Here is a 57078-nt window from a genome sequence, read left to right as displayed (position 1 = left end):
GTTGCAGAAGATGGATTGCCATTGTAGGCAAAAATGCTTGAAATATGACAAACCGAAACATATATTAATTATGAGCATAATGGATGACTACGAATTATCAAAGTATCAATTAAGTAAAAAGAAAGAAAATCAAACTAACAAACATTTGCTATAAGATATAATCATGAAGGAAAACGACGATGATGGTGAAAGTGAAGATGATCATGATGATGATGATGATGATGATGATGATGATGAAGAAGATGATGACGGAGATGCTGGTGGAAATAGTGATGACGGTGGTGGTGTTTGATAAAGAATAGGAAATGATTATGATTGATGACACAGAAAGTTTACCTTGCATATTCCGATAGTAACATTGCCTTAACTTTAACTTTAAGTGAGTGTAGGGAGCAAGAGGATTTAATTGAGTCTGACGGTGTTGTCTTACATTGTGACCCTGTGTTGCGTCGTTATATGTAAATTACATATACCTTCATACCTTTTCTTGAAAAACTTTTGGAACTAGTGTGAATACGTTAAATAAAAAATTATTATAAAAACAATCATTGAGTCTGGGAGAGGATTCCAAAGGTCAGGACTATATACACGTTGTCTTACACATCTCTGAGCAATAAGTGGTTTTGGATTAACTAATGTAATATAGAAGAGTTACGGGTGGGGTAATCATGAATAGTTTTATTTAAAGTATATGACAGGTACATGCAAGATGATGAAAATGAACAAATTTTCTTTCATTCGCGCATTTTCAAATATTTAGAGGGAGTTTAGGCCAAAGGCGTGAGGCAAGACGTCAAAAATTGCCTTTTGATGCCGTACACATGAACATGATGGAAGGGATTTAGAGCGATTGGAATTTTGTCCTCCGATTCGGGATACAGCCCTTCTAACTCACTTTTTTTAAATACTGTTTTATTGTTTTATTTTACTCAAATAGTTACATGAAGAATGCAAAGAGGATTTCTTCGATGTACAGGCATCGCACCATGAGGCCAGTTGAGAAAGCTGCTTTCTGGGTTGAACACGTGATCCAACATGGCGGAACCCCTCTGAAATCAGTTATAGGAGATTTATATTGGTATGAATACCATCAAATCGACGTAATACTCTCTTTATTTTCAATTATAACAATAATTCTTGTCATTATTTACTTGACTTTAAGATTAGGACTTAGACTAATTTGTAATGTTTTCCAAAGAAACAGAGGGACTAAGAATGATAAACTTGATTAGGACCAATAAATTGGTAAAAAAAAATAACATTTGAACTCATTTTGTTTTAACTGTTTTTTATTTCATTGCTAATCGGCTTCAGCATTACTTGGAGTGTAAACCTGTACGTGAGCGCTAGAACTGTAGAATAGACCAGTTCAATTTTGGTCAAATACCCTTCATTTCTTCCATTGTGATAGGCAGATTTCAAAGCCAGATATTATGTAAGAATGCCTTACATAGCAGGATGAAGAAATTGTATAGACCAGATGACTAAAATAGCTCACCATTTAACACTCTATGAAGGTATTTGTTGCATTTCTACTTTGAATGCATATTATAGCATGTTATACAATGTACTTTTCAAACTGTGAGATACCAGTCGTCTGAATAATCGAAAATCAAAGTTGGTGCTCATATCATTAAATTTTAAACCACCATGTCACTTTTGTACAAATGACCTTCGTCCGATCATGCGCAGAGTGGAACTACGAACTGGCTTATGAAAGCAAGTTTTCACTCTTAACGCAGCTTTTGCGCACATATCCTCCTTTAAAACATGACTAAAATGTATCTTTCAAACAAAATAGTTTGAATTCTAGTTTGAATTCTAAATAGAGATATCGCTTGTGGTGTAAATGATCAAATATTGAAACAAAAGCAAGAGTATACGACCCTGTCACTGTTATTTGGCAAGATTTTGTCCATTCCGAATTACCTGATTGCACAGTTTATCATTTATGTCAATAATTTAGATTTCATGATTCTCACAGACTAATTATTCAACTAATAAAATCTCTAGTAAATATAGATTTATTATGTTGTCTACTTTCTCCTCCTTTGATATAATTTTTTTATTCTTAAAGTGTTGGGTAATCATGAATGCAACTCTGGTTTATTATGCACGAATACGTATGGATTGTTCTTATTATTTTTCAAATCATCTTTATATCGCAACACTTTTCGAGTCGGACAGCAAAATACCTTACACTAGGCCTATATATTTTTATGCATTACATAAACAATTACACAGCAAAATCGTTATTTGAATATATTGGAACAAGTGTTAGCGTAATAAACAAATCAACAGCATTATAATGTTCTTCCGTCTGCAATAAAATGACATTGAATACTGAATAATGAAAATCAATGGAAGCATATTAATCAGTTAATTGAAGTTTATCATTATGGACATAATTTTTTGGCCTGTTTATTGATGATTTATAACGAATTTATTTCATTTCAAAATTTAAACTCAGTTACAAAGTAACGCGAATTATAACATAACGTAATGAAATGAAATAGAAACCTTCTGTTATAATGGTTAGCTAATTCAAATGAGACCTATCGCTTTCTAAGATGTCATATAAAATATTACTCTTTCGTTTTCTAGCAAATCTATAAGTCATGTAAGTTGTGTCAATGTGTACCTGTTGGACAAAAAAATGAATGCAAAATTATTTGGATTTTATATACTACGGTTGGTATAGGTTTATATTTTAATCAACTCTGGAGTTAGTTAAATTATATGCCTGATAGAAATAAAAGGAGATCGGACAATCGAGATATGGAAATACATCTCTAATGAATCGAAATCAAATGAGATGATATATGGAGTCGGTGACGATATCAATCTGGGGAAAAATGAAGTGGTTTTCTAAAAAGTAATTAAGTTAAACCTAAAAATGTTTATATCAAATATTTGCTAGAAATAATAGGATTGCAGTGATAATAGTACACCTTATTTACACATTGTACTAACAATTACCTGAGGGGGAGGGTGGAAGTTGATCCCCGATGAACGCAAGCATCTATAGGATTATGAGGGTTTTTTTTACCCAAACCCCTCTTTTTATCCTACACCTTACTATCTACATAGCATATTCATGTACTAATTGCCAATATTTTGACCAGACTCGGAGTCTGATAAACCAATAGCTTATTCTACATCGGGAATGGACTGGAAATGCAAGACTACGTTCAGTTTTTGTTTGCTCGGGACGAGGAAGAGCTATTGTAATGAGTTGAAAGAAGTTTGGTGATCTCTCCAATTGTTCCTATTATCTGAATAATCGAACCCCATCCCCAGTCAAATGCACCCCCATCTGAGAATCGAGGTAACACACATGCATGCTTTTCTTCGTAGCGCAGCAGAACTCCGTTTTTGGCTCCGATTTGCCTGCCAATGGTTGCTCATTGTGTGCTGCTTTACGTTTGGACGAAAAACGATAGAGGATTTCCTAATAAGCTGTAAGTAATATCTGTAGGTTTGAAGTATATGGTTGTATCGGCGTATATTATTACTGTGATTCAAACTTGATACTTGATAGATACACGAGCTTGAAATGTAAAGGACTGCGCGAGAGCTTCCCTGACATGTTCTGCCAATAACACAACAATATCAAAGTTCTAGGCTATATTACCCCTATCCATGGAAGGAAACCCCAGGGAGGACGGGGGGGGGGGGAGACACAATATCAAATGTCCCTCTCACTATTTGTGGTCTGTAATGACGGAGCAACAAACAAAAACATAAAAGGGAAAAGAAAAAAATCAATGGAAAAGAATGGAGAAAAAGAATAAGGAAGACAAGTAAATAAAATTAGGAAATGGGAAGACTTGGGGAAAAAATATATCATGTCACTATACAAAATTTTCGCTAACGCTTCGTGCTCGCATGGCCTGTTCGATGAGATATTCTACATATCCTGCTGATATGAGCTTAAACTATGAAGTCAATATACGAAACAGTTCTCGGAGATCGAGCTTTCATTATTTTGTTTGATTTACAAATTGATGTTTTAAAAAAGTGTTCTTCAAACTTTCCTTTCAATGGTCTCAATATGCACAGTTTTAGCTCGCGCATCGCGCTCGCATTATTTGATATTTTCAAGCAGCTATTCTCTGTATTGTAAAAACGTATCTGAGCGCTCAGTGTTGTTTTTTCCTTTTCATTTTCTTTTTATTTTAAGGCATTTGTATAGGAAACCGTGGAAACCAAACTTTTGTTCCATGTCTGTGTTTTTTTTTCATAAACGTTTCATTATCTGACCTACTGTCCAGGCTATACCCCCTTAATTCAGTCATGAAACTGCTTTATATCAAGGGCATGAAGGAGGTCGTGTCCATCAATTATGTTCATTCCAAAAGCTGAGCACTTATCAAAAAGTGCGTATATGCAGAATGTTCCTAGTATAAGGCTCGGTCCCACTGCATTTACGGATGAAGAGACGATGTAAAACGGAAAAGCGTCTTGCCATCCGCGGGAAAACGTATCCGTTGTGTACTTTTTGCATATACGTTTTTCATACGCTCTATATCCATCGAGCATATATTCTTCTGTGTTTATTGACGTATTCAGATTTTTTTTTCTTGTGAATTTCCCAGTGATTATATGGAGCCGGACAATCAAGGAAACCAACCGTTCGTTGATTACAGAAGATAACAAAATGAATCTTGGGGCAGAAATGTTGTACATTCTGATCTCATCGATGTTCATATTCGACAAAGTGCATTCGGCGAATATAGCTTTCTATGGCGGGCCTGGAGTAGGCAGTCACTTCAGTTCAATAACTGCTATTGGCGAGGAGTTGGTTGGGCGTGGCCACAACGCCACCGCCATCATCAGCGGTGAAGTAACATCCGTACCCAACGACGACAGATACTCAAAACTCTTCAACTTTGTCAGAACAAAGCGCACCCCTTCAGAGGGGAGACTCAAGGAAAAGATAGACTTTGTAGCCCGAGCCGCTGTCTCTGGTGATTTTCTCGGAGAGTTTAGAAAGAATAAAGAGGCGCTGCATGAATATTGGTTAAATGACTGTGACGATATGCTGCAAGATGATAATTTCATTAATAGCCTAACCGAAGCCAGCGTAGACATTCTTATCATTGATCCCGTCTTTGGATGCCCGAATCTCCTACCAGTTATACTCAAGAAGCCCTTCATCTTCTTCTTTCCAACTCATCTTGAAGAACACCTTGCTGATGCTTTAGGTTCTCCTGTGAACAATGCTATACGACCGTCATACTCGAGTAGTTTCCCGCTACGGATGACGTTTTGGCAGCGTCTTCGCAATTTTGTACGGGTAAAAGTATTTCCATCTTTTCTCACCATGAGGATGAAGAGCACTCAAGATTACATGGCTTTACGAAATATATCTCCACATTTATCTCCCATTGATATTTTCAACAAGGCGGAATTACTTCTCGTCAACATGGATTTTGCCGTCGAGTTTCCCTTTCCCATCGCACCGAATGTAATTCCGGTCGGTGGCGTCACAACCAAACCTGCCAAGCCGCTTGAACAAGTATGAAAATTTGCTTTATTCTTCAACTGTCTAGTCTTTCGACTTTCGACTGTCTAGTCTTTCGATAAAGGTGTTTATAGTACTGTAATTTTCATTGTCCTCTAGATTAATTCTGCTTGACTTCATAAACTTGAGCATACAATCCTAATACTGAAACCTGACACATACTGTTTGTCGATCTTACCTTAATATACACTTATCCACAAATCTATTCTTTAATCTGTCTGATATGGTACCAAGGTAGTAAATATTATAATACGTTTTCATTCAATGATGACATATTACTTTATTACTTCCTTCCACATTTTCTAGAACCTTGAGGAGTTTGTCCAAAGCTCTGGTGAAGATGGTATTATCATCTTCACCATGGGTTCTTACGCAACCTACATGAAGGAGGAGCTTATTAAAGAGTTTATAACGGCATTCTCACGACTACCTCAAAAGGTCCTCTGGAAGACTAGTCGCAATTTCTCCGAAGATATCAACCGATTCAAGTTCAAACCGATGACGTGGATGCCACAGAATGACCTACTTGGTAAGACTTGCTTTGGTTTGGTTTTATTCACCTTATAAAAATCACAATAAAACACATTGCACAAGATATAATTATTTAAGGCCATATTTTCTTCGAATCGGCTACTCCAAGTTGATTTTTATTTGTTTCAATGAAGGATTAGTCCCAATAGTCACTTCTTAGCTTTATTATTATAGATCAACATGCACATATAAAAGCCTTATTCAAATAGTGCGAGCGCATAGCGCGAGCTAATTTTTTGAAATTTTATGTATTTTGTCCTAAAAATTTGAACATTCTGGGCAATGTTTGTGTAGGTAAATTGCCAATTGGTCCACTCACCACATGGTCTACTTTCATTTAGTCTAATGCCATTCCGTCCATCAACATTTCGTCTAACAATAATTTGGTCCATTAACCATTTGGTTGAATCATATCGTTTCGTCTAAATTTCCATTTCCTCTATGACAATTTCGTCTAATAACCGGTTGGTCTAATATCACATTTTAGTCCAGTTAGACCAATGGTATAATGACTAAATGGCTATTGGACCAAAAAGTTATTATACGAAATGGCACAAGACTAAATGAAAGTAGACCATGTGGTTAGTAGACGAACTGATGGTAGACCAAATAATAGTAGATGAGTTCGAAATTGGACAAATTGGCATTAGACGAATTGGAAATATACCATACTGAACAAGATTTGTTTGCTACTAAATAATTCCTGGAAGTGGGAAGTGGGAGCAGAAATTTTAGATATATGTTTTGATCTGATCAAAAAGGGATCGGTTAAGGACTGCTCGTGAACAGGATAGGTATATACATTTACGCTAAGCGCGAAATTTTTTTTTTATTCTGATCTGAAACTTGATAATGATTTAAATAGAGAATAAGCGGTATTTCCTAATTAACATGCTCGAGTGTGTTACAGATTAAGACCTAGAATCTGGGCATTCTAAATACAGCTTTTTTAAATCATAGATCAATAAAGCGAGCGCGAAGCGCGAGCTTAAGATATGTGATATCCCTTTCTGAAAAGGGGTCAATTCAAGCTCTGTATTTCAAGCATTTTTATAGGAAAATTGTGAGGTGGGTATGGATCGCACTCAAGAAAGAGTTGTTACTTTTCATTATTACTTTGAATTTTGACATAGGACCAGGACATTCTGAGGACATTTTGTCATAATATGAATGATGACTACCTTCCTATTTCTCTTTTAAAGTGGAAGATGAATATTGTTCATATTTCATTCTGCAAAAAGGGCGGTTTTTAAATCTATGCCTAATGAGAGCGCGAAATCTGTTAATATTATGACCTGAAAACTGGACATTTTAAGCACTTTGTAATTGTGAAAATAGGATGGATGAGTAATATTTTTAACAATTAATGCGAGGGCAACCACAAGCCGAAGTTTTTGATAAACTGTCATGAAACGGGGATAGTTTGTTAGAAATCAATATTGAGATATGCATAACTCACCAATCAAAATGCGAGCGCGCAGCGCTAGCTGATATATTTTGACAGTCTGACCTGAATAAGGATATTTTGAGAACTTTATGGAATACATTCATCCACGTCCGAAAATAATAGGCATCTGACAAATCAAATTTGGCGAGCGCGCAACGCGAGCAGAAAATGTGAATATCAAGACCATCAAAGTGATATGTTTACACAGCACTTTTGAAAATCCAACCAAATGACGAAAGATCAATTTCCGAGCTGAAATATGTTTTGTATATTTACTTCCAAACTTGATATTTTAAGCTCCATATTGAGGAAGCTAATCACCTAAAAGGCAATGCGAGCGCGAAGTGCGAGCAAAAATTTTGTATAATGACATTAATTTTTAAATATTATTTTTCAAGTATTTCCCTTATCTTATTTTATTCACTCGCCTTCCTTTTCTTATTTTCCCCTTCTTTTTTTCTAATCTCCTTCCCCTCTTTTTCTTCTTTCGCCATTTGTTTTTATTTTCTTGCTCCTCCAAGTGGGGGGGGGGGGGGGGGTAATAAGTATATGCACATAGTATCAATGCTATATAAATGGACACATCATTATTATCATCATTATTATAATCGTAGTAGTTGTTATTATTATAATTACCATTATTATTATCATTATTATTATATAGCTAGCTGTGATTTCCTGCCCTATGAAGCTGGTTGTAATCATATTGCATTATCAGTGGCGAATGAATGAATATAAGGATATTGAATTGTACAGTGGCGTAACTACGAGGGCATGGAGGGGGCACGTGCCCCCCCCCCCCATCAGCTGGCCAAAAAAAGGAAGAGGAGAAAAAGAGGGAGAAAGGGAGAGAAACGTACTGGGAAGAAGAAATTATTGTTCATTATAATGTTATATTATAATTATAATACATAAGGAACAATTTTTTTTCCCATAATTTTATGAATCATTATTTGCTAGGGCCTATGTCTTCATTGTTCCCGGTCTGTTTAACGTTTAAGTCAATATGCACCAAATATATTTCCTCGCACTTCGACTTATTATTGTTTTATGTAGTGATATATGCTTCTTTTTCATGACTACTTAATGTGATTGCCCCACGATCGCAATAGTAGATTGGTGAGATATGTCTGCTCTTCATGAATTCCTAAAAATCAGTCCTTAAAATGTCCCTTTTTCTGATCTGAATATCAAAAATTTCAGCTCGCGCTTCGCACTCGCATCATTTGGTTTGTGAAATACGTATGGTCTTAGTGAATTCTTATAAACAAACTTAGAATGCCCATTTTCAGGTCTGAATATCGTAAATTTTCAGCTCGCGCTTCGCGCTCGCAATATTTGATTAGTGAGATGTGTTTATTATAATTATGATTACAATGACTACAATAGTGCTTCACGTGTTTAGATGTAGCAAAATCAGCATGCGCTTTGCACTCGCATTACATGACTATGGTGAGATACATGTATGTATACTCTTAATGGATTCCTAAAATATAGTCCTTAACATGTCCCTGGGGTCAATACATGTATTTAAAAAAAATTCAGTTCGCGCTTCGCGCTCGCATTGTTTGTTTAGGGAGACAACTATGTATCATGAGATACATAGTTTGCTTTTAATGTCCCTTTTTTGGTCTGAATATAAAAAAATTTCAGCTCGCGCTTCGCGCTCGCATTATTTGATCAGTGTGGTACATATCCGTTTAATCGAACTGTCCTTAAAATGTCCCTATTAGGTCAGTATAGCTGGCAAGTGAGCGTGCTCACTAAGTGACTTACACATTTTGCTGGTGCCCCCCCCCATGCCATGACTCACGGTACGCCACTGGAATTGTACATTTCAGGTCACAACAAGACAAAGCTAATCATCTTTCAAGGAGGAAACAACGGGTTCTATGAAGTCGTTTATCATGGTGTACCGTGCGTGGTCATCCCCCTACTCGAGGATCAGTACGACATCGCTTCAAGGATTATCCATCACGGAATGGGAACGAAGCTCGATTACCACACTCTAAACGCTGAAAAGATCGAAGAGGCAGTCAGAACAGTGTTAGAAAATACGAGGTAACTCATCATGAAAATGAAAACAAATAGGTCGTGCAACACGTTAGTCATGACTTGTGTTAAACAAAATAATAATAATGGCGTCTTTGTTTAAAATGCCATCAACCCAGGAGCGGATCCAGGATTTCCAAAAGGGGGGGGGGCACATTTTTCCAAGGAAAATATTGACAATTTGACCCCCCCCCAAGTTTTTGATAAAAAATAAATATTTCGTCCCCCAATAACATTCAGGGGGGGCGCACTTTTGTTTTTTTGCAATTTTTACATTACTAATTTTAATTTGGCTTCTCAAGGGGGGGGGGCAGGGGGCGGCACGGACCGGCTGTGCCCCCTGGATCCACCAGTGCATCAAACTTTCTATTTATTCGTTTGAAATAATTCACATGATTCTGACTATTAGCCCCGTGGTCTTTCTATAGATATGATTTTTCGCTGCTGTATGTATACAATCAAAAGTAAACAGAAAATTGATATATAAAGGTTTCCAAATGTAGTCTGTTGATCAACAAACGACAAACTATTCGAAAATTATAGATATTTTGCCTATAAATGGGTTTTTGTAAGTAATCACGTCTCATTATAAACTGCATGCATGATCATTTTCTATTTTATGATCTAAAAGAGCCATGATCTTTAGCTCTATGGATACTTCTAATCTTATCTAAATCTACATTTTCTTCAATCTAGTTACAAAGATAACGCAGCAAGGATATCTTCGATGTACAGACATCGCACGATGAGGCCCGTTGAGAAAGCAGCTTTCTGGGTTGAGCACGTGATCCAATATGGCGGCACTCATCTTAAATCTATCGCGGGAGAAGTGCCCTGGTACCAATACCATCTGGTCGACGTTATTGCTTTTCTCACCTTTTGCCTTTCTATAATATTTATCATTTTAATTTTCGTTTTAAAAATAACGATAAAATTAATAAGCAGTATGTGGAGGAAATATCGACATGTAAATGAAAAGAAAGATGATTAGCGTATAGGCACATTCCTAAGATTTACCACGATAGAAAGTTTTATGAAATGTTTGACCATTCAGCGAGAAGGTCTGTTACTCTGGTCTATCCACAACGCATACAATCCAGAAACAATCCAATCAGTATATTCTTTTTACCAAAAAAAGCAATGTCCTACAGGCCCAATGACAAAAAAATGCAAATTTTTAGTGATAATTATTCAAGGATTAAAAACGACTTTAATGCATTACATCTGAAGGTGCAGTAATTAATAATATTTTTGTAATAATTAGGTTATATTTTGTGTTGATTGTATATGTTGCCTTTATTGTATCCCTGAAAGTGACGGTCGAGTCACGTGCCCCTTGCGATTCCAAACCCCGTATAAGTAACAGAGAGGACCGGACCGGGGCCCTGGGAGTACTTTTTTTTTAATTGAGGGTACTAATATAAATTTGACAAGCAAAACACAAAGGTGGGGGGGGGGGGTCACTCCGTAAAGGAAGGTCATTTTAGTCCAGAGAAATAGACGATCAAAAAGAAACAAAAGGTTTATGTATAAATATTAATGTCATTCAATGTATCGGGAACTACTACTCACAAGTTTTTATAAACTTTTTTGTAGTTTCCAATTTTCTCTGATACTATTTGTCATTCCTGTACATATTGTATATATATATATCATTTTTCTTAATGCTGAGAAAATAAATAAATTGAACTGAACTGAATCGAAAAAATGTAGGTCAGTTTTGTTACATTTCTCCATTTTGTCACACCTTCCAAAGTTCCAGGAGGTGCTGCCTATGCAGAAAAATACACACAGCACCCCCAATGAAAAAATAATTCTCTAATTCCGTGGTGACGAGTAAGTTTCTCAGCGGTTTCTTTTGTTTTCATGCTTCTTAACATCAATATTAACATGGAGATCTGTGAGATAACTTGGTGTGAGTCGTGGTATGAACATAGAGCTATTATCTGTAATAGCTGGTATGAAATTATTTGTTTGCTATATGTTTGCTTGTGCATAGGTGTGTTTGATTCCATGTTAAAGGTATTATTTAACTTTGTGAGCAGCCGATTAAAAAAAAATCTCAATTCAAGATGAAACATGTGTACAAGTACATGTATTAGAACTAAAAAAAAAACGGCAAACAACCATTATTGAGAATGAAAAGTAAAAAATACAAGGCAAAACCCAATTTTCTAATAAGGCGTCATAAAGACGCTTAAATTCAACACAAGCGTATGGGATGAAATCAAGATAGTGTTTCCGGTCACTTTATATTTCACTTTTTGGAAGCACTAAATAATCTAAATAATTTTTTTCTGGGCTACATTTTGGAATCATATCACACACACAGGTGACAAGTGTGACCTTCTAGCTCAGATTTTTCAAAAGTCAAATCAATGTTAGCCAATCACTTTAATGTCGATGTTAAGGTGCATGAAAACAAAAGAAACCGCTGAGAAAATAACTCATCACCACGGAAAAAAGAACAGTGTTTTTTCAATAACTTTTTAATTTTGACATTGCCCCACATTTTAAGGCACTGCACCTCCATGTAATTTATAATCATATCATGAAGGGTATCATTTTAGAGAGAATTAAAATATCTTTTGAATGATATCAAATATGCATTGTTTAAGATTGGAAGTTTGGAGAAATTAATGGCCAAACTCAGATTTCCGAACTTTTTTATGAAAAGTTTATTATGGTAACGTTGCCATTACCATGGGGCATGGCTCAACAACCAATCAAAATTAACATGATTAAGTTTTTTATGCTCGCTATTTCCAATTATGGCAGACTTAGTATAATTGAAAGTCATGAAATAACCACTGAAAGTTAATTATGTGCGCTAATTATGATTTCATTAGAAATATTTAACATTTCACTTTCATAAATGATGACGTAACTATAGATATTAAACTAATTGATGAAGTGAGTCAAAGACAAATCAACGGTTCTTACATGTCTAATGAGCATCGAATATAGTTTGCTTTGCTTAAAGGTATTTCCAAGAAAATGTCATATTAGCCTTCTTGTTAAATCATGGTTTCGTCGCACGCACCACGAATCGTCCTCTCTGCGCACTTCGATGCGAAAGTTAGTTTTGCAGAGAACGCATTTAAAAAAACAGGTTTTTAAAACCAGCAATAAGTGCACCTATAAGGAGAGCAAATCATTTACCCGTGTCTTTTTTCGACAGTTCAGGTTCCAAAGTTCCATCCCGTATCTTAACATTTTCTTGAAGTGAATTATTTACGCCACAGTGGGCATCGTAACAGAGAGGACGGTTCGTGGTGTGTGCGACGGTTTGTCTAATGATTGATCTCCTCATTTCGTTCTGAAATGAAGGCAAATGAGAAGATTTAAAAAAAAATGAATAACACAAAGCACTCTAAAAATATTTCGACATTCAGAAATAACTCGTTATGCAGTAAATTACTTTGTTTTTGGTACAACTCACAAACTGTCATTGTCTATGACTTTTATTATCGTCATGATATTGTAGATAATTCTAATAAACATGATAAACATAGATTATAAACACGAGTAGTAAGCTTACCATATCTCTTATCTGATATTTGGAAGGCAAATAGCAGGAAAATAAACATAGTTGTAGCCAGTCGCATTTTGTCAGTGACCAGATGCGACGGATGTGTTAAAAAATGAAATCACATGTTCAAGCAAGCATGCAACATAACTTAAATATATTGATTCATTTGTCAGGTTTAATGTATGTTATTTTAAAAGAAATTATTTAAGCAGCAGTAGTAATCTGTGAAAGGAGAAAATGATTAAATTCACCCAATGTAAATATAAAAAGATAAATGAAGAAACTTAGTTTAAGGGGAATATATTAATATGACAAAAAGGGGAGGCACCCAGGGCGGTTTGATGACCTGAAAATGACGTCCTTCTAAAAATATTCATTTTCTATTTCTGTCTCCCTATTATTCATTTTCCCCGTTTTAATTTTAATCTTTTTCCTTTTAGTCATAATACAGATACTAGTAGTCATCACACTGCATCCCGGCCTAGTGAGTGTGAGGTCGCCTAAATGTATATTTGTTATTTTTTTGTATTTTGCTGACATGTACTTGTACCTATTTTGTCTATGATCTAGCACTAAGAAACAATGCGCATTAAGCGCTTTATATATGTTTCTTCTTATTATTTTTGAAATACCGGTAGCAATACTTTAGAAATGATAAAGTAAGATCTTGAAAGTGAAATAAGAAAAGTTCCCTGTAGGGAAGTAATGTTTAAAATGCTTCATTCGATATAGTAATTATTTAGAGTATGATGGCTATGAAAAACCCTAAAAGGGATTGTCCAGGCTGGAGATATTTATATATCAAAAATTATAGTAAAAATTCACAAGGCAAATGTTGAAAATCTGATCAAAATCGGATAACAGGTAACAAAGTTATTGAATTTTAAAGATTTGCATTAATCCAGTGAAACAGTTCTAGGCATGTCTTCATGAATGTTTATTAGGTGGGCTGATGATGTCATATCTTCACTTATTCTTTTGTATTTTATTATATGAAATTCTGAACTCTTTAGCAGTCTTTTGATGAGAGTTAGTGTCTCTTTCTTTGCCTCCTCCATGTGTAGTCCTAGTTGTGGCTACTGGAAAGGGACTATTCTCAATTTTCTGCGAAACACTTTACTACAAATTGTTTATTTGCTGGTTTTAAACCAACATTTTGTTAGCTTTGGTTTCGAGTTGTCTCTTTCTTTTGTTTTTTTGGAAGTGATCGCTATTTATTCTTTCAGAGAAAAACCTAGCGTGTAGTATTTTGAGAAAGGTACAGACTAATTTCCTCATAATACTGTAATACGTTTTTATACCTCAATTTGTTTGAAAACCTTGATTTTAAGTGTTTAATACCACGACAGAAACATAAAAGTTTGAAGGCATCTATCTCCTGCAATCGTCAATTCTGAGAAGCCATTCATAATACATGTTAATTATCCCGTGTACGTCATCAGCGAATGAGTTCAATCGTTGATTAATAGACAATAGTCTGGACCTTTCTGTGAAAAGACTGCTTGTTTGTTTACTCATTAAACATGTTATAGAATACTTTCATGGCTCTCCTACTGCAACGTTGGCGTAGCTTGATGTTCAGTCGTTAAGTAATTAACCATTACTTAATAATGATAGTTGTACGACTGCTCAGAAAAAATACGCTTATGTACATGATTTAAGCCCTGATAGGCATGTGATACAGTGTTGATATCTATACTACACTACAAATCGGACGCATCTGGGTTCCACAAGCCTAATTACAACAGGACGCGGCTAAAGAAATTTGTTCGACCCAACCCATTCGATTTTTTTTTCAATTTGATATTGCTGATTGACTAAAGTGTACGAATACAATTGAAAATCTAACACTGATTCTAGAAATGGTAACTATACTGAACTTCCTTTGCCAAAAATTGGGAAGATATAAAATGACTTTGGAACTATTTTTGACTGGCGGAAGAATTAGGGCTAAAATCACTGTTTCAGTTCATAAATTTGATCCCACCATAATTATCTTCATAAATGGCGATTTATTTTTAAGATGAACTGGGTACGATACCCTCCTCTGGTCAGATATGGAATGTCAGATATATATCCTATCCAATGGTAGTAAACATTCGTTCCTCTAATTTTACGTTTATTTTTTTATGAATTTTTCAATAGTGCCATTTTAACACACAAGTCTATGGGGGAATGTTTTACGCGCGTGACGCCTATCCGAGAATGAATCAACAATTGTACGCCGTCTGGGCTTTGCGAACTGACATGAGTGTAGGCAGGGGCGGATCAAGGATTTTCCAAAAGTTGGGGGCACATTTTTTATCGAGGAACAAATTGACAAGCCCCCTCCCCAAAAAAAGTCTTCACTGTAAAAATAGGGGGGGGGGGGCACACTTCTGTTTCAACGGCATTTGTGCCCCTGGATCCGCCAGTGAGTGTTGGAAAATCATGTATATATATATATATATATATATATATATATATATATATATATATATATATATATATACATGTATATATGTATATACCAAATAGAATCATCAAGACCCGCGTTAGCGATGCAATTCTATCCATGGTCTCTTGTCTGAAACAAGACTAACGTATAGTCTGTCCATGCCCATTTGTGTCAGGTTGTGACACTTAATCTTTCTTTCAGCAAATATATGCTAAGTTAGAATGTACACATTGCGCTTGTAGACAATGATCATTCTTGCCTACTGGTCACTTGAAAAAAAGGCGTAGCTGCAAACAACCTGAAAAAGTTGTGGTATATTCCTGACCGTTCTCATTCATAAGTCAGACTAAGGCGATCTAACTATCATGACTGTGTTTTGTGACGTGGACATGTTGGGTGATACAACTATCTAGAGCAAATTACTCAAAGTAAGTAGATACCAACTGCGCAGTAAATCTCATATATATACAGTGCGTATCAAAAAAAAGTTTACACTTTGAAAAAGCCCTGGTAATTAAAAAAATATACTACATGTGGATAATTTTTTCACAGTATAATCTTGGGTTGGGGTCTCATCTATCCAATGAAAGTAAAAGTTTTGACAGAATGTTACACTTGAGTGAGCACTGTCCATTTTTGTAAAGCTCGCAGAAATCTGTTTGCGCAGAAATGCTTGTTTTCATGCTGTGTCAAGGGGAAAAGGCGAAATCAAACTTACCCGGCGAAATAATTCTCATAAATTTCCCTAGCACTTTTAGCCAATTGAAATAAAACGGATACATTCAAACATTTGGTAACAATTTTGCCGCCCAAATTGAAATTTCAACATGTAGTAAGCACAACCTTTACCCTTTTTGTGCCAGCTGGATCTGAGGACATAACTGAATCAGGGGCGGATCCAGGATTTTGAAATAGGGGGGGCGCCAGCGGCGAGGGAGCGAAGCGACCGAGCGGGGGGAGGGTGTGGGAGGGGGATACCCCCCTCCCACGGCAAGGACTTTAAAAAAAAATCATGTCCAAAAGTCGTATTTTGAGAGCACCTTTAGAAGAAAAATGCACACTTAAATCACTGTAACTTCATGAATAAAAGACACATACTGACTCATTTAGGAGCTGGTTTCCAGTCACACACCGTATAAGCGGTCATTCAAAACATACATTTGGCAAAGGCTCTTCACTTGCTTGCATCGTGTGATTGAAACGTCAAATTTAAATGATACGAAACTGAGACTTGTAATCGATAAGTTCCGAATAATCCATTCTGTTTATTGTCATTTGTGTATTTACATTGTGTGTTTCAAACGAGAATTGTTTAGTCGTATGGCAACAGACATCATCTTCTGGTAATCAACCTTTTCCCTCGTATTATTTTCAAATCATCTTCAATAATCCAGTCATTCTGCACAACCTCAAAGTAATATAATGCTTCTTAAGGGGATTCTCATCATTTTTATTGTTTACGTTTTCGATTTTGCTGGCAATTTTTTTTTAAAGATATATTGTAATCAGCAAACCTATAGATTATCAAACATTAAAAATGGGGTAAGGGGGGGGGGTTAATGTCACAATTTCTACTTTTTAACAATACACAATGTGTCCTCGGGACGTTTTTCCCCAGCACGAAAGTATTTTTATTCTCCACCCCCAACCCCCACCCCCCCCCCCCCCCGTCACATAAAATCTTCGCTCCTCACGCTGACATATAACTGCCTATATACACAGCAAACGCGGAGTGGGGTCGACTGGTGATTGAGAATATACAATTTTGCTCCTTGATAATTCGTTGGAATGATTGCTTCGGCGAAACTTAGTTGGGGCGCCCTGGATAATATGCCTCTGAATCTACCAGAAAGTGTAAAAGTTATTAAATACAAATATGTCTGACCTATACATTTCAGTGAAAACGTACATGACCAAGGGAGAATGATAATGCTGCGCACGTGGCGCCCGATATAGGGCTTCATCTTTGAGTGAAGAATAATCTCGGGGATAGACATTATCATTCGCATCGTTGACACTTTCTCTCGCGATCTGTTACTTACAATTTACATGTATTTGCCATAAAGACGGACAAACGCATGTTACAAAAAACACAAAATTTCGGGAAAAAATGATATCCAATCCAACATCTTAACACTGGTCACTGCACTGCAACTCCCGATTACAAGTGGTGCAACTTTCCAACCAATCGACTTGCGCGCCCTGGAATTCCGGAATTTACATATTGCAATACAGTATGACAGAGGTGCATTTGTGCGAACACAAAGGCCATGAGCGTAAGTTAAAATATAGTTTTGACTAGATCTAGCCCTTGAAATTGACTACATTGTACCAATCCAGTAAATATAACCATCAAAAAAAAAAAAAAATCCGGCGAAAATAGGGGGGGCGCGCGCCCGGGGCGCCCCCCTCTGGATCCGCCACTGTGAATCCGAACAAAAGTTTATATCAGACATCTTTAGCATTTTTCACTAAGTTTTTATCACTTAAAGTGGGTTTGCATTTAATTTTTCATTAAATACTTGTTTCTCCACACTTTTCCCAAGCTTGACAATGATTAACAAAATGAAAATCAAGCCTAAGCCATTTCATGTAAATCACAGCTCAGTGTAAAGCAAATATCTTCACGAAGGCCTCAGTGTGTGGGGGAGTGGGTGGGGCGCAATGCACTCTTCGAAGTGTTTTGGGCAAGGAAACAAGTTTAAAAAGGTAAAAGATATCTTCAAATCAATTTTACTAGTTAAATTCGACGTGTTCTTCATGATTAAGTTCTACTTTTATTCGCATAACTATTTCATAGTTCTGCGCAAATCATTTTTCACTAACTTTTCAAAAGTAAGTGGTGCTCACTCAAGCGGAAATATTTTTCGACAGTTATATCGTCATTTGCTTAAATGGATGTGTACCAATGCTAAAATGTGGAAAAATCGTCAGGATATTACAAATATTTAATTTTACAGGATTTTTTCTAAGTGTAAACTTTTTTTTGATACGCACTGTATATATATGATTATATATATTTTTTTTAAAAAATATTTTTGATCTGTTAACTGCTAAGCTATTAAAATCTGCATCCTTATCAGACATAAATGTTTGTATTATTCGTCAAAAAAAGGTCATACTACTGTGGGGTTTGAAAAATAGAGTACAGTCTATGGGATTTAATATTCAAGAGAGAAGAAGGGAGATAACACAAGCTCAATCACGCATCAATCAGCACACGGAGAGAAGAACTACATGTAACTCAGGAACACAACCAGATGGAAAACTCAATGAAGTCTGGTAGTGCACCGTTTTTATTGGAAGGGTTGATTACCTCAGTTCAACTTGGGATCACATAATGATTTACATATACATGCATTCAAATAAAGTAAAATCAACCAATAAAATTAAAGAGAAAAGAAGTATAGAACTAAAATATTACAATCTAATTCATAAAAAATATCCAATTAGAGATAATGGATGGAGATGAATAACATGTTGGGATGATTACATTATTGGAATGTTTAAACAAATAGAAAAACTGAAACAAGACGTTGCTAAATATCTGTACCTACTCAAAAGAATCCGGCCATTCATAACAAAACAAACAGCATTTCTATTTTATTGGAGTTTGATACAGAGCAAATTTGATGACTGTGATGGAATTTGGGGGAATTAACCTAGGGAAAGTTCTTAGTTATATTATTCAAAAGGTTCAGAATAGAAATCTTCGTTGTGTTTAGATGTGGACTCACTTGATGTATCGATTTGATCCTATATGTAATGAATTAGAAATTAAAGACTGGTAGAAAGGAGATATATAGGTACACTACAAGCAATTTATAAAATAACGCATAGTATGCTGCCAGAGAGTACTTGTAACCAATTCAGTTCAAGTGATATTAACTACATGTTAAGATCTTCATCATTAAAAAGAAAGTTACCAGAAGTGAAAACCAACTATATTGAAAATAAGTCTTCAGTATAATTATAGGGAATATAAAGCTGGAAAAGATTATCTACTAATGTAAAAAAAAATAATTGGTTTTGACAAAATATTGGACATACAGGGTGGCGTACCCCCACCCCCACTTTTTTTTGGTGTGTGTCTTGTTTTTTTTTTTTTGGGGGGGTCTTTTATGAATACTTTCTCTTTTCTGAAATATAGATGTTTTACCTGTATATTGATTTTTTGTATTATTTTCCATTTCTTAATTGTATATGCATGCAATCTGTTTTTATTGTACACGGACGTTCTGAAGAACAGCCTTTGGCTGATGTACGTGCCCGTTTCGAAATAAAATGAATGAAAAAGAAATAATTAACAAAAGAATGTGGGAATGTAATGAACACATCTGAATAGGAAAAGAATGACAAGAGAAGCAGGCTGAAAGTGAAATGGAAATGGATGACAACAGAAGTATCAAGAATGTAAACAAAGCTGAACTAAATACCAAACTAGCTGTAAATAACTAAGATTTTAAAGAAAACCAAATGTCAAAATAACAGTCCTACACTATATTAACAAATATGTATTTTTGACAACTTGGTTTTCATCAAAACTTACAACGAATAATGATTAACATGATTAATGGTCAATCGGGTCCAGAGCGAAAGATCAATGACAAATTATTATTAATGCATTTTTATTAAGTTAGAGTGGCACCAATATTTACTAGTACGGTGTAGTCATTTAAAGTGATTGGTTAACATTGATTTGACTTTAAAAAAATATGAGCTAGAAGGTCACCCTTGTCACCTGTGTCTGTGATATGTTACAAAAATGAAGCCCAGAAAAAATTGCGTTCGAAAATAATTATTTAGTGCTTCAAAATTGAAATATAAAGTGACCGGAAACACCATCTTAATTTCAGCGCATACACTTGTGTGTACTATTTAGGCGTCTATAAGACACCTATTTACAAAATCAGGGTTTGCCTCGTAGATTTAGCTTTTCATTCTCAACAATGGTTCTTTTCAGGGTTTATTAGTTCTAATACATGCACTTGTACTCATGTTTCATCTTGGTCTGAGAATTTTTTTAAATCGGCTGCTCACAAAGTTAAACAATACCTTTAAACCACTGAGATGGAACTTAATGATGATGATGACAATAATATCTATTAACGATGATGATAATAATGATGATAATATTAATAACAATAATGGTAACGATAATGATGATAATTGTTCACATTGCGCAATCTGTGTAAGGATGTACTCAACTGCGCATTATAATAGCAAGTAAAACAAGAAACAAACCAAATAACAAAATAAGAAATACATTAAGAATTAAGTCATATAGCTAAAGATAATAGAATACCCCTACTATATCTCTAACATTCATGACAATTGAATGTGTTCATTGAAACCTCTCTTAAAAAGGTAATTTTCCAGTTTTAACCGAGTCGAAAGCGTTGTCTTTCTTACTAAGTATGTGAGGCTATAAACCAGCTCGTAGTTCCTTTCTGCACATGATTAACAGATTTTTCGCATGATCAGAGGAAGGTCATATTTGTATTATAGTGACATGGTGGTTTAAAATCTAATGAGATAAGCACCAACTTTGATGTCTTGATTATTCATATATTCTTTTGAATTGTAGTTTTCATTTACATCCACAAAAAAACCCAATGCGTACACCAACGACTGGTATTTCACAGTTTTCCAAGTACAATGTGCAACATGCTATGATATGCATTCAAAGTAGGAATGCTACAAATACTTTCATAAAGTGTTCATTGGTGTGCTATTCTTGCAGGGATCTATTCAATTTCTTCATCCCGCTATGCAATGCAAGCTTACGTAATATCTTACTTTGAAATCTACCAGAAATGAAAGGTGATTTGACCAAAATTGACCATGAAGTAACTACGAACTGGCCTATTCCAGATTTTGGGTGGAACCATGAAAGCATGGCCACTTGCGAAAACTCAAAAGGATGCGTGCATCTATGTGGTACAGGGTTGTATATAAACAGAGAATAAAGTGATTCAAAGTGTTTACAATCATCTTTTTTTTGGATGATGCAATAGTCTGATATTGACGTTCATTCCGTCTATACGTCATTCGAGGGGCAAATAAAGATCGAAGAACAATGGACTACAAAAACCACTTTCTTCGATTCGGTACCGCATATGAGTGTGTACCGACATGATGTCCTCGACCCTGTGCTTTGGTGTGTTTCATATCGATTGCTATAAAACCTTTATAGAGGCGCCGCGTTTCTGCGTTCACTCAGCCGTTTACGATTTGTACCAGTCGCAACCAAGAAAAGAAGTCCTCAAGAAACTTTCGTTTGTTTTGTACGCTTGACACACTTGGATAGGATGGAATGATTTCACTTTCATAGTGATATTTAGTATGTGACAATCGTCATGCAAGATACATAAGCCGAAGAATAAATGCAAGTTTTGATGTAAGTTACTTAAATTTGTATTGTGTTTGCATCGCGTTGTGCATGATTGCTATTATAATAAACAGGCCTATATTCCAAAGCAAAAGTCATGGATCTGCAATATCTCGTATCTGACGATCGTTTTCTATTATGTTTTAAGGGAGATATGAAATTTTCACAAAATAATCAGGAAATTTGTTGGGGCCTAAAAAAAAGTAAAAAAAATTATGTGATACAAATTCAACTTGTTGGATATACACTGCGTCGATATAAATGTCTTCATATTTGAGAGACAGGTAATGCATTTTTTTTTGTACTACTGAGACGAACTAGAAATGCACCGAGAGCGGGCTTGTCAGGATAACGTGCTGTACAGGGCAGGAGAGGTGGTCTTGCACGATTTCCTAGGAACTTTTCTTTCCTCTCTTTCCTTTATTTTTCTAACTGATATATAGATTCAACAAAGAAATTATTCCGTTTTGAAAAAAAAGGAAAGCAAATTTACAAGGTAACAATAGTCAAAACTCACTAGTTTTACCTATTCAAAATAACAACAACAACTTTTGATATTGCGTTCTACATGTTCTAAGAAATATGGTATAACAACACTGGTTACCAGAAATGGTCATTACTTTAGTAGCCACCGATTGTCATTTTAATGTGAATAAATGATAATGCGATATGTGAAAGACCTGGTCATGACCAAAATATTTTTTTCTCAAACTAAAATTGATATTTTTCTTTTTAAAAACCATTCTTAATGATAGTATTATAGTTGCAAGCAAATTTTGTTCAAGAGGCCTGGCAGGTAGGCCCTTTTAAACAAGGATTGTTGTTTCAATTTTGCAATTGGTCGCAAAACCTTTTGTTACGAGTTTTCATAAAAAAGTTTTAGCATGCGAAGCAACCAAAATTCAACCAATATTTGCGTCAGCATAAACATTAAAAACTTGATGCAATTATGGACAAAGCAGGAAAGTCCAGGGGTCGACAAGTTATCCTCCTCATCTTGAAAGGGAAATAAAACTTACAATATAGAAGACGAAATCAGATCAAAATATTCGGTACACTAAATTTGCGTTTGAGATATATATCTATCTTTGTTTTATCCTGCAAGGCAAAACTGAATGGCCTTCTAACAAGCATGGCAAGATAAACTTTAATCGATTATGTTTATTGATTCACATTTTAAAAGAAAGTGAATGGATAGATACGATTATGTAATATGTCTATACCCCTTTGATATTACATCATGGCCAAGGATTTTAAGGCAAATGGTATTGTGGATTCTTGTGTTGATAGAAATAAATATTGTTCCGGTTTTGTACAGTGCTCAATCGGACGTCTCTGAGCGCTTTACAGATAGCTAGAGCCTATATTATTTCCCCAGTTATCGGATTCAAGCTTTAGATCTTTTTCATAGATTATGCAGTAGATAATGATGCGAGGCAATATTACATTTTCCCCAATTCTTAGAAGATAACAGCAAGCAACAAAACAGGAAAGGATAACTAAATATAAATTTACATTTTTATTCCTGGGAATTAGATCAAAATCAATATGTTGAAAAGTTTGAATAGTAGCTAAACATCTTAATAATTTTGAGAGGGGTCTCTAGCATTTCAAACCCCTACAAATTTGCCGAAGCCACATAACATAACGAACGATAGAAAGCACCTGCTTGGAAGAAAAAAGCACACATAAACATTTTAAAGTTATTTGCACAGGTCGATAATTTGAAAACGAGCACATGGACCCCATAGTTTGAATGTCTTGACTTCCTCAGAATTTATTCCTCTACAGATCTGGAGAATATGATGAAAATGACATAGATTTCGAATGTTTGGTAGCAAAATATTGAACCATTTGCATTTTAGAGGGTATCGTGAGAATTTTGCATGCCTGTTTTGGCGCATTTTAGGCGATTTTCAAGCCCACTTGCAACATTTTGGACACTGATAGTTTAAAAACGAGCACATGGAACCCATATTTTTAATATTTTGATGAATTTGGAATATATTTATTTACAAATCTGAAGAGTATGATAAAAATGACATGGATTTTGAATGTTTAGGAGCAAAACTACGGAACCATTCGAATTTTAGACGGTATTATTAGACTTTCGCACGTTTTCGGCGCATTTTAGGCGATCTTCATGCCAACTTTAATCACTTGGACACTCATAGTTAAAAAAAAACGAGAACATGGACCCCATATTTTTAACTTCCCTACACCTTTGATATGCACTCCTCTACAATTTAGCCGAATTTGATGAAAATGATTTGGAATTTAAAAAAAGTGCAGCTTACAACATACTTTGATAATTTTTGAGTAGATACACACACGTCTTTGAAGATTTGTTTTTTTCCGAGTTTCTGGAACATTCTTGCCAAATGAGGGCGCTGCTGACTGCAAATAGACATAATTTTACCAATTAAAAGACTTTCTTACTTTGGTCCCGACTTTGGTATACACTTTGTTATATATCTTGAAATTTTGATGAAGTTTGATGAGGTATCCACTGAGTAAAAATGATTTAAACTCATTTGGTGAATTCGTGAGGTCTATAAGAGACGCATGATTCTCCTGACTGCGCAAGATTGCATATGATTCAAATACGGCTACTTCGAAGACCCGTAGAAAAAAAAATAAGCACATGAACCTATATTATTTTTTGCATTTTCACAATGCATAGATACCAAAGTAAATTTGTGCAAAATTTGGTGAAAATGACATAGACTTCATTTTAACTGTAGAACGTCCTAAAACTCCCTATTTCTACCTTCTCGAGATTACTTCCTATATTCCCAACTTTCAACTCAACTTTCCTTCCCTCGTTTGCCCTCTCTCTTTTCCATACCTTATTTTCATGTTTTATCTGTACCCCCCTCCATTTTTACTTCTGCTAAATCAAACTGTTCTTGCTCTAATGTCCGTTTCGTAGTTAGTTTAAGTTGATGGACATGGCGTGAATTGTCTTTTTTATGTGTCTATACTTTTCTTCTTCAAATAATGCATGATATATTATGGACTCATTCATCTAGGCAAGTTTGTTTATAGGGATCGTGTAACTATTTTGATTTGTTAAGCATTGTGTAATTATTAAACTTATTACAGTATCATGTTTATATTATTATGTGTAAAAATTCTGCAATTCAGCCTTTGACTGCTGCTGAGTTTAAAAAAAATAAACCATTACCATACTTTTTACGGTAATGACAAGCATCACCGTGTTTCAAATATCTGTTTACAAGTCTCCAATTTTTCATTTTGTTTTAATGACAGTAGTTAAGTTTTTGCAATGCATTCGATAATAAGAAAGCCATCTTTATTACTATCTGTTTTTTTCGTTTTTTTTCTAATTCCAGGAAACCAATCACCTCAAGTTCTACATGTTCTAATGGTTTAGGATAAGGAAACAGAAACAATAATCTGATCGGGAATCAAAACAACCGTACAGTGAAAGAGATCTTCACCTAGCTAGCTGTCATTTGAAATAACAAATCGACAATGAGACCCTCTAGTCCATTGCCAATAACTACTGTCACCAGACATCATCGTATGTTTTCTCATGATGATACCATGACTGGGGATTCATCACGATCATCAAGCTTGCCCCCTCGTGCTCGGGTGTCATTCAGTGGTATCAACACACTAGCACCATGCTCAAATGAGTTTCAGAAAAGTCTCAACGACTTACATCGGATGGAAGAGGACAGTGACTTCGCCGAAAATAAACTTACTCTGCCCGTTATCCAGCTTCTTAAATGCTCAGAAAACGACCGTAGTCATAGGAAAACTCGACCAAGCTGCTGGGATGATGATAATGGGACGGGTACATCTGATGATGATAACACGAAGAGCTGGACATCACTAAGCAATGTTGGTACACTCGTCACGTTGGAACCGAAGAAATGGAACCGTTCTAAAGCAAAAAGTGAACAATTAGAGGTTGAGGCCTGTGACGATAATATTTCAGTTCGTTCTGATTCTTATATGATATGTAATACTTCACCAAGTGTACGACGAAGAGCAAGACAGAGTATGAAGCACGAAGGAGGTATCAAAGAAAGGTTATCGAGAAAAGATGAAAGCAAAAGAGGACAAAAGACATCTCTGGATCTTGAACCGTCTATGTGGAAGAATGGATCTCGTGGTCTATCGCCCTTGTCACGAACCCAACAGAACAAAGACAATCCAGTTTGCCTGCCCATGAATCGTAGCAAATCTGCTCATACCAGTCCTCAGCGAGAGAGTCGAGAAATCTACCAACCGGGCAACAATAGCGCCCCCAACTCACCGTACGGAAGTCCCCTTCTCAATCGTGCGAACAAAGGGAAACGTGTTCCCAATATCCCTAAATGGCAGAAGCCATTCAGCTTATCAACATCACCACCAACAAGTAGCTTAACAAACCAGAATATCAACCCAATCCTGGTCAAAATCGACCCAAAGTCAGGATCTTCTAGACGAGTCAATAAAGACAATTCTAGATCGTTTAGACTGAGTGATTTAACTCTCGAAAGTGCAACCAGAGGCAGGCATGTTACAGTCAATTTAGAAGAGGAATTTAAACGGTTAAAAGCGTGCAGATACTTACGTTGTCAATCAGATGGAAAGGGATCAGATGAAGATGTGTTTACATAGAATCATTAACAAACATTTGATTAATGGGAAAATATTATACCAACCATGCCAACAGGCCAGCTACCAATAATTTCATTATACAATTGGCAGACAGTATTCAAATCACCTCTTAAAATGGAAGTTACCCCAATAGAAGACTCCCCTAACAGCAATTGATTGAAATAAAAAGAAAAAAAATCAAACAAGCGTAATGCTGAAAATGTCATAGAAATCGGATATAAACAATTTTGAAGAAAAAAAAAACAATGAGACAGTAAACAATGTCACTTTCTATTGAATTACATGCATGAATAGTACAACATTTACATTGCATATTTGGATATCAAATCATAATTGGTTACAACACAGGCAATCCACATATATGTTCCATGTGTTCAGAGAAGAATCAACCTTCGTTTGCTTACATTATAAAACAATTTATTAGAATATTATATATGTTGCATACAAAATATAAAGAAAATAGTAAGTTGGTGACATCATCGGCTTCCATATTCACATACTGACCAGGGGGGGGGGTGTTTCATAAAGCTGTTCGTAAAGTTACGCACAACTTTACGCATGACTGGAACATGTATCTTACGAACAGTTTCAAGAAACACCCACCAAGAAGAACAAAACTTTGAAATGTCTTATATTCTTCATCTAATATTGAACTAGTTTGATTTATCTATTTGTTCGGAATATAAATATTGTTGGTTTGGATTTCCACTTTAACTTTCGGAAAAATCCTTCTAATATTGTCGGCAATAATAATTCCAGTTTATTACTCAATCGTGTACATTATGCGAATGTCTACTTCCTAACTTAATATATAAGTTGAGATGAAACATTTCAGTAGATGAACATATATTTTGTGATTTAACATAGCAATAAATTGTAGTCGGGACCAATTACTTGTGTTTTTTCTTTGTCATTTATAAGCGTTTCTCAAGTTCACAATTTTTCACTTGCTCAAAACTGTCTGCAAACTTATGATATTTTTAACTATGATGACATGATGAAAATCCACCTTGATGCGAAATTCGACTGTATTCACGTTTTTGTTTGAATGAATATATCCCATGCTTCCAAATATGTTAAATTAGATTTAACAGATAGAGTGGAGGCTCAACATTATATATAATCTTAATAAATCGAACAAGACTAAACCAGCTAAACAATGTGAAATTCATTAAAAAGTTACGGAATATCTATTTGCGTTCATCATAATTGTGTTTGCCTTCAGTCGTGTGCATGAAGAAATTGATTATAAAGTAGAGAACTCATTAAAAATTATTTCGTTAATCATGCGTCCAAGGGTTTCAAACCCAATTATTTTTGATACCTGGTATCGACCTCCAAACTATCATCTTGATATATTCCAGTAATATGAAAACTTATAATGGGTGATACCAATTGTGACATCTATCTTGAGTCTATATCGACTGACACTAGACGTTTACATAGAATTCAAAATACATATTCTCTAGAAAGGAGAAAATGTTGAATTATCATATCTCCAATGGGGGGAGAGTAGTAAAGTATGCCTTCGCTTCGGGATACTTGCCAACAGATTCAGCTGTCCCCTCAGGACTCTAGATCAAAAGCCAATGCAACAATTAAAAAAGATTCTGTGAAACTTTAGTCCTTCTGCAGAACACAGGCATAATATTGCACAGCATATATCCGGGCATTGCCGCAGTACAGCCGGACAGTGAGAATGCTACAACGTCTTTCCATGTGCGTGGAGGGACAAAAGTGGACTGACCACATCTGGATCCACCTCGTAAACCCTCAAACCCATCCACAGCACCTTAGAGAGATGATGATTATGGCGATGAAACGTGATCCCTAACGCACGGCGACTACTTCAAATCCTAGTTGAGCGATTATCACGATTGGTAACTCATCGTGTTTATCGTAGAAAAGCTTTGAACCGTCCAACAAATTTCTATGATCAATACGATTGCCACGACTGACCCCGTGATCTGACACGATCACCACGATTGAGACCAATACTTCAATCGTGGAGAAGATCGTTTGCACTGGTTTGAGAGTTATTTATACAACCGAAATATATGTACATGTATCGAGAATATTACATCAAATATTTCAATTATACCTTACCGCTGTTCCTTCTCTTTAAAGAGGTTGGATGTCATGGTCTTCCGTCTGTCTTTGTCCAGTGCTATCTTGCAGCATTCGTATATGTTTCTGCCTTTCGTCTCTCCAATATTTCCAAGCCAGCTTTTCCTTTACGACCCCTTTCCATTTTGCCTTCAATTTTTCCCTCCATGGTTTTCTTTGACAAAGATTCATGTCCTCTAGTATGGCCATTATATGATAGTTTGTGTGATTTTATTGATATCAATAGTTCTTTCCGTGTGAGATCCATTAGTTTCAGGACATCATCTTCCATGATATCCGACACATTCTGCGATAGGACCACATTTCGAAGGCCTCTATTTAATTTTCCATACATGAGTCTAATGTCCATGTCTCACTGCCGTACGTGAAGATGAACCACACATAGCATTTGATGAAGCGCAATCGTGTGTTACTACTTATATTCCGGTTGGTGAGAAGTTTGCTAAGGTTTGGGAAGGTGTTCTTTGTAAGGTAGATCCTTCTTCTAATTTTCTGGTCACATTTTCCATCCTCTGTTACTTGCTGATCCAGGTATGTAAAACTGTTGACTTGTTCCACCACCTTTCACTCTGTCACAATATCTACTTTCGGTATTTCTGTTTTCTTTGAGATAACCAACGTTTTTGTCTTCTTGTTGTTTATTTTTCAGGCCAAATTGTTCACTTTAATCTTTAATATAGCTTACAAGTGACACTGTAGATCTTCTTTGCATTCAGCCAAAAGGACTGTGTCATCTGCATAGCGAAGGTTATTTACTCTTGTTCTGCCTACCTTTAAACCTGGCATATTGAAGATGAAGTCTGTGTAGGCGTTGAAAAGGGATGGAGATAAAACACATTCCTGTCTAACACCTCTCTGTATATACTGATTCTGATAGTCCTGTCTCAACACGTATCCTTGTATTTTTTCCAATACAAGTTCGCTATGACTGCTATATCGACCTCATCAATTCCTATATTCATAAGTGTCTCGATTAATTTCTCGTGATCGACAGTGTCAAAAGCCTTTGAATAGTCAATAAAACATGCATATATTTCCTTGTGCACTTTCAATATATTTTCAGCAAGTATTTTGAGATTGAAAATGGCTACCCTGGTGCCAATATTCTTTCTGAAGCCAGCTTGTTCTTCTCCTACCTGCCCCTCAATCTTACTAAATATTCTTCGCAGGATAATTGTGTGGATGACTTTTAGCACATGAGGCTTTTTGACCTGTAGTCAGATCTATCTTCTGCTTAAGGCTTTTTTGGTAGAAGGATAAATACTGAGGTCCTCATTTTGCATTCAACCAGTTTTCTTTTGCCTCGATACACTTTCTCTTAATCTGCTTGTCAAGTTGCTCGTATTTGTCTGTGTCCTTGTACTTCTTTTTTTTTCATTAGTTCTAGAATTTCACTTGTCATCCAATGTTGTTTAGCTCCCCTTTCTTGCTTTGGAAGGTTCTTTTCATTAGATTCTGTCATTGCCTGCTTTAGGCATTGCCACATTTCGTCATTCTCAGAGTTATCCTCCTCGCTCTCCTCTGTTTCCATGAGACATTCAAATCGGTTATTTGTTTAATCTGAACTGCATATTTGTACCTAATATTGTTACTTTTGAGCACAGATCATATCTTGTTGGTTTAGGAAATTTTCTTTGAAGAATTTTCAGTTTTATTTTTAATTTTCTTCATAACAACAGGTACACGGTCTGATCCTATATCCGCCCTAGGATAAGTCTGGCACTGTTTTACAGAGTTCTTGAAATGTGATTTAACAACCAAGAAGTCAATCTGATTTTTTCTGTATAAGTCACCGGGCTCTTCCAAGTATAAAGCCGCCTCTTCGGTTTTTTAAAGAGAGTATTTGCAATTGATAGATCTTTTTTTTTCACTAAAAGTGCAAGGGAAATGTATGATAAATGTTTCGCAGGGTAAGTTTGATTTCGCCCTTTCCCCTTGACACAGCGTGAAAGCGAGCATTTCTGCGCAAACAGATTTCTGTGAGCTTTACAAAAATGGAGAGTGCTCACTCAATTAGTGTTACATTCTGGCAAAACGTTTACTTTCATTAGATAGATAAGACCCAAACCCAAGATAACATGTGAAAATTTTATCCACATGTTGTATATTTTTTAATTCCCAGGGCTTTTCCAAGGTGTAAACCTTTTTTTTGATACGCACTGTAGAGTGTGGGATTCCACAGGGTTCAACCCTAGGGCCAATCCTCTTTACGTAATACACAAACGATATCCATAAACATTATACGATATTGTAAACTGCATCTGTATGCAGACGACACATTCATTTTGTGGAAAAAATATCAGTGAAATAAAATATTACATAAATATTGATCCAAATAACATATATGACTGGCTGTGCCACAACAAACTAAACCTTAAAAATAAAACGAATTCTTAGACTAGAGCCATTCTGGAAAAAGAGGACTGTATAAACTTTAAGAAGCATTTTGGGGTAAAAGTTGGGAACCGGACTATTTCACATAATTCAAATATGCTGAATCTGATAGGATCGGTTCCCAAGCCAATTTATCATGTTTTGACCACCTAATTTGCATAAACAAAATGGCTGCCAAATTGATAATTCAGAATATTATTTTGACAATGTTCTTTACTTATATTAGCTTTCACAGACATGAATACTGCAAAAACCTGCATACATACGTATATCTTTGGGAAAAATTGTTATTTTTGTTTCCGGCTAATTAATTATGCAGATTTATGCATATTTTGGATCGTTATGCTTTAATTTGATAATTTCAGCTCAAATGTTTATATTTTGGGTAAAAATATATTTGCATCATTCTGAATAATTGTACGCCCCTTAGAATATAATACATGTACCACAGTGAATATTAAGGTATTTTATTGTTTTTTAATTATGTATTTCTTTGTATTTTGTACGTTTTGTTTCGTGCATGTTTTGTCATAGGATCTGTCAAAGTATTGATTATCAATGGCAGAAAATAATAAGTTTCAATGATTTTTACATGTTTGTAATCGTATATATCCATGGGCATAAACAGATGCACCGACTCCCACACTCACATCTGCATACAAAGGTAAATTCCTGCAGGGAGGGCCTACGCATTTTAAAAGCACACTGGTGGTGATCCAACGAATTTCATGAACATATCTTTATTCAAGTGAATGTCACTATTAATTGCTTAAATTTTAATATAAAATGTTTTTTTGAATTATGATATCAATCAATTCATTCGTATTTACAGTTTTAGATGATGGATTATTAAATTTGAATCATGACAGTACTGTAAATCTCAACTCCTATTAGTCAATCAGTCGCATTTAATATCCTTTGGAGTAGTTATGTTCCCCGACCAACAGAATCTCATTACACATACATGGATATATATATATATATATTCAGTGTGCTTTTCTTTAGCAATATTATACAGATATTGACTAATGGGGTGTGTAATATAAACATTCTTTGGACCGCCGGATTTGTATTTTCCCGAGGGGTTATATTTTCCCGAAGCGCGCAGCGCTGAGGGAAAATATGATCACGAGGGAAAATATTAATCCTTTAGGTGGTCCAAACAATGTTTGTTTTACACATCCCATCAGTCAATATCTGTTATATTAGATAGCCTCTAATGATGAAGATAAAGTTAGGCCTAACGATGCGTGCAGCATGTTTATGATATTCAAAGTGATTGATTGAACTGGTATAGATCTAACATTAGAACTTGATCTATATATATCTAAGTAACGTTAGCCTAACGCAGTGAATGACCCTTTTCTATTTAAATCAACTTTGTTTAGGCCTAGCCCTAGATCTAAATCTAAGTTCGAGCCCAGTCCAGGTCCAAGGCAGGCCGATAATGCATGGTTACATCTAATCCACAAGAGGGCGCCATACACCTAAAAATATATTCATGGACCGGTTAGTCAATATTTTCATCGAAGGTGGACCGGCTGGGAAAATACATGGATTTCGATCATATCACGTGACGCGCAATTGACCAATCGCGCTTGGCTAACTGTCTTGGCTATCTAATATATATATATATATATATATATATATATATATATATATATATATATATATATATATATATACATATATATAATATATATATCTATATATATATATATATTCAGTGTGCTTTTTTTAGCAATGAATAAAGTGAAAACAGTCTGCTGAAAAGGAAATGTCTTGTGCGTTCTCCATTATGCTTGTCAAATTGTTCCAATTTTGAAAAAAAAAAATTCTCAGAACTGAACCCACATATTTATAAACCATCTCATTTTGCCTATCAATTAGACCGTTTTAAATGATTTAAAAGCCAGACTATGGTGTTCTAAAGTTCCACAACGAATCACTGCATGTCCTTTTAATAACAAATTTCGATAATTGGACTTCATTAACTGATTACATGTGCATCTCCAAAATAAATCTTTTCCAATGCAGTACTGCACCTGTCCTATCAAGGATTGCCGCTTCATCCAACTTAGAGGCATCCGGCTTCCCCCAGCTTGATACACCTTCGGGGTGTTGAATGATCAATGTCAGTTATCATCGAGCTGGTGTTCCATTGGATGGCTTGATTGATAGGGCAGCCTCATATTATAAAATTGTTGAAATTTAGCACAAGTGTTCTGCGGAGGCAGTTGGTATCGAAGTCATCGTGTTTGTGTTCTTGAGATATGTCCGATTCTTATGTCACAGATCCATAGAGAAAACCTAAACTTTTGTCTTGAGAGAGAATCTGCTGTCTGACCAGATCTTGTTTCAGGTGTTAAAATGCTCGGAGTGCACCTTTCAATACCGCAGTGAATTGTGTAATGTCCCCTTGGCCATTTATCGAACTTCTAATATTCACACATATTCATATCTTCATAAGATAGATTATTTCTAATTGATAACGAAGATATCTTTCAGAGGATGGTGGGTTCCTGACATGTTTGGTGTTCATGTAGGTTATTATTAATCCACTTCCTTTGATCGGTATTAAACCCAACAGCATCCAATAGCTGACCCAGCTCTGATAGGCTGCATGCGAGTCTGAGATATCACCATCAAAGTCTAGGTCAAGAATTTCTTTGTAGAGCCAGGAGATCTCTTTCTATGAAGAAAGCAGTTGCCTAAGTTATGTTTGACTTGTCAACCGGTTTTGGTACCACTGAACATGTCATTCTTCTTGGGAGACTGACAGTCTGTTTTGGAATTGATGATTCTGCACTCCAATGGCTTTCCCTTTACCTTGCCAACAGGAGGACAAGCTGTATTCATCACTGACATGCAGTCTCCTGTTACTATCCTTTGCTATGGAGTTCCTTGGGGGTCTGTCCTTGGTCCCTTCTTCTTCAAACTGTACATCACTCCTCTTGGCTCTATAATGTGGCAACTTGGTCTTGGTGTACACTTCTATGCTGATGACATCCAGCTGTATACCTCACTTTTGATCCAAAAGTTAAAGATACAGAGGTTCGTGCAGCTGCTGTTGTTGGTGCTGCCACTGAGGATTCGATGTTGGATGAAGGTCAACTTCTTGAAGCTTAACGATTAAAAGCGAAGTAACTTGTTCTGTCATCTCCATATGCGTAATTATTATGACTACAACTCCAGTCTTAATAGGTGAGGAAGCTATATATCTCCAGTAAAGATATCTTGGCGTAGTCTTTGATAGAACAATGAGCATGAAGAAACTCACATCTGCATATTACCAGCTTCACAGAATTGCTGAGATCAGACACTGTCTTACATGAGGTGGTGCGGAAAATATCATCCATGACCAGATAACCTCTAGACTGGACTTCTGCAAACTGTCTCCATGCTGGTTTACCTTCATCAGGCATCCCTAGCACTTTTCAACCATAGAACGCAGTGTGAAAATTTGTTCTGCATTGGGCAGTGACTGGGCAGCTGGAAACCTTCTTGTTTTGCCCATGTTTTTACCATGGAGCTAATCTGTGTTTAGCCCCCTATTTTTTATCATTGCCTCTTCTGTATTCAGTATCGTTTGGCAAAGAATCTTCAATGGCAAGGATTGGAAAGAAGCTGTGGTTTTCAGTTATTACTTTGATGGTTGACTCGGAGGAAATAAATGTATTGGTAATGATTAAAATGATCCGGTAATACAGACCCTTTGCCTTTATTACAAATTCTTTTGTTAACTGTAACGATTGCCGTTCTGATGGAGACTAATCAAATATATCATTTTGCTACAAGGATGTGTACTGATACTTAAATCCGATTGATAAACTACACTGAAAAAAAAATCATTAAAAATCATTGATTATTGGGTCTGTTATCTAATTATAAAGGATACAGAAGACATTTTAATATAAATATTTCAAGAAATCTTATTCCAGCATGATTACAGGTTTTCTAACTTCTAAACCCTTCTTTTCTGACGGGTTCATTGAATTTGGTAATTGTCATGATTATAGGATCAGCATCAATGTGTTTTATATTGGGCATGTATAATATACCTTGCACGTATATTACTTTCTATATACAGGTGTGGGTGTGGGAGCATGTGTGTGTATTTGTTTCTGAGTACAATTAACAGTTGTGGTAAAAAAGTTTTTTCGAATGATTCAATGATTGAAGCTTGATATTTGTCTGCCATTGATACTAGTGTTTTCAAGATCTCATATCAATCATATACAAAGAAAATGGCAAAAAATACAAGAACATAAAAAAATCAAAGAATAATAAAATACATATACAAATTGACTTAAATATTATATTTAGGGGCCAAACAGTTATCATAATGATTCAAATTATATTTGTACCCAGAATAATATTTTTTTGAGGTGTAATTATCATCAAATTATAGCACATTTTTGCAAAATATGCATAAATTTGCATAATTGCTTAGCAGCAACAGAAATAACAAATTTTCCTGAATGGTACATTGTTATGTATGCAGGATTTGCAGTATCCATATCGGTGAAAGCGAATATTATAAAATATTGTAAAAACAAGATTTTAAATGGTCAATTTGGCAGCCATTTTGTTTATGCAAATTAGGTGGTCAAAACATGAAAAATTGGCTTGGGAACCGGTCTCATCAGATTCAGCACATTCAAATTAGGTGAAATTGACCAATTCCCAACTTTTACCCCAAAATGCCTCTTGAACTCAAATTCTCCCCATATTGGTCTTGTCTATCTGTGCTATTCAAAACTACTAGTAATACTATGTTATCGAAATGTGCAAATATGAATGTTAAAATATATGATAAAACCATTAAGCAATGTAACTCTGATGAATATTTAGGGATGTATCTCGATCCAAAATTAAAGTGGGATACCAATATTGAAGGATTGTGTAAGAAGACTAATAAGCCTGTCAAATATATAGCACGTCTAAGACATTTGTAACACAAATGAATATAAAATTATTGTATAAGTCAGGTATACTTCCCTCATTCGACTACGCTGATATACTAATAAGAAATATACCGAACGTCTTATAAATTTCAGAACAGAGCTGGCCGTATTATTTTGAATGTTAAACCGCAAAATGTAATATCTAACATGTCCAAGAGAGAAATACACCAGCGACTCGAATGGATGTCACAACAATCACGAAGACATACTCATGTATATACTACGGTGTTCAAATCATTAAATGGTCTGACTCCATTATAACCAACAGACTCATCTCAATATTACTCGTATAATTTAATGTCCGTAGGTAATGTAATTCCCAAACCAAATGCAGAAATTTGCCGTGGAATGTATGTGTAGATGTTGATCACACCTATATAATGACCTACCTTAAGATATGAAATATATTAAACAAAAATAATACATTTATTTCTTCTTTGAGCTCTAAAATTGCAAATAACATTGATCACTGACCAAGACGTTGTTTTGCCGGGAGTGGGCGGGGGTATATTTTCTTGTAGCGTGAACTCGTAACTTTAAATTTTGTTTTATGTCTATTGTCTAGTTTTCATTACATTAAAGCAATATTGACTGGCCTCGGGGCGATACGACATATATCGCCCAAACTAGATTTATATCGCCCGAGTCGCAGACGAGGGCGATATCAATATAGTGAGGGCGATATATGTCCATTCGCCCCCAGGCCAGTCAATATTGCTATTATTAACCAAATCAGGCATCTAGAGCAAAAATCGTTAAAATCTAGATATTTTAAATTTTTAGAATGAGAATCTTAGTTTATCATGTTGAGCAGACTGGGCCTCTGAACTTTACCATTGTGACGTAATTGAAATGACGCGTCCCTGACCTAGGGACGCAGTATCCAGCGTTGTCTTAAATTAACCATTATGACGTATAGCGCTGCGCGTTTCAAGGACGCGTGCAAAAACGCGTAGAATAGGTCTGAGGTCTTTGGAGTAAGACAGGCAGATAATCTATCTCCATTATCAAGGGCGCCGGAAGCGGGGGGCAGGGGGGCACTTGCCCCCCCCCCCAAAGAAAATTTTGGGGGGCAAAACGAGATTTTGCCCCCCCCCCAATGTGCCCCCCTAAAAGTAGAAAAATGATATTTTTTAAGGACAAAGGTAAACGATGAAGGCACTTTTCTGCCTAAGAATTGTCATTTCTTTTGTCAAAAATGAAAAAATTTCGCCCCTGACGGGGCAATTACACATCTTAAGCCTTGCGTCTTTTGACGAACATGTCCCTCTGTGAAACATACCTTTGATAAGCCCATTTTCTATCTTATTACAGTGTGATAACGTTTAACTTTTAAACCCCCATTCCACAGAGAACAAGACCGCTGGAAGACCTTTGAAAGACCATGAATTTTGGTTGATCTTTCAGAGGTCTCTCAATGAACCTACAATGGTCTTTGAGGTCTTACACGAGTCCTTACCAATCTTTCAGTGGTCTTCGTGGTCTTCATGGGCTCCAAAACTTTTTGAAACGGTTCAAAACAGTCTTACAACGGTCTTACAGGAAAATTGTCTTTCAGTGGTCTTTCAGCAGTCTTTCAGCGGTCTTTCGATGAACTTTCAAAGGTCTTCATAGTCTTTCATTGATCTTTCGGCAGTCTCTCAAGATTTTGCGGAGATCATAGACTCATGAGAGATTATTGAAAGATCATTGAAAGACCAGGCAAAGTCCATGGAAAGAATTCTGAAAGATCACTTATTGCATAAGAGATCTCTGAAAGACCATTGAAAGATCTCGAGAGGACTAGTCTCAGACCAGTACGACAAGAAATATCCATCAGTCTTTTAAAGTTCTTTGAGGGGTCTTTCTGAGCCATTCCACAGAGATGACAAATTTCATTGATCTTGAAAACCGCTGTAAGACCTCACCAATTTTAAGTCTTTCAGTGGTCTTTCAATTGTCTCCTTTCTGTGGAATGGGGGCCTATTAATGAATACATTTCAGACTAAAAAATTTGCATGCTGGCTGTGTCGGCTAACAAACGCGCGGTCGCCCAGAAACGCTCAGAACGGGGTGGTGTTTCATCAATATTTTCGTCCGACAAGTTGTAAGATCTGACAACTTTCCTGTATTCTGATTGGTTGAGAAGCATTGTTACCATAGTAACTGTCGGATAAAACAGGACTTGTCGGATAAAACGTCCTACAAGTCCTTTCATGAAACGTTCCCCGGACCCGATATCACCAAGGCGCGTGAACGCTAGTTACTCGAGCAACATATGGAATCTGAAAATAGCTGTAAAACCGAAAAGTTTAAAGACTTATATAGAGGATTGAGTAGTTGCTTATTGGATAAATGAGAAGATGCTAGCTTGAGTCGGCGAATGGAGTGCAGAGCAGGAGTACCCATCTATCAACTAATCAAGCCTCTTCTTCAACCTTTTCTGGTTTACTGCAGTCTTTATCAGGACTACGCTCGTTTGAACAAAAAAAATACTCGACTATCAACTGTCTACTTCCTCCTATCAATTTCACTTCTTCCTCTATCCACTTTTTTTTCTCGAAAACTCCACATGGTTTACCGTCAACCACATCCGCTGTTGGAATGTAATTGTTTTCTTCTAAATAATGTTACATAATGTACATTATGAACTGCCGTATTTTGTTAGTTCATGATTATTTACAAATGAATATTTCCTGGAATTCAATATTCATCATTTCCTAGTTATGGTCACATTTTCCCCAGAAAATATGTAAAGAAAAAAGAAGATTTTGAAGGGGTCATCCAAAAGTGCTTCCCAGCCATACAAAACATGCCAAAGGAAACACATAAATCGAGTAATGTTTTAAATTTTCAGAAAAGTTTTAAATTGTTAGAAAATAATTAAGCAGGTCATATTTCTTTTTCCTCCAGTTACAAAATATAAAACGTTTTGCCTATGCATGGATAATCAGGGACTCTCTCCAATGGTGAGTTCAGAAATTTTTGAAATAGAATGGGGATTTAAGCGCTTATCGTCGTCTGCCACGTCAGAACAGTATGACATTCTGAATTTAAAAAGACATTCATTAGAATGTGTTTTGTTTCTGTTGTTACGCTTCTTCTGCTTAATACACTCCTTGAAACTTATGATAATTGTGCTCTCTCGCGTCGTCCGTGTGTGTAAATGTACATAAATAAATATTTCTGAAAGGATATTGCATGAAAAATGTAATTTCTTGTATTTTTAGTCAATATAAGCGTATTACGTAATTTAATTGATCAGACACGAAAACCACATTCCGAATTAAGCGATCGTTTTGCGCGTAGATTTCATAGGTTCTCATAAACACTGAGTATAGTCTTTCGTAGTGAATTCTATGTTTAATTTTCAAGAAATTTATTTTTGAATTCTCTTAGAAACGTAACTTTTAAACTCCATTTTTACACAAAGTCCTTACCGGGGGGGGGGGGGGGGGTCCAACGCCCTCTCCCGCTCGATCGCTTCGGTATCTCACGCTGTCAAAAATGTTGTGCCCCCTTCGGGATTTTGCCCCCCCAAAAAAAACTGAAAGTGTTCCGGCGCGCCTGTCCATTATTATTTGTAATCTTTATCAATGATTTTGACAATACATTGAGAGAAAATTGCAATGGTGTTAATTTACTTACGAATGACCAGAAAGAAAAACTCCTTGAGAGAAATATATGTGTATATCTTAAGTTATTTACCCTATTATACGCTGATGACACCATTGTATTAGCAGAATCTGAAAATGATCTCCAAGAAGCATTAAATGTTGTCCACAAATACTGTGAAGATTGGTCGTTGAATGTAAATATACAAAGAACAAAAATTGTCGTGTTCTCTCGTGGTAAGATCCGCAATTTACCCATCATTACTTTCAATAATCAACAGCTAGAGGTTGTTGATGAGTATACATATCTTGGAACAGTTTTGAATTATAATAACCGCTTTTCGAAAGCTCGGAAAAAACAAATAAGTCAAGCACAAAAAGCATTGTTCAGTTTACGTTCCAAATCAATAAAGTTGAGTTTACCAGTTGATATTGAATTAGAATTGTTTGAAAAATTGGTACTTCCGACTTTGTTGTATGGAAGTGAGTTGTGGGGTCTTGAAAGTAATCTTCAAGATGTTGAAATGTTTCAAAGTCGTTATTATAATCGTCTTCTTCATGTGAGTAAATTTACTGCAAATTGCATGACATATGATATGGAGAGGTCGGTAAACACAGTATCAAGAAACTAATTGAGTGCAGAATGTTAAACTTTTGGATTAAAATAATCGTGAGCAAAACATCAAAATTGTCCCATACTGTTTACGATATTCTGAAAATAATGTTTGATCTGAATATATATCAAAACCCGTGGCTAGTAAAAATAAAAAAAATACATTGGATAAATTAGGCTTATCTTACCTTTGGTTTGATAATCAGCCAATAAATCCACGATGGTTCAAAGCAACAATTAAAACACGATTAGACGATATATACTCTCAGAATTGGCATGCTGAAATGTTTTCTAATTCACTGTGCTTAAACTATCACATTTTCAAAGAAAATTGCAGTTATGAATTATCTCTTCTAAAATTGCCTTTCAAATACAGAATTACTTTAACAAGATTCCGGTGTGGAAACCACCGTCTGCCAATAGCATCTGGTAGATTTGCAAATATTGAGCGATCACAGAGAATATGCACTATATGTAATACAACAAAGCTGGGTGATGAATTTCATTATTTGTTCGAGTGCCCTGCATTTCTTACAGCAAGAAAGAAATATATTGATGGTTCCTATACAAGCCGTACTATTGCATTGAAAATGTTTAAGCTTTTCAATTATTCCAAAATGTCAACATTAATAAATCTATCAAAATTTTGTAGCATTATAATGGATAAGTTTAATAAATAAATAGATAAAATATTTATGTTAACATTTTCTTTTTGAAAACACGTTCATGTATATAATAAACAATAATTAGGTAAAGGAAAAATAAATCTTAATTCTCTCTAATTTCTTAAAATAAATTTTTATCAATTTTTATGCCAAAGTCCAATATAATTATATATATCCACGTTAAATTCACATATCGGTGCCTTTGCATTGCAGTTCCAACTTTTTCAATCCTATAACACGCATTCATTCGTATTTATTTATTATCATTGTTAGTACTGTTTCTTTTTTTAAATTATTTTTATTACAATCATTTGTCTTTTTGTTCTTTTTTTATTTTAACATTTATATTTGAACAATTCGATAACATAGTATTACTAGTAGTTTCGAATAGCACAAAAATTTTTATGCCAAAGTCCAATATAATTATATATATATCCACGTTAAATTCACATATCGGTGCCTTTGCATTGCAGTTCCAACTTTTTCAATCCTATAACACGCATTCATTCGTATTTATTTATTATCATTGTTAGTACTGTTTCTTTTTAAAATTATTGTTATTACAATCATTTGTCTTTTTGTTCTTTTCTTTTTTTCTCTCTCTTCCCCTTTTGTTTTTCCTTCTTTTCCTATTTTGTCTCGATCTCCTCCTTCTCTCAACAATTGATTTAGAGACACATCATTCTTTTTTACTTTTACGTCTCTAAAGTAATTTCATGTAGTATTGTTCCATTACTCTGTAAACATGTGATTGTACATATTTGTAAATACTTTGCAAATATAATTGAAATGATTTTGAATATGTTATGTTCTTTATGATAATGTCCCCAATACCCGAATTAGGGTGACATGGGTAAATAAATCATTGTCATTGTCACCCTGATATTAGCGCTGCCTTTTATTGCCTGCTACATTTCCACGCATTTTCTCACTGACTTTCCTGAAGCGGACAATAAATTGGGCCCGTGGATAAACAATTGCAATTTTATTGACCGGTCATTTGATCCCAGTCTTAAGCAGGCAACAATGTTTCAAAGTTGCCCTGCTCAGATGTCTGATACGGTTAATAATATATTTTGTTAACTGTGACAGTCGTTCTTTTCTGCTTGTTGAAGATGTTTATGATACAGCTTGATTTATCATTAATTACGTTCTCGACCCCTAGACTGAACAGAATGGTAATAATTTACCACTCTGGGTGGGCAATTGCAGCCACTCATTTTCTATTCATTTTGTATTTTGTTTTGTAATTATAATTATGTGGTGTATTTTGTTTGTATTTTGCATGTTTTTTATGAATAGGAAATAAATATAATACAATGTCATCATGATCATGTAATGTAGGGACCGGAGGGGCATTGGAAGGGGGCTGAGCATGCCAGGGTCGGCGGAGCGACGTTGAGAGTGGGGGCGGGGGGCACAGGAAGGTAAGGAGGCACTTACACGTAAAACGGGTCCTCAGGTGAAAGGGACACAGAATTAGTTTGTGAGGGGCACATTTCTTGGGTAAAAATGGCACTGATTCGAGAAAGGGCACTTACAAGAAGGCAAGGGGTGCATGCTTACACATAAAACGGGTTCTTCGCAAGGTGAAAGGGGTACAGAACACGTTCAAGAAAGGGAATTTTTGCAAAAGAAAAAAATGGGCACTTATACGAGGAAGGGCACTTAGGAACACCTAAAACGGGTCCTCCTCATGTGAAGAAGGCACATTACGCGTTAGTGTGAGGGAGCCTTTTTCTTGCTAAAAAAAGGTACTTTTCCGTGTTTCAAAAAGTGAGGGGCACTGTAACCCCCCCCCCCCTCACTAGGATCGTCTCCCCTGGAGCATGAAAAAACTTACATTAACAGACCAACAATGGCTTAAAATGCATGGATAATTATAACACTGTCTTTTTGCGGATGCGCGCGGGACAGTTTGGATACAGGTCTATCCTAATCTTCACCTGTTCACAATGGCTCATAAGAGGTTCATATCTTACCAATTAAATAATGAGAGCAAGGATTACAATATTTCGCCACACAGACGAATTGCTATGGATTGTTTGCAGTGACTAATAAAGAATTTAAATATATTACCAATTAAACACTAATACATGAAAGGATTGTGCATATTTCGATACACAGGCGAGTTGCTAGACTCGTAGCCAATGACTGTAGTAATTATATTATTGTTTTTGATTAAATAAACCCTATAAAATCATCAGGTCCCCAATCAATACGCTAGTCAATGTACACTATACAGGTTATAATTGATACATGAAGAAGGACAGCGGCGGTATGAACGAAACTACGATTCTTAAATTCTCTCTCGCGATCGTTGTCTCCATCACCATGGTTACCAGAAATTATTGATTATGAATTCAAAGTGGGGTTGATTGCGGACTTTAATCAAATGGCAATCGGTGTGTTGGTCTTCAGAGAGAGAAAATAAAAGGAGTGAAAGGACGAACAACTAATCAGGAGTAACAATCAGACTATATATATAGCTTTGAACACAAATGGGTCTCTGTAGTTTGGTTTTATTCAGTAGATGTTGAATCAGCAATGTTTACAGCTGTGGAAAGAGCAGAACAGTATATAGAAGTAGGTTTCAGGATCCCTTAGAGAGATGTAAACATGTTTCGGAGCAAGGAAAAACAGGTAGGCCTATATAGCCTGATCAATCCATTTCATTCTCCTATATTTTGATCTCATCATAATATTATTTGATATCATTAAAGACTGATATTTGAAATAAAATATGAAATCCATCTGATTATGGGATGTTATGAATATTTCTAACACAGGTACATACCGTATCCGGGTTTGCAAATATCTACAACACATAAAGTACATATGTTGACTAAAAAATGAGTATAATTAATGTCTCAGTCACATTTGGGCTTTAAAACCCCCTCACAAACACCTGACCGAATGTTAGCGAACGAAGAGTGACGAATGGGAAAATCAACGAAATGCACGCGAATTCAACAAAATCAAATAAAATTACCGTCAAATCATGTAATCAGTAACTATTGTCAAATGTTATCAACGAACGGTAAGCGAAGGATAAATATGACATGCAAGGCCGGATATCGATTTTTCAGTTCACCTCTTTGCGAAAATTGCGGCCGAAGGCGAGCTAAGGGTTGATATAACCCACTAGGACGAAGAAAAGTGAGCAATGGTTTGATATGGCATGCGATTAGAAACGAAGACGAGGGAATAGATCAGGCAATCTTTTTCGTTGTGCCATCGTGCCGCTTCGTTACGGGTTCTTTCGAGATCGGTCCACTTTGGCAAAAGCGCGAAGAGGGACTATGAGCGACAAAAACACACGAACCATTAACGAACGATTATCGCAGACTAATTAAGAGATGCGAATTCAAACAGAACCAACGATTTTTCAATTCGTCGGGAAATTCTAAGCATGTTTAAAATTTTCGCGCGAATTTGAATAATCGCAGTGGTTAGTTCAGAAGATGTACGAACCCAAACACGAAGGGTAAATATGATTTACTATCAGTTGCCATTGAAAACGATTTTTTTTAATGCCTTTCGCCAGCCATCGCAAAGCATATTTCAGGCAATTCGGTTAGGTGTGAGGGGACCTTTAGGATGGCCATTCGGCGAATCGAAAACAGCCATGTTATTCTTTGTTATTCAAACCAATTTGATTTGATTTGATTTGAATTTATTTTACATATTTCCCAAGTACAAACAAAATTATGAAAACAATATCAGAAAACTTATGAGAATACAAATCAGACAAGGCATAACAATTGATTCAAATTAAAGAGAATAGCGATTTGGAATTAAAGACAAGTTAAAGGAGTGAAATACGAGGGAACCTGCATAAAAAAAAGCAAGGCTTGTTAAGTCTGCAGGATCCGGAAAAAAATTCGGTCTTAATGAGGAGAGGACAGGTAAGAAATTGATTATAACAAAGTAATGCCAAAATGTGACGATTGTGTAAGGAATACAAAAAAATAATAAAATGAATAAATAAAAAAGAGTCCGCCACTCTATGACTATTATTTATTACTCATTTCTCAGCCGGAGCGTATTAACAAAGTACATGAATATAAAAGTTTACAAAGGGAAATTATAAGAATTGATAAGCATCGCTTTCAATTTACGTTTGAATATATTAAGTGAGGCACTCTATACCATATCATGGGGAAGATCGTTCCAAAACCTGGGCCCTTCAAATGCGATTGTTCTTTGAGCAAGGAGAGTGCGAGTACGCGGAAGGTGATAGGAGTCACTTATACCCCTTTCATAGTGAGAGCTAGTCCGGAGTGGAGTTAGTGGAGTTAGTCCGGAGTCCAGGAGGAGTTACCCCACTTTGGAGGGCAATATGAAAATTCTGAGATTAGTTCGATCGGGATTAAGTTGAAGCGGAGTACTCAACCCACTTCGAGAAGAGGGTTACAAACCTATGGAAGCAGGAGACCGTCAAAAACACGGATATACGTCGTGTCGTAATTCAATTTACTACACGACGTAAATAATTACGTAGTGTAGCAATTCGAATTACTACACGACGTAAATAATTACGTAGTGTAGTAATTCGAATTACTACACGACCTTAATTATTTGATGTAGCGACACTAATTCATTTAACGTCATGACATTAAATCGTTGGGCAGTAATTCGGAATTGCGTCGTGTAGTAATTCGAATTACTACACTACGTAATTATTTACGTCGTGTAGTAATTCGAATTGCTACACTACGTAATTATTTACGTCGTGTAGTAAATTGAATTACGACACGACGTATATCCGTGTTTTTGACGGTCTCCTGCTTCCATACAAACGGAGTTACTCCGCACCGGAAATGCGGTATGCGCTTATCGCTTTGATCTCGCCACACGTATGGCGCGAACTCGCTTGGAAACCATGGCAACGACTGCGGATTCACCATTGCGGTGTTTGCCAATATGAAAGGGTGTTTAAAGTCGGTCCGCAGTACAAGCGTATAAACTCAATCCGGAGTTATTCCGGAGTAACTCCACTTCGCCTTCAGTATGAAAACGGTATTAGCCGGGTGGGATATGTGTGGATTTGATTGTTCCTTTAAAACATAGAAACAAATGTATCAGGCAATTCACCTCTTGAAAGTTGAAACATAAATATACCAACTTGAAATGCATACATATCAGAATTTTTTAGTACTTTATTTTGGAAAAATAATGGGTTTGTATGGGAATAAAAACCAACTTGATTAACCACTTTAATTGCTCGTTTTTGTATCGTGAATATTTTATCAATTAAGGTTGTACTGCAATTACCCCAGGCCAATATTCCATAATTCATATGGGATAAAACAAGTGTAGAATATAATGTTTTTAAAATGTAATCAGGAATTTTTTTTTTAGTTTATTCAAAATGCCAGTGTTACGAGAAGATAACTTAATCAATTTGACATTTCCATGATAATTCATGATTAATGTAAAGACCGAGAAATTAATTTGGTGGAATTAACTTGTTGCAAATTAACATTGTTTATAGTTACATTATAACCATACAATTAGGTGTAAGTAGTAGAAAATGTTTGTTTCGATTCGCCTTTTGATTCGCCGTGCGATCGCCGTAGAGAAAATGTGATGAGGCATTAGCATTAATGTATTAAATTTCATCCCTGAGAGGATGAATCAATTTCCTCTGGCATGTCTGGTGGTTATTCAATCTCCATTCAAATGCTGCCCATGGCAGACCATTTACCTTCTATTAAATGGCCAATGTCAAAAATTTTCTCATGCCCCAGAAGCCTCACAAGATCTTATGTAAATACAGTGAAAAACCGATTGGCCAAGATCATAAGGATTTTAGAGAAATTTCTGGTACAAGCTGATATTTTTCAGGATATGTCCAGGAATATGTCTGGGATAACATACTAAAATTCCTCATAAATCTTCCTTGAGCGTTTTCTGCAATCCAAGATGGCGTTCATGGCCGCCATTCACAGTAAATGGACATAACTCATTTATTGTCCCCCCTAGGTCACATCCAACATCGGTGCATATCATGATCTAAAGGGGTAAAACACATCTAATACAGGCTAGAGTGAACATAAACAGACCTGGGGTCCGTGAAACAAAACTTAGTATAGATCGTAGAACATTTTTCTACGATTGATTCCATTGACTACAGTGTACAATCAATCGTGAAAATCTAGCGTACGATCAATCCCTAACCTTTGCGGTTCGAAACCCAGGGTACCTGGAAATCCAAGACCGCGTCTAAAATGGCTTCAAAAAGCCTAAAAATCCACAATTAATTGATCTTTAACTTACTTTAGTGTCTTTAATTTTGTTTCTATTCAGTGGTTTTAAGGGTCAAGTAGTACATTGGGACTAGTTACAAGGACAGTTTTTAGTGTTCCAGTATGTTCAGAAACCCGAAGATGGCTTCCAAACATGGAGTCTAGAAATATGAGATGACATCCAGTAATGGAGTCCAAATTGCTGCTATGACTTACAAATGACCAATGCCTTTGAGATATGATTTTGGTGTCTAACATGTCTAAACCACGGTTTAAAGAGTCAAATAAAACATTGGTACAAGATACGAGGACAGTCAGTGGTCCAGTATGTTTACAGATCCAGATGGCTTAAATATATAGTCTAAATTGACTGCAGTTACTAACAAATTGACATTATACTTTACTAAAAATCCACCTTGAATATATGACATTGCTGTCTACACTATGTTTTTAAGGGTCAAATAGACATTTTGGACTGCATGGTAACCATAATATATGCAATTGTCCATTTTGCAACAATATCCAAGATGACTTCCAAAATGGCGTCTAAATGACTCCCATTACTTAAAAATTGTAATATCCATCTGTGAGAAATGATTGCAGTGTCTACGTTTAAGTACATTGGGAAACGTAATAATAAGGTTTCAGGAGTAGGTAGCAGCAGGTATCGGCGTGAGCTGATTTTTAAACTTAGATTTAGACCTAAAAAAAAGACATTAAAAGAAATGTTACCATGGACAGGATGAATATAATATGTCTAAACAATTGATGAGAGTGCGATGCGCAAGTTGAAATCTGTGGATTTTAGACATGAAAACTTGACATTCTAAGCATATTTTGCAATCATGAACAGGATGGGCAAATCGATTCCGACATCATTTCTTAAGCAATTGCTACCTGAGCTTGTTCCTATAATGACAGAAATCATAAATGAATAATGGGCAAATAACTTAATAATCGATTCCGACATCATTTCTTAAGCAATTGCTACCTGAGCTTGTTCCTATAATGACAGAAATCATAAATGAATAATGGGCAAATAACTTAATAATCGATTCCGACATCATTTCTTAAGCGATTGCTACCTGAGCTTGTTCCTATAATGACAGAAATCATAAATGAATAATTTATATCTGGTTGCTTCCCTACTAAATTTAAGTGTGCTAATATCATTCCCAAGTTAAAAGGAAATTCTCTGAACAAGGAAGAGCTTAAAAACTATCGCCCTATTTCAAATCTAACATTCTTTGCCAAGATCTTGGAAAAATTAGCTGCTTCTCAATTACAAGCTTATCTTAACGAATATAATTTACATGCCAAATTTCAAGCAGGTTATCGTCAATACTATGGTGTAGAAACGGCTCTTCTTAGGGTAACAAACGATATTTTGATATTATTAGACAAAGGTGAAGAAGTTATTCTTCTATTACTAGACTTTTCGTCAGCTTTTGACACCATTAAACACGACATTCTCCTGAAACGTTTAGAGTATAGATTTGGGATACGTGATCTGGCTCTACAATGGTTTCATTCATATCTTTTAGGTCGAAGCCATCGTGTCGTCATTGGAAGTGAGAAATCAATTTTCCACTCTTTAACTCAAGATGTTCATCAGGGATCTGTACTGGGACCGAACTTATTTACAATGTACACTTCCCCACTTGAGTCAATTATTGATGTTAATAAAAATGTTACCCTTAAAAAGTTTAAGGATTCTGACCCCACTGCTGAAATTACGCAATGTATTTAAGAGATTAAAGAATGGTCACAGATCAATAGCCTCAAACTAAACGGTGAAAAAACAGAGTTTTTACACATTTCCTCACGTTTTCGAAAAACAGAGTCAATCGAGATATTAAAACTTGGTGGAATGGACATACGCGCAAGTACTTCTTGTAGAAATCTAGGAGATATATTTGATGATAAATTGACATTCGATGAATTTATATCCCAAAAATGTCGCTCTGCATCATATGCCTTATACAAAATTGGTAAACTTCGTGAATTCTTGGACAAACCTACCACTGAAAAATTGGTACATGCTTTTGTTTTATGTCACATTGATTTCTGCAATAGTCTCCCTTCAGGATTACCTATTAAACAAATTAAAAAACTGCAAACCATTCAAAATTCAGCTGCGAGATTAGTAACACGAACACGCAAGTATGAAGCAATTACTCCAGTTCTCAGAGAATTACATTGGCTCAATGTCCGTTCCTGGATTGTATTCAAGCTTCTAGTTTTTGCACACAACTGTTTTTACAAAATTGCCCCGTCCTATTTACTCGATTTAGTATCATATTACCAGCCATCCCGAAATCTTAGATCAAGCTCAAAAGCATTATTTGTTGTTCCCTCTGTCTTTACAAAGTCATATGGTGAGCGTGCTTTTACTCATGCCTCTGCTGTCCTCTGGAATGCTTTACCTAATTCAATGAGATATCAAAGTGATTTATGTACATTCAAGAGATCCCTCAAAACATATATTTTCATTGCATAAAATACCAACTTTGAACTAATGATCCAATCTAATATCTTGATTACTTTATTCTTACCTTTCACTATTTCTTCTTTAAGCGCATAGGGACATGCTATGCTATGTGTGATGGCTATACAAGAATTGAGCATTATTATTATTATCATAGCTTTAATTTCTCCCACAGACCATAGTGTTGAGAATTGCATCTTCATGCAAAAATATGCTAATTTATTTAATGTAAATTGGCAGTAATTTATGCATGAAGCCATAATGCCAGTAGGAATTAATCAATAAAAGTAAATAAAGAGATACCAAACTTTAGCAATGTCTCTTTCAGGTCAATAACTTTAAACTTCCTTATCACACATGATATTGAAAGTTGTGTCTTCATGCAAAAATATGTTAATTTATGCATGAATAGTAATACTTATTAAAAAGGAACAAAAAGAAACCGAACTTAAAGAAAATCTTTATCAGATCGATAGCTTTAATTATCCCTATCAAACGTGCTATTGAAAATCTCGTCTTCATGCAAAATATGCTAATTTATGTAAATTTGCAATTTTTTATATCAATTAGTCCCATTCCAATGGGTATTAAGAATGGAAAATTGGCTAAACTTTTGAAGTACCTCTATCAGCTCAAAAGCTTCAATTTTACCAGCAAAACATACTATTGAAAAATCCTGTTTCCATGCAAAAGTGTGTTATATTATGTAAATTAACAATAATTTATGTATGAAGCTGCATTCCAATGACTAAGCAAATATTACAGTGAAAAGAGGCCAATATTTGGAGAAAACCCACAAAATATGTATGCTATTGATTCAAATTCATTTAAAAACATATAATTCAATTCAATTCAAAATGATTTTTTAGATAAAGAAACTTTCATCACAGCACAGAGCCGAATTACAAAAAGTTTTTACACTATAAAAGATTGAAATCATAAGGAATAAACAAAGTGTGGCATATAACAACAAAAAAACTTATTACAATAAAACAACAAATATGGTACACAAAAAACTTATGAGTCTAAATGTGTTCAATATGACGTTAACATCAATTACAAGAATCATAGAACTAAAACGAAAAAAACAAAGTCATAGATGAGACATACAAATTATGCAAAAAAAATACCAGATCATATACAATTAAGGAATAAATTAAATATATGAATACACAAGAGATGAAGGATAAGGAGAAAAATATAGGCAGAATAACAAGAGTAAGGTAAAAATGGACAGCAGATAAAAAAAACCGAAGCAGCAATTAAATTAGAAGGCGGATGAAAAAAAGTAATTGATCAATAGTGAAAACAACTTAATTTGGAATACAGCGTAGATATACAACAAAACAAAAGGACAAGAGAGAACGGTAGCGAGGCTACTATGAAACAAAACTGTTTAAGTTATAGATAATTAGAATTCAACATCGTGAAGATAAAAAAGAGTAGAATATGTCTGTATTGTACCAGATTACATCGTTGAACAAAAAAGATGAAAAATAAAGTGCATTATGTTTGTGTTTAAAAAAGGAGAATGGAGAAAAGCGAAAAAGGAAGAAGAATTGAGAAAAAAAACCCTGAAAAATGAAGAGAAGGACTGTGATAATGAGAAGGAAAAAGAATAAACAGGCAGAGCTAGAGCAAAGGTGAAAAGAAAGGAGCAAGGGTAAAAGAAAAGAGAAGGAGATAATGAAAAGAATCAAATGATGAAGAAGGAAAAAAAGGATGAGGAAAGAAAGGGAAAAAGTAATAGAAACAGAATGAGGGGAAGGAGAGAGAAATAGAAAAGGTAATAAAGAGTCAAAGGGAAAAGTGAGACACGAAACCACAAGCATTAAGGGATTGACAAGTCCAAAGAGCAGGTAGGAAGGAACAAGAAGCATACTCACTCATCACTTATTCTGGTTATTGTTAAGTATACGAATGAAATACGGTATTGCACTATTTTGCATTCGTTTAGTTTTGCATTTTGGCTCAGGGATCAGGGGTTTACGTCTCAAGAATCTTGGATTATCTGGAGGGAAAATGATTCGAATTGGTCTGTATTGAGTAGAGTTTTCTTAAAGAAATTCAAACTCGAATCTTCCCTTCTATCAGAAAGTGATTGGAGCTTCAATTCCACCAAGACATTATCGTAAGTAGAGTAGCGGGTGCCCATAACTACCCTTAAAGCCCTTTTCTGGACTCTTTCTAACCTTGTGATCTGCTCTTTGGTGAGTCCCCCATTCCATACAGGAGCTGCATATTCCAGCACGGGCCTAATATAGCACCAATACGTATATTGTCAACAAAGCATCTTGGGGAAGACCATGGCGTTTCAATAATCTAAGCAAGTGAATTTTGCTGTGTGATCTCTTTATGATATCATTTGTGTTTTGGTCCCATTTTAAGTTGCTTTCAATGACTCCCAGAATTTTGGTTGATTGAACAGTTGCCAGTTCATGGGTACCAATATAAACTGATTGAAACCTTTGAAAGCAAACATTCATTTGCGCACATTTAAGGGGGTTCATTTTCATATGATTGCGTTCACACCAGGTTAGAATATAGTCCATAGATTTCTGCAATTCAGATAATTGGTTATTGTTCCTACATTCTACAACAGAAAGATCATCTACGTATTTGAAGGTAGGTGAGTTCTTAGAGGATGGCTTAATGTAATTGACCATCGTTAAGAATATAATTGGCCCCAATTTAGTTCCCTGAGGGACACCTGCAAGTAAGACCCCTTTTAAATCTGAGAGATCCCTACCTCGGGCCGGCCCGGGGTCTACCTCGGGTCGGAAAGAAATCAGATGTAAACATCCCAAACCTACCTCGGGCCACTTTTTAGCGAACCTACCCGAGACCACATCCAGAGGTAGTCTCGGGCAGGTATCGGGCCGGCCCCGGTCCACCGATTCGTAGATGTAAACGCACACAAGCTTTCGAACCTATCTCGGTCCGTTCGCCAGCTGTCAAATTACGTCATAGCGCGCGCTATCCCCTCCCCAGCCCCGTCGTTCTTCGAATGTTTTTGCGGCATGCGACATGTGAATTGTGATTGATAAAATCTTCGATTTGAGTGAAAAGAAGCATTTTAAACGTATCCTTTTCAAGTCGATCATATCTTCAACGACTGCTGGGATCATCAGCATTCTTTCAGAATCTCGGGTAACTTCAATTAGCGCGCGCGAATTATTCGGAACCTAGATCGCCTTTTAAAAGTGTCAGCAATCGGATGCCGCTCGAAACAGTACAGATAGGGCGAAAGGGGAGGGAATGAACACTGTGATGTAAACAGACCACATTTCCGACTCGGTCCGTTCGCGAAGCTATTCCACCAATAATCCAGTCAAGGTTGCAAGTGGACTCGGTCGGGTCTCGGGTAGGAAACTTTCAGATGTAACAGGGGTCTAAGGTTACCCAATCAGAATGCGTTGAACGATATCTTACACATTGCTGACGTGAACATAAAAAATCAGCAATCCATGGAATAATGTCAGATCTGGTACCAAGATCAATCAATTTCCTTATTGCTATCGTGTGGTCCACCCTATCAAATGCCTTACTAAAATCAATTACAATTACCGAGGATGTAGCTATAGGTTTGTCAGCATTTTCGTACATCAAATGAAGCATGTTGATCATATAGTGATTATTAATAATATTTTGCTAATTATGATATGCTAATTATTTCTGCTAGCTGAAATAATTCTGCATAAATAATAAGTTAAAGTGCTGCTTACTGAAGCATTAAAAAAAATCTTTTTCCCTTCCTCGGGGATTTTATTGGCAATCAAAAATCAATAGATACAGAGTACAATGAAAAATACAATCACTGATATAAACAATGAACTGACGAGAATGTAAGAGTTTAATTTTGCCTTATTTGATATAATTATTTATTTCACACTTTGCTTTCCATACTTCTCTTCACTACCATTTCTATACCATTGTCACACACCTGTTTCTCTCATTCCTTAGTTTCTTCATCACATCATTCCATTGCCATTCAAACTCCATACAGCTTCACATGTTTCTATTGTCATTTTCTCATTTACATTCAGAACATTCTTGTTCATTCATATCATCCTATCTCATCCTCATTGGTTCACCTTTCACCCTTGGTTCTTCCACTTTTCTGGGTTCTTCCATTCTCTGTTTCTCTATTGGTTGAATTTATCATGTGACTTTATTTTTGAATATATTTGAATGTATAATTTGTGAAGGCAATGCCTAGTGAGGTCTGCATTGCAGACCAATAAATCAGAACCCTACTACACTACATTTGGTCAACATCTTTATTTTTGGGTTGGCTTGCTTATGACTGCGAGGAAGACCTGTTAGAACCCCCGGCCACACTACAAACTGGTAGCAGCGGTGTCTCCCTAACTTCAGGCAGAGTTTGCAGCCAGTGATAGCCCTACCAAGCTAATTTCACCCTGCTTCAACTGACATGTTAGCTCTTCCTCCTTCAGTAAAGCTATTTGCCTCCAATCCTGATTCGTACTCAACCAAATCTCACCCTACTTCATGTGCAAAGACTTCAATATACTCATCGTGGGTTTTAGTACTTCAAGCATTTTGCATCCTGCTTCAAGTCTTGATTTCTCCCTTCATCTTGAATTTTAGATGAGTAAATTTGTCTACATATTTGAGTAAGTCTACCACCATTTTGTCAGATATCTTATATATTTGATGTCATCCTTCATCATTTATTTCTCCAGTTATTTATTAGTATGCAACTTCAATATGAGATAGTATTTTCATCCTTTGCATGATTAGTAAGCTCCCTCCTTCATTAAGACACCTTTATGCTGTTTATGAAAGTTGATCACCCTTCTTCATTTACATAAATTTGTACAGCATTGTTCTGGTAGTCTTAATTCATCATGGCAATGTTTCGCCTTGAATTGCCAGAGACTTTCACTGGAGAAGGTCAAGATTTTCACCAATGGGTGAAAAGATTTGAAGTTGCAGTTGATTCAGTAGGCAGTAGTAATGCTCAGAAACATAGCTTACTTCCTTCCAGACTTTCAGGTTCAGCATTTACTGTCTGGGAAAATATTCCTGATTCTGATAAGAAAGACTTTGAAAAAGTAAAGACAATTCTTTCAGAAATATTTGGCAGAACAACATACCTAACAAACTTTCGTTCTTGTGTTACTGCACGTACTAGACAGCCCCTAGAACCTATTGAAGTATTTGAAGCAGCTATTTCAACTTTAGTTGGTGAAGCTTTTCCCAAGTACGATGAGGAAGCTCAAGATGGAGAGAAGTTTCGTCGCTTCATGGCAGGCTTAGACTTACAGCTGAGGAGAAAGCTATACGAACACGGTGTCGAATCTTTCAAGCAAGCCGTTAATACTGCAGTTCGCATAGAACAAGCAACACTTTTGGGTCAGCCTAATAGTACTCAGATTCAAGTGGCTGCTACATCCAAGTCTGAGAACTCAAACGATGCACTCATGCAGCGTATCGCCTCCCTAGAGGAAAAGATTGAAACACTCACAATGTCAGGTCGCTCAAGATCTCCTTCCTCCTTCGAGAAAAGACCACATGACAGAAATTATCGTCGGTCACCATACTCAAGTCCAAATAGGTACTCGAGTCCAAATAGGTACTCACGTGTTGATGATAGATCATACCATCGTCGGTCAGCATACTCAAGTCCGACTAGATACTCCCGTCGTGATGATAGGCAATATCGTCATCGTTCACCCTCATCTAGTCCGACAAGACAAGGGTACTACCACGATAAGCATACTTACCAGCAAGAGAGATCACGTCACAGATCATATCCTCATTCTTATCGTGATTCCTCCCTTCATCGATCAGACTCACCTAGAAGGAATTTCTCGTCGCCTTCACCTAGTCCGACAAGATACTTGTCGCACTCACAGTCATCCTCCTTCAGACCAGATATGCCGAGAAGACGTTCCCCTACTCCGCCCAGAAGGCAACGGAATGTTCGCTTCAACGACCAAGCTGATAGAACTTACCAGGGAAACTACCATTAGTTGGTGATACGGGCCACTCATCAACTCCCACAACTACGGCCCAAGTAAACAAAGAAAATGGATCTGAGTGTTCACCACAACAACCACCCTTCATCCCTGTAATCCTTGACAGCACTTACGTCTTGGCGTACTTAGACTGCGGATCATACACCTCCCTAGTTAGCAGTGATTTCTATGACTCAATACCAAAGTCTCAGAGAAGCCCTCTAGTGAAATCCACTATTGCAGCAACGTCTGTTACCAAACAACTTCTAGACATCATCGGTACCATTGACACCATCCTACATCTTGGTAATACTACACGACGTCATACGTTCATGGTTGCCAGAGGAATAAGCCACCCTGTCATCTTAGGTTGGGATTTCTTTTGGAGAAACGACACAGTACTCTCCACTACTACGTTCACCATGCCAGGTGTAACGATACCTCTAGTCGACAAGCACCGTTACCAAGCCCCTTTCAAGTGTAATGTTACACTGGTAGGACAAGTCTCTATACCAGCAATGAGTGAGATACATGTCCAAGGCAGACTAGAACCTCAACAACCAGACCTTATCCCGCAAGGATATGATGGTATCTTTGAGCCAACATTACAAGAATATCATCCTGTAGCTGGTGCCAGATCAGTGAACACAGCCCAAGATGGTCTCATCCTTGTTAGACTGGTCAATACATCTCAAGAAAAGGTTGATCTTACAGGTAACACCACCCTTGGTCATTTCCACTCACTGACCAGTGATCCAGAAGAAGAATACAAGATCTTCGATAAGGTGATTGCAGCTACCCAAGAGGCAAAACCAATCTTACCAGTAGATGACATGCTTTCCAAATCAGACCTTACCAAGGAACAGTATGACAAGACCAAGCAAGTCCTAAATTCCTATGCTGATGTGTTTAGCTCATCTCAAGATGATATAGGACAGGCTGATGTCTACCACAAGATAACCACAACGACTGACACACCCATCCGTCAAAGAGCTTATCGCACATCACCTACCATGCGATGTGAAATTCAGAGACAGGTAGATGATCTTCTTGAACATGGAATTATTGAAGAAAGCCACAGTCCTTGGTCAAGTCCTATAGTGATGGTAAAGAAAAAGGACAACACATACAGATTCTGTGTGGATTACAGAGCTCTCAATGCCGTCACCATCAGAGACTCTCACCCAATACCTCGTCAAGATGATTCTGTTGATGCCCTTTCTTCGTCATCCTACTTCAGTGTCATGGATCTTTCAAGTGGGTATTGGCAGATAAGACTTGACCCAGAAAGTAAAGAGAAGACAGCCTTCACCACCGGTACTGGCTTATATCATTTTAATGTCATGCCATTCGGCTTAGTAAATGCACCAATGACATTTCAGCGTCTTATGGAATCTGTCTTACATGGTCTGCATTGGTCGACTTGTCTCATATACCTCGACGA

General features: G+C 36.1%; 2 protein-coding genes and 1 pseudogene across 3 annotated transcripts; all 3 read left to right on the top strand.

The window, feature by feature from the left end:
* Positions 1-1274, top strand: part of LOC121424310 — a 7836-nt pseudogene extending 6562 nt beyond the window's left edge.
* Positions 1275-3288: 2014 nt separating this feature from the next.
* Positions 3289-10570, top strand: LOC121424295 (UDP-glucuronosyltransferase 2B33-like). Its single transcript, XM_041619924.1, has 5 exons — positions 3289-3461; positions 4599-5521; positions 5834-6056; positions 9347-9566; positions 10254-10570. Exons 1-5 carry the CDS (start codon positions 3305-3307, stop codon positions 10546-10548), a joined length of 1818 nt encoding a protein of 605 aa, XP_041475858.1. The 5' UTR covers positions 3289-3304; the 3' UTR covers positions 10549-10570.
* A 5287-nt stretch (positions 10571-15857) lies between these two features.
* LOC121424359 lies at positions 15858-27699 on the top strand. Of its 2 annotated transcripts, none has more exons than XM_041620018.1 (2): positions 15858-15954; positions 25274-27699. In XM_041620018.1, the coding sequence occupies exon 2, from the start codon at positions 25416-25418 to the stop codon at positions 26550-26552; it is 1137 nt and encodes a 378-aa protein (XP_041475952.1). In that variant the 5' UTR covers positions 15858-15954; positions 25274-25415; the 3' UTR covers positions 26553-27699. The 2 variants fall into 2 exon arrangements, with proteins under 2 accessions (XP_041475952.1, XP_041475951.1); XM_041620017.1 differs by lacking the exon at positions 15858-15954 and adding an exon at positions 21729-21926.
* The last annotated feature ends 29379 nt before the right edge of the window (positions 27700-57078 follow it).

Source organism: Lytechinus variegatus, chromosome 11 (genome assembly GCF_018143015.1).
Source record: "Lytechinus variegatus isolate NC3 chromosome 11, Lvar_3.0, whole genome shotgun sequence".
In the NCBI taxonomy this organism is placed as follows: domain Eukaryota; kingdom Metazoa; phylum Echinodermata; class Echinoidea; order Temnopleuroida; family Toxopneustidae; genus Lytechinus; species Lytechinus variegatus.
Note: the sequence above shows the minus strand (reverse complement) of the source record. Positions and strands in the feature narration are given on the sequence as shown.

Coding starts and splice junctions, on each gene's coding strand:
- LOC121424359 (XM_041620018.1), top strand. CDS start 25,416: ATGAGACCCTCTAGTCCATTGCCAATAACTACTGTCACCAGACATCAT.
- LOC121424295 (XM_041619924.1), top strand. CDS start 3,305: ATGCACCCCCATCTGAGAATCGAGGTAACACACATGCATGCTTTTCTT. Junction 5,522..5,833: donor CTGCCAAGCCGCTTGAACAA/GTATGAAAATTT, acceptor CACATTTTCTAG/AACCTTGAGGAGTTTGTCCA. Junction 9,567..10,253: donor ACAGTGTTAGAAAATACGAG/GTAACTCATCAT, acceptor TCTTCAATCTAG/TTACAAAGATAACGCAGCAA.